This window comes from Oxyura jamaicensis, chromosome 2 (assembly GCF_011077185.1).
Source record: "Oxyura jamaicensis isolate SHBP4307 breed ruddy duck chromosome 2, BPBGC_Ojam_1.0, whole genome shotgun sequence".
NCBI lineage: Eukaryota > Metazoa > Chordata > Aves > Anseriformes > Anatidae > Oxyura > Oxyura jamaicensis.
In genome coordinates, this window is record NC_048894.1 from 39,061,426 (window position 1) to 39,133,514 (window position 72,089).

The 72,089-nt window shown below is 36.4% G+C and overlaps 1 long non-coding RNA gene across 3 annotated transcripts; it reads left to right on the forward strand.

Annotated features, from left to right (window-relative positions):
- The first annotated feature begins 31,303 nt into the window (after positions 1-31,303).
- Positions 31,304-46,094, forward strand: LOC118161192. 3 transcript variants are annotated; one of them, XR_004747898.1, is made up of 4 exons: positions 31,304-31,532; positions 32,530-32,610; positions 44,823-45,098; positions 45,779-46,094. It is a non-coding gene; the product is annotated as an uncharacterized LOC118161192 (long non-coding RNA). The 3 variants fall into 3 exon arrangements; XR_004747897.1 differs by having other exon boundaries at positions 31,304-31,518; XR_004747896.1 differs by lacking the exon at positions 31,304-31,532 and adding an exon at positions 32,025-32,064.
- Positions 46,095-72,089: the final 25,995 nt, after the last annotated feature.

A 72,089-nucleotide genomic window follows, 5' to 3' on the forward strand; every position in this document is an offset into this window, starting at 1 on the left:
AAGGGATTTTTGCTGTTCTACAGCAGAAATGATGGGTTAAATATATTGTAATTTTTTTAAAAAATATATTAAAATTAGAAGAATAAGAAAACAGAGAAAACAATCTCATTGATTCTTTTAAGAAAAATGAGTCCCTAGAAAATTTCACCTTGAATAATATTTAGTGGAATATTATTTTACAACAAATAGTCTGAGTTTCAATCATCTATTTTGGCCAATGCTTTATTACAAAAAATGCTCTAATTGCTGTAGAAAAAGTGTTACATTTTTTGTATGCAAAGACCAACTCAGACTGTTAAGGCTGGAACCTTATCTGGCTCCAATAAGGTATCCTTTTTATCATTCTCTCATTAGTAAGTTAGGGGAAAAAAAAGGCATGAGTGCTCATTTCTGAACATAATTTTGAAAGTTTTGGGTGTTCTCTCATACATAGGTGTGATAGATGCCTGGTTTTGGCCCAAACAAGCAAAGTTTCAGGGTATTTGTCCTATCTTTTGATCAGATTTTACTCCCAAACCTGAAGAAGGTATGTATGTAAGCTGCCCTGTCACTCCTAGTTAATGGTAGCGCTTGGAATTCTGTATCCAAAAAATCAAGATCTTCAAGAACACTACAAGTTGCATGTCATCTCTTTCAGCTTTTCAGTTTTCAGAAAAGCTGGGGCTTAAAGGGGGGCGGTTTCATACATTTATATGACAAAAGAGAGCTGAGATCTAACGGGGAATGCACTTGCACTTGGGAGTTTGAAAATACCCTTTTGCCTTCAAGTTTAGATGTATTTAAATACCCTGCCTGCTCACGGCTGATCTACTGTGACATGCCTGCAGCTAGACTGCTCTGCTCCACCATCAGATTACAAGTGTCATTCTGTGTACCTGGGTATTTTTACTCTGAACTGGTAACTGGACATTTCTTGAACACTGAACATCTTCTTACAATTGCCTATGTGCAATCAAAGGACAGCTGCCTTTTGGACGAGGTCTCCACCTTGGCACAAACACTTTATTGAACTGTCAAACATATCAAACTTTTCCATAAGAGCCACTTGTCTTGTGTGTCTGAAAGAATTCTGCTTTGATGTTTTCATGCTTGGTCTTGTTCCTGTTTCCCAACAACCCAAAAGTACAATGTAGACAACAAAACATAATGTTGGCTGTTTCTGCAGTCTGTGTGAAGTAAGATGGTGGCAAGCAAAGTGTTTTTTCTCTGAGATACAAATACACAAAGTACATGAATACAAGGCTAATGAAAAGCAGCCAGGAAAAAGAAAAATTTTTCTTAGGTACGGAGGTCTGCAACCCAATCTCATCTTTTCTTCATAATACTACTGAGAACTGATAGTGGAAGCAACACTTCCACAGCTCAAGAGTCGTAGGGATGGATTAAATAAGAATAATTTTTAAAGACTCAAAAATAGCTATCTACACATGGTGCAAAAGGAGGTTATGGAATATTTGCAGTGTAGTTAACTGAAAAGGAGTTGTCTTAAGAATAGGAAATAATGTAATGCTAAAAATATTTTATTTGAATACTATCCATTCTGCTTTCATTTATATCTGGACAGAAAAGGAGCATTTTACAGATCTAAGGCAAAAAAAAAAAAAAGCATACATCATTTCCTGTAATAATGAGGAAAAAACAATTAGAGATTAACTGTATTCAATTTTGGTGATAAATAACTAATAAAAAAAGGCTGCTGAGTGATTTTGAGTTGAAGAAAAACAAAAGACTTTGCTTTCCAAGCAGAGATAGTCTTCATTCCATAAACTACAAGTTCATAGAAGGCAAAAAAAAAGCATAATGACAGCTTAGCCAGAAAGACTGTCCATACTTGTTCTGTGACAATGCACATTCACCTGAGGTCTGCCAGTTTTGAGGATACTGTCAGAGACGCAGAAAATTAAAATAGTATCATTCCATGTAAAAAGTGAACAAATCTACCCACCAAAACAAACAAACAAAAGTCATAAACTCCTTATTGAATTAACACATGAATGATTTGGGCACTATTGAATGATAACAGAAATTACCCACCACACTGCTTAGAGTCTTTACTGTCTGTATTCCATCAAGAAGTTCAAACTTGAAGCTGGCATAGAAGCAAATATCACATATTTCCGTTCTGAAACAAAAAATCAAATTCCCTCCAGCTAATGTTCAGATATTGTACTTATAGGATATGGAGCTCCAGAATAAATCTGAAAATATCATCTGATGGAGTTAGCTTACGTATCTATTTGCTTTAAGAAAACTATTTGTAATTTTATTGTCAGACAGAAAAATTATGTACAGAAATATTCCAACATGTGGAAAAGCCACTATACATGGCTAAGCATATTGTACTGAAACAACAGTAGTGGCAAAGGATTTGGAAGCACCTACAGAATTCCAGGTAAAATACTACCTCAGTCATCTATCATCCTTAGGTATAGTGACTCCTAGAACTGGAACAAACCTTGAACTTGCTTGAGGTTGTCTACTACTTAGACAATTCATTTGGTCAAATCTGAAAGGATAAGTGATAGATTTAGACTCATTTAGAGTAGCAGATATATTTAGAGGACTAAGAAATATTGAAATGTGCCTAGCTAATGAAAACATGTTGACTGTTTTAGATTAGAAGAAAATCACTGGAGATAAGGAGGGGGGGGGAGGACATATTGAGAGTGTGGATAATTCCATGTAGGTGGAAAAAAAAAAATAAAAAAAAAATTCCCACTTTTTAATTATGCCAACTAGTAAAGTACTTCAACAAAAGAGCACTAGAATTTGGAAAAGATTGTACAGATAGCAGCTTGTAATACAATAAAAAAAGCATCAGTTTGGGAAGGAAACTGATGGCAAGAACTCAAGCAAAATTATCAAGTTCAAGCACAGAAGAATTCTATTTGTTTTTAAAAGTAGTAAAATACACAGAATCCATATTCCTATTAAAAATTTGGTAAATGACAAAAACAAACCAAATAACAAAAGCAACACCCAGAAGACCAGAAGAATTGTATTAGCCCATAAAAGGATTATGAGGATTCTTGAAAATGCTTGGGTGCAAAAGGTGTGCTATTGTTTGCTTCTGCAGGAAAAATTATATGCCTTACTGAGTTATGCCCAAGGAAAAGATCTTAGTGTTTGGCACAAGGCTCTTGCAATGGGAACATATAACCTGAAAGAGGGCAAAGGAGCATGACTAAGAACAGCAACAAATAAATACGTTCCAGCACTAGGATCCGACTTGTTCATAGGTCAGTCATATCTCAAAGGCAGTGGTGCCAGACTCTGTAGGGGTTTGTCTGGTGCAAGGCCATATCTAATTAGCGCTATGAGATCTGACAAAAGATGGCATCTGGAAGAGAAAATTGCTTCAAGCTTTCTGTACCAAGCCACACTGCAGGTTTCCGATGTACTGAAGCTGAAGAACAAGAGGGAAAAAAAAAGTCTATCCCTAGGATGAGACCTAATGGAAGAACCAGATGTTTAAATAAGATAGAAATGTTGACCTAGCTAACTTTGATTTATTTCATAATGATCTACTGCAGCATATAAGCATAATGTAATTACATGGGGAGTCTCTGAAGTTCCAGGGGCATTTCATTTTCCCCCACAGGCTAGCAACATCACACCTCCTTCTCAGAAAACAGCTGTGCCTACTCATCACTTGATGGAAAAGACCAACCATAACATAAAGTCACAAGGAAGAAAGGAAGAAAAAAAACATTGAATGGTGAATACTTTGTTTTGATGTTTTCTTCTATTACCCATGTCTTAGCATGCCATTATTTTTAGTACTTGTTGAGCTTCTTATCGCAAAATATGGCACAAATTTCCAAAAAGTGTATTTGGGCTGGATTCTAAGCTTAAATACATCTCTTTTTGTGTGTATTTCACTTGACTACATCAAAAAAGAAACTAGTACATTCCTTTAGCAAGCAGCCTTCCAGGGTGAACTTCACTGTTCACATCCCTAGAGCACTTTGTCTCTTTTTTTTTTTCTGTTCCAAGAGGATCTCCATCTCATCTTTCAACTTGGTTAGTAGTTTTAAACTAAGAGTAGTATAGAGTAGCAGATGTAGATCTATATTTCCTGATGATTTTAAGAGTATAATTTTATTTTTCCATGCCCACAATTAACATTATTGAATAAGAACCTCAATTTCAAGAGTGATAATACAGGCTGCAATCTAGGAAAAATGAACATTACAGGCAACTGGTCTTTCTTTCCTTTTAGATCATCCTTAAATAATAAAAATAATAAAATTAATTTCATAAGGATGAATAAAAACAAATGTATTACACCCATATTCCAGGTTTATATCCAAAATAATACATCTGGCTCAATTTCTAAGTTCTAAAACACACTTCTGAGCACCCATGTCTATATACGTCTCACTATAAAATTAGTATGAATGTATGCCCTGTCATCAGTCCTTCCTTAACTACACACAGTAAGAGAAACCTTAAGGTTCAGAAGAAAAATATCTGCTGAGCAATTTAAATGCATTATTCTCAACTATTTAGAAAGTGAAGAGAAAGAGTTACGTTGATGGCTGTGAATGATAGTCTAACAAACCTACAAGATCTTAAAGCTGGAAGCCTCTGTTGGGTGCAGATTCCAATTGCAAATCATCATGCTTCATTCTCAGCACAAACAGGTTGAAAGCAAAATACAGATCACCTCTGTCAAATTTGTCTCAGCAGCCACTTTATCATATTGGCAGCCTTCTTCCTTACTATTGACTTTCTACAGTAACACATTAGTACAATGTACTGATGTTTTTGCTTGTGAAACAAAAAGTGAAATGATTTATATAAAGGAACTTTTATGTTGTGGTAGTGAAAACAAAATAAGATTTTAGAAGACGGAAGATTATTTGCCATGAGAGGCACTGTGTGTTTCTGAAAAGGTACAACTAAATTGCCTACTTATTCTATTTAAAAACAATGAACCTAGTTAAATGTACCCAATCATAACAAAAATAGACTAACCTGGAAGCTACAGAACATTGAAATTTCAACTAACATGATTGTTGAACAGTACAAGTATAAATCAACATGTGAATATTATTCCTAGTCCCCAAGCAAGGAGATACAAATTCAAAATTAAGATTATATTTTTGTATGTGAATTTATCCCTTGTGAGTTCAGTTTGCAACCACACTTGAGCTGCAAGCGTGAATCCAGAATCTAAATACTTGATTTCAAGAAAGAAGCTGTTTGTTAGAGATTTGAGTGATCAGCTGATCATACTTCAAACACAAAGAAGATTTCAAGACCCAGCCTCCTGAAAAATTTAACCTAGCATGTGATTTTTCATAAAGGCAGATGCCAACTAAGAGTCATTCTTCTTCATATATAATGGTAAGTCTGAACTCCCATTAGCATCAGATCTCTTGATCTCCTGGGAGTTTTATGGATGTACTCCAGATGAGAATTTTGCCCAGTGACAAGTTATGCAAAGCTTCACATTATATGTAATAATAGAGCTCTTTGTTCAGCATTGTATATCACCCCTGTACCATTCCACATGTACATTAAAGACTGCTTCATGACTGCAATGTGCAGTAGATATGGGCAAAATACTAGCTAAAATAGAGAAAGAATGTAGGATATCATTTTGGTGCAATCAGTGTTGTAGCAAATCCTTGTCTCAACAGTTTTCAGTACAGAGAGAAGATGAACAGTGGATGCACCTGCAATGAGTGCACATCAAAAGCTTTTACTGTACTTTTAAGGTTTGCTCAGCCTGCAAATTTCCCTTAGAAGTGCAGTCAGTGTTTGGTGCTGAAAATGATTACCTGGCTTGAGACAAGTCTTGCTCATCAGCATTCTGCACCATTGCTACAGCTAAAGGAGCTGAAGGAGGAATAGAGAAGGGGGTTGGAGAGGAACAGCCCTCCTCCCCCCCCCGGAACAAACAAACAAAAACCAAAAAAACTCAAAAACTAGATACACAAATAGAAGTGATTAAAGAAGATCACGGAATTGGGAAATAAGGTCACTGCCAAGTTTAGAAACTAAATTTCACGTACTTTAAAAGTGGTGCATTCTAGTAAAGCATTTGTTTTGGTGATTTGTATGTTTCCCTTAGAAAGGATTTTTGTAGTAATGAATAATTTGGTGAGGCTGAAAGCAGAGGAGATGCAGAAGAAATTGAAGGAGGGGCAATATATAAACTTGGTCCTGATGAAAAAGAAGATAATTGTATGGCCACACTGATAAGTGAAGGAATAGGATGAATAGGTAGAGTGTAACAAAAAGAAGGTGGCTTTATACTTCTTGTTCTATATAAAAATATCAGGTTCTTGACAATTTGCTGTTCTCATTTACTTCAAAATCTACTATTTCTCAAAGTCCATTTTGAATTTTGGTCTTTGGCCTTTTGGTAGCAGTTGCAAGTCTCTCTGTGTGGAACAGAGAGTTAAAAAATCATTTTCTATATTCATGTTACTATCACAACTTAGGAGTAATCATGAAGGGTTTAGATATTGATGTTCATCAAAACAAACAAATCAACATACAAAGATTTCTCATTAGGCATCCATTTGAAATAATCTTAGTTTCTCCTAGACACTCCTACAAATTTACTTTGATGAAATGGGAGACAAAGGGTCCTAAACTTTAATCTCAATTGCAGTTGTCAAATTCCCAGAGTAGTTGAAAGAAGTCATGATGAAGAATTGAAAAAGCCAAGCTTTTATTTATTTTTCTAAGGAAACTTTCAAACGGATTGGTTGAATAACGGTCAATTGTATTTGAATGGAGCAAATACAGAAACAGTGAAAATAGATCACAGGTCTTTTCCCTCACCTCCGGATGTCCTGTCCAGCATAACAGACAAGTCAATGATATGATCTTGGGCTGAGAAAACAGTGGTTATGGTTGCTGTAAGATATATCGTCCCTTTGATACTGAATATCAGTTCCATGCCCTCAGTCTGAAGATTAATGTTTAACTCAGATCAGAAATTATTTTTTGGAGCAGATCTCCCATTTGTCCCCAATTGCCACATTCAGTTTGCATCTCAGAGCACACAAGTTGTATTCTTTTCAAATGAAAATAAACCAAAGTTACACTCCAAGAGTCCACCTAACACTTGGCACTCAATCCACATAGCCAGAAAAGTCCGGGAAACATTTCCTCCCACTCTGCCTTCCTTAAAGAAATGGCATTTATTTATTTATTTATTTATTTATTTATTTATTTATTTATTCCCACTGTCTTGATCTGCTGCTATTGCAATACTCTTTTTATCAATATAGAGATGGCCTGAAAATACCCACTTCAATCTATGTTGATGAATATCTTGAAAGGATGGTGGCTACCTAATCCTGAGGCCTCATATGGTGAGGGGAGAGAACACACTACTGAGCTCAGCATTACCCAGAATCAGTCCTATGATTGGAAAAAAAGTCACAAGTTAAAATGAACTGCTCAGTACTTCCAAAATATGGAGCACAGACTGCAAAATTTATCACACAAAATTACAAAATGGAATAAATAAATAAATAAATAAATAAATAAATGTCTTGCCTACATTGGTGCAGACTTTTAGTTTCTAAATTCCCTAACTTGCCAGTGCTTGTTTTTCTAAATCCCTCCAGAAAGGTGCACTGATTGTAGGCTGCAGAGCTGTCTCCAGTGTTTCAGAGACATCACATTTATGTTGTGTGATAACCCAAATCAAAGTGTGCCACCAGTGGCAACAGGCCAAATCCCAGATAATCCCATTCTCCTCAGCAGTTGTTTTCTCAGAACAGATGTTCTGAGTTCATATTAGATTCCCTTGAGTGAAACCACCTGTATAACCTGTTGTAGGATTTACCTCCTGAGTTTATGTATGTCATCTCAAGACAGTATTTTTCACGACAATACCAGGAGATATCCTGGTGAGCATGTCAGCAAAAATAACGATCCCTCTCCTAACGTGGACAAAGCATGAGTGAGCTCTTTGATACCTCATTTTGTAGTGCATGTATAAACAACTTTGGTGGAGTCTTTTTTTTTTTTTCCTTTTTTTTTTTTTTTTGGTCACTTTCTATGTTAAGCTTGTCAGACACAATATCTCATTTACTTTTATAGCATAAAAAAACAAATACTAGTGATATGACCAGATGACCTTTCCACTTGCTGTTTCACAGTCTACAATACACAAAATACAAGCATAAAAGACCAACAAACAGCTTTATGAGAAGCCCCTCAGGATCACATTTCAGTCCCAATTTCAGGCACTATCAGCTTTGTCACATTTTCGTTTTGTTCAGAGAGAATAAGAGCAGGTTTTTATATGTGTTGTCATAAAAGTGAAGATCTAGCAAAACCAAATTCAAAACATGTTGATTATTCCTAGTTAGTTCTATTATTGTTTCAATATTTAATTCATGTTAGAGAGGATGATATGTGTTTCTGTCCCCACCTAACAACCCTGAAAAAAGTGAGCTTTGGTATTTGACACCATTTAGTTTGATGTCCTTCACTTATATGACTATCCCTATTTCTACTTGTCTGCAAATACAAATACACAAATGAAGTATCTATAATTCCACTGATTTTTAATTTATTTAATATGATGTTTTTATTTCTTTTTTTATGTGTGTGTTTTTTTTATTTTTCCTTTGAAGTTAGCAAAATGATACAGCTAGTGGTATACTAGTACAAGATTTAGCTCTTTGATGTTTTATGTCTCTGGCTCTTGTTTTTGGATGATGTTGGACAGATAATTCTATCATATTCCTTCAAATGATAGAAAGCTCTTTAGGGTCCCACAGAAGTCCCACACAGCAAAGATGTAACTATTCAGCCAAATTCAAGCATGAAAGTATAGTGGAATAGTTTATATGTTTAAAATTTAAAATATTTATGAGCATGTGAAGGACCTAGATTCTAGCTGATATAACAGCTATATGTGAAGATCATTTGTCCATCTATGGTAATCCTTTCCAAAGTGAAACATGGCTACAATTAGTATAAAGAAGAATTAAGTCCTTTCCAAGGAATAGTTTTAAAGGCATTATAAAATAAAGATAAGAAAATAATATTATCTAACAGAGTGCTTAGACTATCTGTATTCAATTTACCATGAAAAAATAATTAAGAAACCAGGAAAGCTTTGGTTTCATCCATCATCCATTAAATGGAAGAAATCATGCTGTCCCAAATGCAAGTATCTGTTCTGATTTGAGAATGATGCTTCCTAAATCATCTTCAGTGCTGCATTTTGCAGTACGTACCAGATTTTGGGAAAACACAACCCAGATTTTAAACCAGGTCTATATATTCTAGTTCATCAGAGGTGATTGATACCCATCTGAAGATAGCTTGACTAGAGATTGCACCTGAAAAAATAACTCTTAATTTCAAAAATTTCATGACTATGTTGTCATGTGGAACCAAAAGCTTATGTTGAGAGAAAAATCAACAATAAAAAATTAAAACTTATGTAACTGAATATAGATTTCACTTGTACTCAGCAATACATATTAATATGGCAGTGCAGCCTACTACTGTAAGCAATACCATTTTAATGGGAGGTACTTGGAATGAATCTTGACAGTATATGAGAAATGTTTCCATTTTGCTTTGCTTTAAATTGCTAATCAACTTCTTTCTCTTGATTGCTGTTTCCCAGTTATTTCAAGAAGTAACTACGTGTTCAAATATACAGGCATCGTTCAAATCAAAATAAACAGAATCAATGTGCTTTTAAAGCTGTTTATGATTGTATATGAATGACACATTAGCTATGCTTCACAATGGATGCATTGTAGGGGGCTTTCTTTATAACTGAAATGTACTCTTCGCAGAACAGATTACCTGCTGGGAACTGAGGAGGCTGCATATATCCTAACCTATGTGCAGGTGGCTTCCAATTTAAATCATTCCATCTTATGAAAGGCAGAGTTGTGACCTGGCTGACATAACATTTGTGTTAAAAATGCAACACTTTTTGTCCTGTACATGCTGTCAGTGCTCCTCTAGCTAAGACAAGGGTGTGTATATCTCAGCAGAGATGCTGCTTCCAGCCATTATCATTCTGTTTGTTCTATCATTATGTCTATTGTTTTTAGACAATGACATCCTCCCTTACGATAGGTTTTCATCTGCCCGATGAAACTAATTTTCCTAGTTTGCCCCTTGCATTTCTATAGGTCAAAAAATGAAACATTATTCACAACTGTTGCTGACATAACTGAATTCTCTATTCTTCCAGTGATTCCCAAACAAAAGCCAATAGGCCAATAGTATTACACTGAAAAGTAACAAGCCATGGTACATTTGTGTGTTTTTAATGCATATTAAAACATTTTATTAGCCTTAAGCTTAAGAACTTTCTGACATATTTTTTAGTATAGTCAGCTGGGACTCTTCTAAGTAATTGCATAAAGAGCTCTGTATTTTACAGATAAAGCATCACTCTAATTTGAATTTTAGGAGAAATAGAGCAAGGAGATTTTGTTCAGTATTCTGGCCAACACAGAAAGAACATAGGAGGGACACCTGTGTGGTATCAAGGATAGCTTAGTTAAAATGTATTTTCTTGAAATATTGTTGGGACACATAGGGAAGAAATTGTAATTCAGAATCCCAGTGCCTTTCTTGATCTAATTTTGCAGAAGCATGAGAGTAATAAACATTTTACTCCCAGTGAGCAACAAAGTTCCTGATTAAGCTTATTAGACCATGATTATATAATGATAGTGGGCCTTGAACACTACATAGAGCTCAGATTCTTTACTCCCATAAATTAATAAAGGAGAAACAAGTGTTTTTTTTTTTTTTTTTTTTTTTTCAAGGAACTTAGATAGGAGTGTACATAGCATTGTGTGGGAATAGTCTGCATCACATTTGGGAAGTTGTGGCAGTTTGGTGAAGTTCCCACTGGCTGGAACCCCTATTTAAAAAAAAAAAAAAAAGGAAAAAAGGAAGACCTGGGGAACTACAGGCCAGTCAGTCTCACCTCTGTGCCCAGCAAGACCATGGAGCAGATTTTCCTGGTAACTATGTTAAGGCGCATGGAAAATAAGGAGGAGAGAGGTGACAGCCAGCATGGCCTCACTAAGGGCAGATCATGCCTGACAAATCTGGTGGCCTGCTATGATGGGGTTCCAACATTGGTGGATAGGGGAAGAGCAATTGACATCATCTACCTGGACTTGTGCAAAGCATTTGACACTGTCCCACATGATACCCTTGTCTCTCAATTGGAAAGACAATGATTTGATGGATGGACCATTTGTTGGGTAAGGAATTGGCTGGATGGTTGCACTCAAAGATTTGCTGTCAACAACTCGATGTCCAAGTGGAGATTTGTAACAAATGGTATTCCTCAGGGTTCAGTATAGAAAACAGCACTGTTTAACATCTTTATCAGTGACATGGACAGTGAGATTGAGGGCACTCTCAGCAAGTTTACCAATGACACCAAGCTCTGTGGTGCAGTTGGTATGCTGGAGGGAAGGGATGCCATCCAGAGGGACCTTGATAGGCATGAGAGGTGTGCCTGTGCAAACCTCATGAAGTTCAAAAAAGGTCAAATGCAAGGTCCTGCACCTGGGCTGGGGCAATCCTAAGCACAAATACAGGCTGGGCAGAGAATAGTTAGAGAGTAGCCCTACTGAGAAGGGGCTGGGGATGAGAAGCTAATGAGAAGCTCAACATGAGCTTGTAATGTGGGCTTGCAGCCCAGAAAGCCACCCACGTCCTGGCTTTCATCAAAAGAAGCTTGGTCAACAGGGTGAGGAAGGTGTTTGTCCCCATCTACTGTACTTTTGTGAGACCCCACATGGGGTACTCAGCTCTGCAGCCCCTGGCACATAAAGGACATGGGCCTATTAGACCACGTCCAGAGAAGGGCTTCAAGGATAATCAAAGGGCTGGAGTCCCTCTCCCACAAAGACAGGCTGAGGGAGTTGGGGTTGTTCAGCCTGGAGAAGAGAAGGCTCTGTGGAGATTTTATAGGGGTTTTCCAGTACTTGAGGGCCTACAGAAAAGCTGGGGAGGGACTATTTGTCAGGAAGTGTAGAGATAGGACAAGGAGTAATAGCTTTAAACTAAAAGGGGGTAGATTTAGATGTGCTATAAAGAAGGATAAAAGGATTCATTACTTTGAGGATGGTGAGGCACTCAAACAAGTTGCCCAGAGAAGTTGTGGATGCCCCATCCCTGGAAGTGTTTAAGGCCAGGCTGGATGGAGCAACTGGTCTAGTGGAAGGTGTCCCTGCCCATGGCAGGGGGGGTGGAATTAGATGATCCTTAAGGTTCCTTCCAACTCAAAACATTCTATGATTATATAGTTCCACATGTGCCTTCCAACAACCAGAAAAGGCTCTATTTTTTTCAGCATGCCATTTCAAACACCTGTGGCAAAGGCAGCATGCATGAAAATTACATATCATTCTGCTTTTCCACATTATGGAATAAACTGTGTTGAGATAATTCTTAAAAAAAAAAGGAGTAGAAAGCAAAGGACATTTCCTTTTATTTTATAAGGAACTACTCCTAAACTTGTTGCAGTTTTTAAGTGTTAAAGTAGATAGGGATGAAAAAAAAACTTGCAAAAGATGTAGAAAGTGTTTTAAAGTTCTTAAAAACCTTAATCTTACATTTTCATCATGCAAATGTACTTTGCAAATGAAGACTAAATTACTTGCAAGATGACCCTTCAATTTAAACTCTGAAGATGAGCGGACACAATTAGAGAAAATGCCATCCAATAATTTGGGATCTTATAAGAACAGCAATTTTATACTCTCTGCAGGCATTTTAGGTGAAGATACTACAAAAAAAAAAAAAAAAAAAAAAGTTAAAATTGCTTCCTAATGTCTTTTTATTTAACCCATTTTAAAACTCAGTAAAAATTCAATTCTTACATACCAATATACCAGGTAGACATCTTTGATAGAAAACCTATATAATTTATTGTTTGTACACAGCAGTAGATTTTTGTTGTGGTTTAACCTGGCTGGCAGCTAAACACCACACAGCCGTTCGCTCACCCTCCCCCCTCCCTCTCTGGGATGGGGAAGAGAAATGGGAAAGTGAAGCCTGTGGGTTGAGATAAAGACAGTTTATTAAGATAGAAAATAATAATGATAATAATATGTACAAACAAGTGATGCACAATGCAATTGCTCACCACCCGCTGACCGATGCCCAGCCCAACCCCAAGCAGCCGGCCCCCCCACCCCGGCTAGCCACCCCTATATATTGTTTAGCATGCCGTCAGATGGTATGGAATACCCCTTTGGCCAGTTTGGGTCAGCTGTCCTGGGTCTGTCCCCTCCCAGCTCTTGCTGCACCCCCAGCCTGCCCGCTGGCAGGACAGTGAGAAGCTGAAAAGTCCTTGGCTTAGTATAAGCAGTGCTCTGCAGCAATTAAAACATCAGCATGTTATCAGCACTCTTCTCATCCTAATCCAAAACATAGCACCCTACCAGCTACTAGGAGGGAAATAACTGTCCTAACTGAAACCAGGACAATTTTTTACACAGAGGCAGTTGTAGATTAACTAATTCCTTTAGTGGTATTCAGATGATTTAGTTGCTTATAAAATCAAATTTATTTATTTTTAATTCCAAAAGAACATCCTAAAATAGTGTATTTTGAAATTAATGAGTGTGATGAATTCACATATATCCAGGATTCTATCTGAAGAACATGTCATTTATAATGTTTAGCTTGCTTTTATTTCTTGCTGTTTATTCAGGGTGTGATTCAAAGAAGTAAATGAGAGTTATCTGCAAGACTATTAGTTCAGTAGACTCAGAGAAATTACCAAAAACCAAAAATAAATGTGGAAAAAAAAAAAAAAAAAAAAAGGATACTGACATTGCCTAGAAAATATTATTCTTGAGTCTTGCAATATTTTTGGAAGAATGTATTTTACTAAGTGTTTCCTTATTCAAATTAAACCTTTCCTGAATTGTTGTCATTAAAATAGAAGCATCAAAAATACATCATATATCTGAATCAATGGGCCTTGTTGTTTTGGCACCCATTTTTGGAACATTCAGAGCTGTTTTGTGTTCATAATAGTTGCAAAATCATCTTGCCCTAGCCATGGAAATGCCATGGTCTGAATCTTGCAGAATAGCCCATAAGAATTTTCTCAGTCCTGGTTATGCATAACCTGACCAGTCCTCTCCCACCATTTGGAATAAATGTTTTTATACTATAGATATTACTGTTGAATTTAAGAAGTTGCTGCTGTAGCTAGAAGTCCTGAAACATCTCTGAAATCTGCTTAAGGCTAAATTATCTTCTGACCGCTCCCTCGAAAAGGAAAATGTACACCTGATATAACAGGGCCCGTGATAAGATAGGAAGGGAAGGAGAGAATAAAAACATCAGCCGCACAGATTCAGCATCAAGGTCAACCCAGATTTCTTCAACTTTCAGGTCTACAACTACCAGTGACAATGCTGGAGGAACTGATACTCTTTAAATAATAATAATAATAAAAAGTCAGCTGAATAGCAACCAGACTTGTCTTTCATTATTCTTAAATAAGAGATGTCACAAAAGAAGTAAGCAATGGCAATAGCACAAACTCTTTAATGTTGTAACTGAAGAAAACAAAATGTTGTTTATTTTCCTTTTTCCAATAATCTGTTAATCTGCCCCTTTTAGGAAGCAATAGAAATTGGATATTATCCATTGAAATAAGCTCTCTCTCTTATTAGAATTAATTGCCTAAAAGTCAGCTAATTACGTGTCAGACTTTGACAGATGTACAGGGCTTGACTGTGAATGATGCATTTACATCTCACCTACAGAAGAGTTCCTTAGCTTTTAAGAGATTTTTCACAGATTTTAAACACCTATTAACTATGGAATTGTTCTTATTGCTTCAGGTATTTATATTATTTTATTTTACTTTATTTTATTTTATTTTATTTTATTTTCAAACATTTTTTAAAATTCCCATATTCACCTGAATTATTATATGCAAATTTCTGACTTGCTCAGCCCCTGGAATTTTTTTAGCTGTGAAGCAGAAAAGTTCTGAAACCCAGGTGTGGTCTGTCCTATTTCACTGGTGATAAGCAGTCTTCCCCCAAGCAAAGACTGTGATTAATTTGATTAGTATAGCTCTTGCCATTTTACTTCCTACAGTAAGTTTGCAATTGTGCCTGAGCACTAGGTTTAGTATTCAACATGCAAAGGACAGAAGAGGGGTGTAATTTATATGAACTTTTAACCATGTTTTGCAAACATGGGCTTAGAGCTTTCATGTGGCTGTTAATTGTGCTTGCACAGGTGGAAGAAACTGATTTCATTCAAGACAATGATTCAGATTTAACTGTGTGGTTTCACTTTTTTTTTTTTTTTAAATTTCTTTTACAGTATGTGTACCTAAAATTTATCTGTAAAGCACAAAAACTTTGAATCTTAAGTACTCTTGAGGTATTAAATTTAAATGGATGTGCATTTATCACAACTGACACCATTTAGTCAAAAACAAACAAACAAACAAACAAACAAAAATTCCTGTCTTATTTGGAAATGGTCTGCTCACACTGTAGGGGTCCCAATTATTATTATTTGGAAATGGTCTCCCCACACTGTACGGGTCCCAGTGATCTTACCTGGTGATGATAAGTTCTGTTCAAATCAAGAGATTTTTTGTTGCTTTTTTTTTCCTTCCATCATGTTTATTTGGACTGTTTTTGTGATACAACAAACAACTAAAAATTGTGAGTATTTTTGATTATTTCAATTAATTTTTCTTATTTCCTGTGTAAAACAGACACTTATCCACTAAAAATCTAAATTCTTTATATTAATGGTTGTAAGTTTATTTTAATAAAGTACTCAAAACATGGCAAATAAATTTAGAATACAATTCTCCGTAGTTTTAAAACTACATAATTTCACTGTAATCACTTAGCGTATCAAAAAGATATTTTCTATGCATAGTTTGTTAGAAAAGAAACTTTACAAACAGGGTTCTGTGTTACAATAAAAGAATAGTGAGTTCATCCTACTCTAAAACTTCATTTTACATGAGTCAGTGCAAAGTATCAGTGAAACGAGGAAGTCAAATAGAATAAAAATATTGAAATATTAAGAAATATGTAGAAAGAGGCCAAGAAAGAGCTGCTATGAAGTCAGAATTATAGAAATGATTCTTGCTGTAGTAAACTGGAAAAAGAATAGGAAATCTAATTGTATTTAATCTCAAATGTATATATCAAATCCTCTGTCAAGAGAAGTGCTGTTAGAGGACTGACTATAGATTTTCCCCTTTACCACTGTATTGATCTGCATCCAACCTGGATAATCAGAAGACATTGTCATCTGAAGGATTTCTGAGATAAATGGATGGCCTTCTCATGTGAATGCATAGTTTTTCTGATTCTCAGTGATGCAAGGGGTTGAGCTGGCACTGAGAATTTACTATCTCTACTATAAGCAATGCCACAAGGCACATTGGAAAAACAGATTATGAGTGTTTGTACTGAAGTTTTGTTTTGCAGCTATTTCTGAGAGAAAAAAAAAAAAAAAAAAAAAAGACTAAATGTTTCAGCTATTGCTAACAGTGCATGAATGTCTGAAACATGGGTTGCCAGCCTCCAATGCACTGCCACATTATGATACTTTAGCTGAACTATATTCTTTTGTTCATGAATCCAGTGGCTTTGTAGGTAATGCAACAGCTTAACTTTGTCATAGTGCAGTACATTAAGCCACATGGTCTTAAGTATTTAGGATTCTGGAAGGCATTCATGCACAACTACTGTTCCTCAGCATGGAGGGGATAAATTGTTAAATAATGCTAATTGTGGTTATGTGTCTGAGGACCCAGCTTTTTCTTTGGATAGTTCATTTTTTCATTTTCAAATTTGCCAAAAGCATGCTACCCTTCCACTCACAGTATTAACCACAGACATATCAAAACCAGTTTTCAATTAACTTCTTCAGTTACTGGTGAATATTTAACCGCAAAAGACTGCGACTTGAGCTGAGTTTCCCTCCTTTTAAAAGCAAAAGTAGTACTTTTTTTTTTTTTTTTTTTTTTAATTGTCTCAATTTTTCCTGTTCTTTAATTCATATAATTAAAGCCAATGTTGAGGTCCTCACCTCAATCCTCACCTGCATATCAAGTGCATCATAACCATTTTATCTCAGTGAAAATAAAATTACTTAGCACTTTGATTCCCAGCCTAATGACTGAAGTCTAGAGGCAATAGATTAGTGACATTTCATCCACTACAACATTTTGCTAAAATCTGGTAAGGCAAAGGGATATAGAAATTCATGATGCTTGTTGCATATAAATTTAATATTCTCCCTCACTCTCTGCACAGTCTGTGACACCCAAACACTCTTATAGTAAGCTGGTTTGATATTAAGAATCAAAGATATTAAGATATTTAATATTAGGCACTCTTAGCTCTGATGCTTCAAGCAGCTTTTTGTTGATGATAGGAAGGGAAGCCATTAAGGAAATGCTTCTATTCTTTTCCTTTCTGAAAAATTCTACCTACAAATGTTTTAGGCTAAAATGTCATGCATCATACCTCATTATATTGTTGACATGCACCTGAACTAAAACATGAAAATATAATTTCTGAAGGAATTTTCCTATTAAAGATTATACTATATTTAAAATTACTGAGGTGGTAAAGCTATTAAACTCCAACTTACGCCTCAGGTCAGGAGCCAGGTTCACACAGTGGCAACCAAATCTCTGTTGAATTGGCTCTCTTGTTTTTCTGAGAAAAAGCAATATAAACAGAAGATCAAATGTTTGTTGCTTGCTTCTTTAATATGTCATCACCTTCTGTCTAGAGGGAATGTTGTGCCAGACAGAATGCTGCATAAATAGTGTAGCAGACAAATTATATTACATCTAGTGTAGTATATACTGACACAGAAGTGCCTTGAAATAAATAAGTTATATATTTTGTCTAAATCTCAGACACAACATTGAAAATCAGGAGAAAGAGATAGTATTTGTCTGTTTGCTTGTTTAACAAAAAAAGCTCCTGCCCTGTGTATTATAAAGCAACTGCTTGCTATTAATTGATTTTACCTAAATATATATGTCAATATACTCACAAGGCTATAAATAAGATGATATGACTTCCAATGTTATTGTCCTTTTCATGGGTTCTTTGAAAGGACTGAATATGTTGGAGCACAGATAACCAGAATACAATGACATAGTATTTTTGTTATATTTCAGATATACACTAAGAATTTATTCTTAGTGTATATTATATATTTGCATATTACAATGCAAATTTTGGTGAAAAGCCATTAAGAAATTTATTTCTAATAATATGGACATTAATAACAAATCAAATAATATAGAAAATTCATTCAATGTACAATGGTTGTCATCAGAGATAGCTGAGAAAAAGAATTTTACATATTTTATCTATAAATCACTACAGCTTAAGCAGGTCAGTAAAATCTAACCTGTTTCTTTCTACCATAAAAGGTCTATGTCTTATATATATATATGTCTTATATATATATATATATATATATGATTGTTTCTGCATATTGTTATGCAAAATCTTGACATTAAATTTGGCATATCTATCTTCTGAGGTTGGATTTAACATTTTTGATAAAATAATAAAAAAGAAGCAAGTAGTTGATATTCCAGTACAAAGATCAGATTCTGTTAGTTCTGTTCATACTTTCAGTGTCATCATGCAGGGTTCTGGGAAGTGTTAAGGTAGCTTCTTCTTAATCAGCTTTTTTTTTTTTTTTTTCTTCTAGTAGTGTTTGATGATAACTTTGTCCACTGAATAAAAATATTGTAAGGAAAAAATATTTTGGTCAGCAAAACTGATTCATCTGGCAATGTTTCTGATCATTACCACGTTTTTAACACAATTTACCATGAAAATAAAACAAAGACTTATTGAATACATTGTGACTTCAAAGATTAAATTCATCTTCTTAATTGCACAATTCTTAATCTTTTTGAATAGACAATGAAGCTCACAGTTCCATGACTAAGTGCAAGATTTGACAACTTTTTCAATTTAGCACACTAAATTAGAATTTCATTGAAGCACTGATTCTAGGTTAATTAAAATGCAAGTTGCCAGTAAATGAATTATGTAAATAAGATATTGTACAAGTCATGCAGTAATTACGAATCCGACATATGTAACCTTATTGATTTTCAATAACTTGCACTAAAACTTTAGTGTATAATGTGTCATGATAGAAAAGATTAAGCACAGAGTGATATATGAGATTTTGAGAATAAATTTATATGAAATTATTTTCATTCTTTTTCCAATAAATGCTTTGGGAGATGTAAATTTTGTTATGGTATATTTTGATCATAGCTTGGCCAATCCCAACTTTCAGATGATTAATCTGTTTGCTGTAGACAAAATAAAATCCCTCGTTTTTTTTTTTTTTTTTTTTTTTTTTTTTTTTTTACTTCATGCGGCTTTAGAAGAGGTTAGAATCTAAGTTTTCCATATTAATCACATTATTTTTGTAACTACACAAGGAAGAAGTCATTCAATTGTCAGGTTCTGGAAGGAATAAGAGATTAAGTTCATCTTATTTTTCTTTTTGGGAATATGTACTTTTGAAGTTGTCCCAGGGATTTTCATATGAGAGAAATTCTATTCTAAATATAAAAAATAGATTTTCTCATTCCCATTGAACTGACTATTGTCAGTTCAATGGACGTTTCCTAGTAAGCTTCACCGTAGTTTCTCTGTGATGCAAATTTGAAATTCTAGAAATGGGCCATCTCTACTGCAACCCAGACTAAGTTCTGAAAGTTCTGCACCAGTGTCAGGTGCAGGAGCAGGCCACACAGCTCTCTTTAACCCTCTCATCAGCCATAGACTTGGTTACAGTATTGTTAGAAAGCCTGGGCAAGATCTAATGTGCAACACTGATGATGTTCAATCATCATTAATCAAATTCTTGATTATTATTATTATTATTATTATTTGATAAAATTAGCTCTGAAGTACTAGATTGTTACTAACTCTTCAAGGCTCAGAAGCTGTCTCAAATGTTAATTGCTGTTTTCCCACAAAACAAAACAAAACAAAACAAAACAAACAAAAAACTTTTTTTTCTCAATAATGTGATTTCCTTAGAATATGTAATGACGTCATGTTGGAAGTGTCATTACTGAACCTCTTAGAACTAGGAGCAACTGCACAATTTATACATCTGCATATGGAACTGAGAAATAGCCATCCCTTTGGTTAATTAGAATTTAATTACTGTGTCACTTCATTAAAGACTTTTAAAATAGTTTAATTTTCTTTTTATTGTAACTTTAAGGCATTTAAAAGGTATTACAGTTTAGTGCTTTGCATTCCTCAGCTTTCCCAAAGAAACTACAGCAGAATATACACAATAGTATAAAAGGCCAAAAGGACATCTCTCACTTTACACCACACAGCAACAGGTAATTGAAAGCTATAGGCATGATTTCAGCTGCTACTGACTAATAGCTAAGGTTTAAGCAACTAGCTGTGCCTGAGAAGTATAATCCAGCCTTGGAAATATTTTGGAGAGAAGCAGGGAAGGTGCTGGCTGGTCCTGCTCACCAAGTGAGTGCTGTCCTCCCACCATGCAACAGCACTTCCTCCCCAGCAAAATGCCCAGGGGCACTGGTGGTAACAGGAATCAGGACTTGTCTCTAATGCCCTTGTTTTAGCAGGGGCAAAGCTTCCAGAAGAGTCAGTCAGTCAGTCTATATGCTCCCTGGAGAAATAAAGCAGCAGTATGCTTTGCTGCTATGTGGTGCTGTAGTAAGAGGAAGAGGATGACTCTACTTTCCCCTTACGTACGGACATAGCATTCAAAGCTAATATGCAGGTGGGATTAGAATATTGATTCCTTCATTTCTTGTTGGTAATAGCTTTTAGTCTGAAACGTGTATTTGTAGATCTGCTTTAAAATAAATATCTATTACATCCACTTATAGAAGTCCTTTGATGCATATAAAATCAACTATGTTCAGTCACATTTAATATATTCTCACAAAGTGTTCACAGAGAATGTTCACCAAAATACCAGTAGATGCGTACCTAGTTTGCAACACATAAACTGAATTTAGGTTGTTTGTCTGCAATAGTATGTTCAAAAGGGAAGATCCTGGTTGAGAATTGTTAGTGCTTCTCCTCGTGGTAATAAAAATTTGTCGAGAAAATGACTCAAACAAAACTTCAGAAATCCAGAGAATCTAAAATCTTGCCTGTTAATCTGGCCACTTCAGTGTGGGGAGACAAATTTACAAAGTGTTGGAGGAAATCCTTCTTTGCTCATATCTCCCAGGACTTTGGAGTTCTCTTTTTTAAATAGTCCGGAGATGCTTCAGTCTCATGTGATATTTTCTTTACCATGGTATCTCAGACAGAAAACATCAAGGTCAGTGCAGGTTTCCGTCATATACAGGAAGTCTTTTCAGGGCCAAGATATGAACATATTTCTGTTTTAGAAATGAAAGAGTATAAATTGCTTAAAGGATAGTAGCAAACAAAATGTGAGAAAAGGTGGAAATGGAAATTTGAATTGCAGACCTTAATAGCACAAAAGGAACTGAAGAAGGTCTGTGAAGACTTCTCACATTACTGTGTTATGTGGAGGCTTCAGAAGAAGGTCAGGCATATGCAGCACCCTGACAGATCTTGGTGGCAAAACTGATTTGTGTGCATGAAATGAATGTTTAGAATAACCTATACAATTACTTTGAAGAAGTTTCAGACCTAAAGAAAATATTCAACAGAATCTTCTGGATGTTCCACTGCCAGAAGACATGTAAGCAAGTAGTCCAGTTTTACCATAAGGGAGAGAACAATTGCAGGAAAAATCTACACCCAGTGTTTCAGAGAATCAAACATTTAATGACCTTCAAGAAAACAAAACTAAAGCCTAATATTAGTAAAGCTTTAACTAAAGATTGTAACAGATACTTCTTCATAACTGTGTTTTTAGCTCTCATTCAAGTGACTATTATAAGGTGATTGTAGATTGTAAGTTTAGAAATGAATGACGTTTTTCTTTCTTTGTCTTAAAACACATAAACAAAAACAACAACAAAACAAACAAAAAACCATAAGATATTAAAAAATCCCATAAAGGGCCTGGATTTCATTGGGTCTAAAAAGTACCTTAGTGCCACAAGTGACTTCTGATGATCCAGTATAAAGATATTTGACAAACATTAGGCAAAAACTTTCTAACAATAAAATCTAAGAGTCTGTGAAATATTCACCCAAGGAAAAGAGCAATGCTTGATGGTAAAACTAGATAAAGCAACAGGAAACAGCGGGAACATGCTGTTGTGCACAACACAGTTATACCGTACAGCAAAGAAGTAACTCAGTTGTTATTTCTTTCCTCCCCTAAATCTATAATTCTGTGATATTGTTGTGGTTTACAGGTAGCTTAACAGTTCTGCTGATGATATCAATTAGGTAGCGGAACACCAGTGACTGTGTAGAAAATGGATAGAGAAGTTTTGTTACATTTAAGGTCAGAATGGAAGACTTATGGCAGATTGGAGTGGGGTGAGGATTTTCATCCAAATTCATTTTGGGTGCTAAGGAAATTCTGAATAATCAGGCCATCCCCAGGTGCTAAAAGCCTCAGTTGGAAAATAAAAGGGTCTCCAATGCATGTCAAAGCTCAGAACACTAGGCAGAAATAAGAGCCATGCCCAAGTGTTAAAGGTATCATAAGAAGTTATTTTTCCTGTTTTGGTTCAATTGCAGAAAAGTTCTTTGCTGCTTCTCATGTATTTTTGTGCTTGCATATTCCTGCTAATCTTCTCTTCTGCTGATAATAGAATATTTCTATCTCCCTTTGCTATTCTGTAGAACTGAAACAATAACATCAGCAAAACTATATATAATAAAGATAAAAATAAATTTATTGCTTTAGAAACAGGGAGAACAGAGAGGCAAAAGACCATGGAAAGAAATAAACTTACAATGCAGAATGGCTAGAAGTGTCAATTTACTTTTAACTGAACAGTAAAAGGTGTTTCGTTGCAGGAACAAGAAAATTGCATTGGGACTAAAATAGTACCAGTTGGTTTAAGTCTGTTGTTAATGGCTAGAAGGGTAGCTACAAAGAAACTGTGGTGACAAAGGCACACTTGTTCTGTTGAGTGTTGCAGCTGTCGGTATGACAATGTACTTTCCATATTAGTCCAAATGAATAGAAACCTATTCTCTAAGCAAATGGAAGTTGAAAGTGAGAAAAAAGAGAAACAGTATCTGATCTTAATGCTATTGAGCTTTACAAAAATTAATTTATCCTTTGTTGTAAATTCTTTTATCGTGGGAATCTTTATCAACTGCAACACTATGTTTGCAGCAATGTCCTGAGGCAATAGCATAAGAAATTCACTCAGTGCCACAGCAAATGCTTAGCTCAGATTGTACAGGGGCAATCAATTCAAAGCACAAACAATAACATTTAAACAAATAATAAAAAATGAACCAAAACAAAGTAACTATTTAATTAAAAGGAAACCTCCTGAGAGATGAAGGGCCTAAGGAGGGAGGGAGAGCCCCACAGCATATCTTCAGCAGGAAGACTTGTGTAAGGAAAAGCAGATGAAGAGAAAATTTGCTTTTGTAGGAAAATGCTTTTTTTTTTTTTTAAAAAAAAAATATTTTTAACATAATGTGTTGAATCAAGTTTTAAAAGCTACAGATCAAATAAAATAGATGGTAAAAACTGATTTCGTAGATTATCTGCAAAGGATCATTCAGCTCAGATTACTGTTCTTGAAACTAATGGAGAATTGGTTACTAGTGCAATCAAATCTACCTTTTCCCTACAGTAAATGTACTTTTAGGAAAAGCATATTAATTTTAACGAATACATATTTCTGTCATTGCTTTAAATGAATGCAAAATAAAGCCCTAAATTTGCGTTCTTGGCAGGGAGAACGGGAGAAGGGCTGCATAATGAATTAGATTCTTATCTCTAGGGATGATTCCAGCAGCTCAGCCTTAATTTGTTAAAAGAAAAATGTCTCTGATCTTTTACCATCCTCAGTCCGAAAGATATTGTTGCAGCTTACTCAGTATTTTATACTGCTCTTTGGTTGGGTAGCAATTTTTGAGCACCAAAGCTAGTTGATCTAATATTTTTTACATGCTCTAAACCCACTCCTACCATGTACAAGTAAATAATGAAGATCATAAGTCATGGAATTCTCTGGAGAGGCCACTCAGCCAGGCTGATCTGACTGCTCTGGGCTGAAAGTCCCATTAAGAGTGAATTAGATACCACTCCTGCATGCACTAACATTTAATTTCAATTAGGTCCAGGAGAAAGGTGCTTATCACTTCAGATCAAATAACCCTGAGGACAGTGTCCAACATTATGGGGGATTTCAACTACCTGCTGTGAAAGCTGTGCAGCAGGCTGTAAGCAATGCAGGAGACTCCTGGAGCTTGTTAAGGATAACTTCCTGGTCTAGGTACTAGACAAACCACCTGGAGAAGTATTACTGGACCTGGTGCTCACTAGTCTGGATGAACTCATAAAGAGATAAAGATTGCAGGCTGTCTGGGCTGCAGTGACTATGCCCTGTTGGAGTTCATGTTCTTGAGGAATATGGGCATGGCAAAGAGCAAGGTCAGGACCCTGAAATTTAGAGCAGTGAACTTCCAGATGTTTAAGGACCTAGTGGATTAGATCCCCTGGGACACTGTAGGGACAGAGGAACTGATCAGAGCTGTCAGCTCTTTAAGGACACTTTTCTTAAAGCATGAGAGCTTTTGGTCCCTATGTGTAAGAAATCAAGCAGACAAGGTAGGAAACCACATGGCTGAGCAAGGACATGCTGGTCAATCTGAGGAGTAAAATCCCCATTTTTAGGATGGTTTAAGATACATATTATTATAGTGTTTAATAGCCTAGGGCATAGAGTATTTTGCAGAAGAGAAAAAATATGTGTTTCTTTTTGCTGACAGAACAAAACTACAGAACTTGAATTTACAGCAGTTTTTACCCGCAGGCAAAGAGTATGATTTTCTTCAGCCCATTGTTTGGAGCTACAATGACTCAATTATTTTTCCTGTGCGGCCACTGGGCTTGGATCTCTCCGCAGCACTGTTAAGAGTTAACTAATTCTTGAGCTATACTTCAGCAGTTTTACTTCTCGTGAAATAGATGAATAAGAACTGTAATTATGTGGTATGAAGTAACTTGAGAGTAAGCTTCTTTCTGGCCCACGGCACATGAATCTTAACTTGGATTGCAGATTTTTTTATGGTTTCCTGTCCCAGAAACAAGTGCATTAATGTCAAGTTTTTAGAAGCAAACAGTCCTGTTTAGAAGTACCACTCAGTACTTCTGCTGAAGGAGTGGACTATCATGTTGCTTTTTAACAGTAGTAAAAGCTTTACCCAGAATCATGAGCAGTGGTCTTACTATATAAATGTTAGTTAGAGTACAATAAAGTACCTGCTTTTTGTTGTTGTTGTTTGTTTGTTTGTTTGTTGTGTCTTTGGCAAAATATTTTCAGTTCCATTTTATTTACAGGGAAACAGATAAGGACACTTAATGAGTTGATACACTGACCGTTTATCAGCTAACCATGTATCAGTAACTGTGATATACTGGGTAAAAAACAAAGCCAGAGAAAGAAGCGTGAGACTTTCCACATCTCATGGTCAATTTGTATTCTTCTAAAATATTTTTTTACCCTAAAATTAATAAGGTTTTAATTTAAGGTTTTACCTAAAAGAATAAGGTAAATTCTAAAGGTTTTACCTAAAAGAATAAGGTAAATTCTAATTACAGACCAAGAGATTAGGTTCAAGCACTATACTTTAAAAGTAAAAACCAGGAAGACCATAAATCCCATTCTGTTGTATTCTGTGGTATCTGAATTAGCACTGCAAGTTTTCCTTAATGACTAAAAGAGAAGAATCTTACTGAAACTGTCATTGAGCAACATCTTAGGGAAAAAAAAAAAAAAAAAAAAAAAAAAAGGATTACTGGAATGTCACAAATCTAGTATAACAAAAGCCTTTAAAAAACAGGCTTTGTTGCTCTAGCTATTTTTGATCTTGCTTGAGAATACAGCACATCTGTCACTAGTCAACATAAAAATACTGTGCTGAGATAGAGTCCAACAAGGGAACACAACATTTTGTTACATTTTACCTTACACTGACTACTCTCCAGATTTATTTCCCAATTACCAGAGCTGCAAATGAGAACACAGAAGCATTTTATGACCAATTCAGGGAGTGATTGACAAAAGCAGTAGAATGGTGTAGGCATAGTTACAAGTGACCTTAATATAAACTTTGGTACTTGATGTATTATTAAAAGCTGTTCCACCAATATATCTTGATTTTATATAAGGTCGGGGATTTTTGGTGCTTTCTAATTACAATGGATTGAGCTTGATGGTCCCTGCATTTAACTTCAAGACTTCTAATTCAAAATACAAGCTGAACTTAATAACCTCCATCTAGTCCAGGAGTTCTGTCCTAACTTTCCTGTCTAATGTTTTCAACTCTTTTCATGCATCTTAGAGTCATCTGTGTGTACTAAGGGAAGTGTAATCAATGCATTGATGCAGCCTTCTGAATTTGGGACTACACCATAGCTAAGCTCTTGCTATATGGGATATTCAGCATGATTATAAGCTAAGGATGAAATGGAATATGAGTAATTTGAATACAGAGCAATGTGTTCCTACAGCAAACATGTCCCTTCAGATTAGTACATGCAGCTTCTAACAACCTATGCAAATATCTCAGAATCTTCATATGCCTGGCCTCTGGTAACCTATGCTTTTCCATTTCATTTTGCATTGTGCTGATCTGGTAACATTGCCCAGCAGCATATCAGAAAAGACACACCTATTTAGTGACATATCTGAAAACAAAAGTCAGGATCAGGTATGTTCCTGAAACATCTTTGGATCTAAGAAATATAAATTTCTACTTCAATATCGCTACTGGGTTATAATTTAATCAGTACATAAATCATAATTTTAAATTTCAAATTTATGATTTAAAGATAATTTTCCCTTCAAATCATGGACTTTAATCTTTATCCATAGTTTATTTTCTGGACTTTTTACTACATTCTCTGACTACACAATGTTTCATTTCATGCTTTGCCACTAAAGTATCAAAAACCTGTTAAGATTTGTTGTAATTCCCACCCACCCCACCCTCCTTCATAAAATTCTTAGAACCATTTGGTAACCTATCCTAGAATAAACAGAGTATTTCAGCCTTCTTATCATCACCTGTAGGCTTTGAAGTCTCATGTGTATATGTAGAATGGAAATTACACACACAAAAATGAGACTGAAAATCCCTAACACTGCAAAAGACTGATAGATGTACAGTCCTGTATTCCATTGAATTATGGAATACCTAATTAGCTGATGTAATTACATCAACTATGAATGGCATCAAAGTCCATAGGATTCTTACACAACCTTCAATTTTCAATCCATCTAAGGATTTTCAGTGACAAAGAGCAATCACCAAAGCTAGCTTTAGGACTGCTGTGTTCCACTATCAGCTTGACCCATCAACACTGTCTGTTTAGAATCATAGAATCATAGAATATCCTGAGTTGGAAGGGACCCTTAAGGATCATCAAGTCCAACTCTTGACACCGCACAGGTCTACCCAAAAGTTCAGACCATGTGCCTAAGTTCACAGTCCAATCTCTTCTTAAATTCAGACAGGCTCGGTGCAGTGACAACTTCCCTGGGGAGCCTGTTCCAGTGTGCAACCACCCTCTCTGTGAAGAACCCCCTCCTGACGTCCAGCCTAAATTTCCCCTGCCTCAGCTTAACCCCGTTCCCGCGGGTCCTGTCACTAGTGTTAATGGAGAAAAGGTCTCCTGCCTCTTGACAACCCCTTACGAGGAAGTTGTAGACTGCGATGAGGTCTCCCCTCAGCCTCCTCTTCTCCAGGCTGAACAGGCCCAGTGACCTCAGCCGTTCCTCGTACGTCTTCCCCTCCAGGCCTTTCACCATCTTCGTAGCCCTCCTCTGGACACTCTCCAACAGTTTCATGTCCTTTTTATACTGTGGTGCCCAGAACTGCACACAGTACTCGAGGTGAGGCCGCACCAGCGCAGAGTAGAGCGGGACAATCACCTCCCTTGACCTACTAGCGATGCCGTTCTTGATGCACCCCAGGATACGATTGGCCCTCCTGGCTGCCAGGGCACACTGCTGGCTCATATTCAACTTGCTGTCTACCACGACCCCCAGATCCCTCTCTTCTAGGCTGCTCTCCAGCGTCTCATCGCCCAGTCTGTACATGCAGCCAGGGTTTCCCTGTCCCAGGTGCAGGACCCGGCACTTGCTCTTATTGAACTTCATGCGGTTGGTGATCGCCCAGCTCTCCAACCTATCCAGATCCCTCTGCAAGGCCTTTACGCCCTCATTTGAGTCCACAACTCCTCCAAGTTTGGTGTCATCAGCAAACTTGCTCAAAATACCCTCTATTCCTACATCCAGATCATTTATAAAAATATTGAAAAGTACCGGCCCTAAAATGGAGCCTTGAGGGGCCCCACTGGTGACCGCCCGCCAGCCTGACGCAGCTCCATTTACCATAACCCTTTGGGCCCTGCCCGTTAGCCAATTGCTCACCCATTGTATGATGTTTTTATTTAGCTGTATGGTGGACATTTTGTCCAGTAGGATCCTATGGGAAACCGTGTCAAAAGCCTTGCTGAAGTCCAAAAAAATCACATCAGCTGGTTTCCCTTGGTCCACCATACGGGTGATCTTATCATAAAAGGAAATCAGGTTAGTTAGGCAGGACCTACCCTTCATAAACCCATGCTGGCTGGGACCAATGACTGCTTTGTCCCCCAGGTGCGCCTCAATAAGTCCAAGAACCAACTTCTCCATGATTTTACCAGGCACTGACGTGAGACTGACAGGCCTGTAATTGCTAGGGTCTTCTTTCTGACCCTTCTTGAAAATTGGCACAACATTTGCCAGCTTCCAGTCTACTGGGACCTCTCCAAATTCCCAGGATCGTTGAAAAATAATTGATAGAGGTTCCGCGATGACATCCGCCAGCTCTTTCAGCACCCGGGGATGAATCCCATCCGGACCCATGGACTTGTAGGGATCCAGGTGGAGTAGCAAATCCCGCACACGTTCAGGGTCAGTTGGGAGTTTGTCATCCCCACCGTCCCGGTCCTCCAGCTCAGGGCACCCTGGGTCCCGAAGCCCATCATCGGCATTGAAGACAGAGGCAAAGAAGGCGTTAAGCGTCTCTGCTTTGCCTACGTCATCGTCTGTGAGGAGACCTTCCCTATCAAGGAGCGGCCCTATGTTTTCTTTAGTTCTCCTTTTTCCATTTACATATCTAAAAAAACCCTTTTTATTTTCTCTCACAGACACAGCCAGCTTCAACTCTAGCTGTGCTTTGGCCACTCACACTTTCTCCCTACAAACACGAACAGCATCCCTGTATTCTTTCCATGACGCCTGGCCCTCCTTCCAGTATCGAAACACTCTCTGTTTCCACCTAATCTCCATTAGAATGTTCCTGGTCAGCCACGCCGGCTTCCTGCCCCGCCTGCCTGACTTGCGATATTGTGGAATTGCCTTATCTTGTGCTTCTAGGAGGCATCGCTTAAAGAGTGACCAGCACTGGTGGACATCGAGGCCTTCAAGAGCAGTTTCCCAGGGGACCTTACTGACTAGTTCCCTGAGCAGCCTGAAGTCCGCTTTCCCCATATCTAGGGATGAGGTTTTGGTGGCGCTTTTCCTTCTGTCACCATAAATGTTGAACTCAACCACTTCATGGTCGCTATGACCGAGGCGGCCACCAATCACCACATCTCCCACCAGACCCTCTCTGTTTTCTAGCAACAGGTCTAGGAGGGCACCTTTCCTAGTTGGCTCCGTTAGCACCTGTACCAAGAAGTTATCATCTAGGTGCTTCATGAACCTCCTGGACTTGCTCGTGTCAGCCGTGTGGCACTCCCAGTTAACGTCCGGCAAGTTGAAGTCCCCCATAAGGACAAGGGGAGTTAATCTCGAGGCCTCTCTTAGTTCTGTAAAGAATAATTTATCGGCGCTATCATCCTGGCCAGGCGGTCTGTAATAGACTCCCACAACTACATCCCCTTTATTAGTTCGTCCCTTGATCCTTACCCAGAGGCTCTCAACTTTGCCATCGCCAACCTGAAGTTCCACACAGTCCAGCCCCTGCTTCACATACATCGCCACCCCACCACCTCGCCTACCCTGCCTGTCCCTCCTGAAGAGCCTGTAACCATCTATCGCAACACCCCAGTCACAGGACTCATCCCACCAGGTTTCGCTTATGCCGATGATGTCGTAGTTGCGGGACTGGGCCAGGACTTCTAGCTCATCTATTTTATTCCTCATACTGCGTGCGTTTGTGTAAAAGCACTTCAGGTGCGTCTCCTTACACTCAGCACCTTGTGGATCTGACCAAAGGACCCCACTGGCACACAGCCCCTCTGATTCTAGCGTACCATCCCTTAGGTCTTCACCGGCTCGCCTGGTTTTAGCCCCTTCCCCCTTCGACTCTAGTTTAAAGCCCTATCTATCAGCCCTGCCAACTCCTGACCTAAGATCCTTACCCCTCTCCGAGAGAGGCGCATCCCATCCGGTGCCACCAGGCCCGGTGTAGCATAGACCTTCCCATGATCAAAGAAACCAAAATTCTGCCGGTCACACCAGTCTCGAAGCCACGAGTTTATGTGAACAGTACGTCTTTCAGCTTCGATCCCCCCTATCGGAAGGACAGAGGCAAACACCACCTGCGCCCCTGATCCTCTAAGTAGTCGCCCCAAATCCCTAAAGTCTCTTTTGATCGCCTTCAGACTTCTCGTTGCTACTTCATCGCTACCAGCCTGAAAGACCAGTAGCGGGTAGTAGTCAGTGGGCTGTACCAGGCGCTTGACTTTCTTGGCAAAGTCTCTCACCCGAGCCCCAGGGAGGCAACAGACTTCTCTGCGGGTTGGGTCCGGTCGGCATATCGGTCCCTCTGTCCCTTTCAGGAGGGAGCCCCCCATAACAATAGCCCTTCTTTCTTTTTTGAAGGATGATGTGGCAATGCGACGTGTAGGTCGCATTGTCTTAGGCGCCCCCTCCAACTGGGACGGGTGTTTGTCTACTTTGTCATTTAGATTGTCTTGCTCTAGTCCTTCATATCGATTATTTAAGGGTAGATGAGAAGGTGAGGTGGGCAGAGAGAGGGCTCGCCTACCACCCCGAATAGGCACCTGCCTCCATTCCCCCCCTTGATCTAGGTCTCCTCCCGCTGCCTGGCTGGAGGAGCGAACCTCCGTCTTCTGCGTTTACATGAACCCTGGCATAGGACAATATTTTACCTAAATCACCAGTATTCCTGACAGTGAAAAAGAGAAAGTCCTTGAGTACTTTGTCTTACCATCTGGGCTATATTCTTCAGATGCAGTCAGAACTGGAAGAACATTGATTATAAGCTGAATTAACTCCCTAAAACTGCTCTTCAGAAAGTATGCTCAGGTCCATTTCTGAGCTGATATAAAGATGATGTACTCCTTTTGATGTAAGTAGTGTTAAATCTGTATATACCAGACCTGAATCTAAGAGTTCTGGCTTAGTCTATAACATTTCTATATTTACCACTTCTACAAAATAATTCTACAGTCATTTTACCTGATTAGTGTGTGGCATCTTTCCTATAGTACAGACCTCTACCATCAAATTAACATTAATTATTATGGAAATGCTAATTCTAATCAATTAGCATTAATTCTTATGGAAAGTTATTTTTCTCAAGAAGACAAACCATATTTGAACGTTTGTATTTTTCGTATTTTTAAGAAGTTACATTGTAATTGCAAAATTTTAATTGATGAGTGGAAGAGTCAGGCATGCACTGACATGTCATCTTGCTGCCTTTCTGAAGTCTCACTTTCTTCAGATTCTAATTATCAGAACTATTATTCACTTCTCTTATTCTAAGATTGCTTTTCTCTCTTTTTTTCTTTTCTTTTTTTTTAAACTTTATATAGGTATGCAAGATAAAAAGTGGAAAAACTTAACAATATTGATGACTGAATGACCCTTGGAGCATGGTTTATTCATTTTTATTAAGCATATTCTGTCAACTAACATGTCTGAAGATTTCTAATTATGATGTTGAATTAACAGTCAAATGGCATTGTTTGTTCATTGAAATTAAAGGGTCCACTTTTATTTAAATGATGAATGATGCATATTAATCAAGAACTAAGTTTCTGCAGCAAACTACTGGCTTGGGAAATAAAGACATAAATTGAATTGCTTCTTTGGAGATGTGACTGATTTAATTTTAATTTTGATTTTTTTTTTTCTTCCAAATTTTTCACTTTTCTGTTGCAGATAAATGAGAAAATGAAAATATAATTTCTTTGGTTTCAATTTACAATGTGAAAATCTAAGGCTTCAAAATAAATTCAAACTTGAAATGGTTCTACTGGTAATATAATAAAAGATATTGCCAAATACATGCATTAAACATATCAGAACATAACTAAATACGTGCTTGTTTGCTTTTGCAGGAAAGAGTGAGGCCATGGGTCTGTACCACCTGCAAGAGTGGCAGTGTTCCTCTCTGGGAGAAAGAAACTCTCCCCACTCAGGTGGGTGAAAGATTCATCTCCTTGAAAGGCAATGTGAATCCCATTTTTTTTTTTTTTTTTTTTTTGCTTTCTCCCTTTGGCAGTTGTATGATCAATGTGAGATTCCCCACTGCAGCAAAGAGCAGGGGCTCACTCATGTGGTTTGTAGGCATCAATAAGCAGTAACGACATCCAGTTTTCCAGGTTTTGTGCTGTAAGCATTTAAATGATCCCCTACACCCACACTTTGTTTTCACAGTTAGTTAACTGTCCCTGTTCGTAGCTGGTACTGGCTGTAAAAGAGTTGCTCAGGGCAGCAGACTATCGAGAACAGCCAAATAACCTTTTTTTCATTGACTTTTAGCTATGCCAAAACCTTGGTTAGTCTCTACTGGCTGCTGCTCCATCACTAGCATTAAGGGGGACACTGAGTAGACCATAATTACCAGAGGGGTATAGGGACAGCCTCCATCAAAGCTAGCTGCCACAAAACATTCTCATTCCTCTGGCAGTGGCCACCTGAGCAGTAAATTTGTGTTTCTGGTGTTTTCTATGAGATCTCTTTTCACTTGTATTCTTCAAGAGTATATGTTCAAGCCTGTGCTCATATAACAAAATACAATTTTTGTCTACATCTAGTTAGCTCTGAAACCTGGACATTGGTAGAGGCAAAAATTAGTTAGCTGACTTAGCTTTGAGATGGGTGGGGCTGACTAAGCAATCTCCAGAGGTCCCTGCAAATATTAACTGTTCTGTGGTTCTATAAAAGATGAGTAAATTTCAATCTTCAACTCTTGGAGAAAAGCTTAAAAGCACTAAATTAGAAACCTATGCATAGATCAAAGTGCATCAGTATTTATTGTTTTGTTTTACCACATCTTTGCCCAGAGAAGCTGTGGATGCCCCATGCCTGGAAGTGTTTAAGGCCAGGTTGCACAGGGCTTTGAGCAACCTGGTCTAGTGGAAGTTGTCCCTGCCTATGGCAGGGGGGTTGGAATTATGTGATCTTTAAGGCTCCTTCCAACCCAACCCAAACCATTCTATGATCTCATGCGCACCATGTCTTGCGCTATTCTAGCCTAGTTCTTTCCACCTTTCTGGTAGTTAGCACAAAATGTGAAGACAATTGCCTTACTAGGGCTTGAAAGATTTTGGGAACAGTACAGTCAGCCTTGTCCTATATCAAAAATCAGTTGCTAGTAGCATGTTCTTGCCTTTGCAGTATAATAACTTGGAAAATGGCACAACATAACCCTTTTATAAATAGAAGTAGTGCAGTAGAGTAGAACAATTTCAGATTCTCTATTTCCACACTGTACCTAAGTTTTCAAAAAATGAAAAGGTCCATTCTCAGAAGATTACAGCTATTTCCCTTCAAAATCAAAGTTAAGAATTCAGACATTTGATCCATAGCTTCCTTGCTTAGAAGGGTCACCTAAGTAACCCCATATGCAGCCAAAAAAAAAAAAAAAAAAGGAAAAAAGGATTCAGAAATGAAATATGAGATAGGAATGAATCCCCTTGTGAAAGGAGACCTTTTCACTTGGTTCCAAAGATAACTGGGTTGAGGCAGGTTCAGCCTAGTGACGGAGCTATCTTTCAGGATTTACATGTGCTGATTCAGTGTACAGCACTTTTCTCTCTAGCAGAATAAGAAAAAGTATCTCTGTCAAGCTTTTGTGACCCTCTAAAGATGGAAGCCCTTAAATGAGAAGTGCATTTTAGCTGTTTACTGTAATTAAAGAATTCATACCATGTACATCCTCATGTCCTAGTCAAATTCCAACTTAGCTAATTAATTTTTGTATCTAACAATCTCCAGTTTCTACTCATAAATTTATTTTCCACTTTCCAATCTTAATTATGGTGTAAACACATTACTATGTAATCTTATCACAGTTTGGTTTTAACACAGGACAATTCAGCTTCAGAGCTGGAAATTAAAAGTCATTCTGTGCAGTAAATATGTTAGTAAATATGTTGAACTGCTTTTGAGACCAAAATTTACTCAGCACTAGTGAGTCTGAAATGTTTTCCACTAAGGATCACATAGGTCTTCATGGGCAAATGCCAGAAGTACCTTTTCAGGATGGTTTGTCTATCCTTAAACATTTAAACTTCCTCTTTTCCCTTTAGAAGAACACACACACACTCAAAAACACATTATTTCTCCCCTCTAATGCTGCCTGACACGCCAATCTGTATATTGCACTGTGAAAAATATACACCAAGGAAATATTTTTTCTTTCCTCCGAATTTTATGAATGGAAATCAAGAATTACTTTCTTAGGAAAGGTCAAGATGTAGGTTTATTTTTCATTCAATGAAGATAGTATTTTTGTTTTCATAAAGCAAAATGGGAAAACATAAGAGATGAATGCAATAACATTCTTCTCAGTCTTATTAAAACTGAGGTGTCAGTATGACAACAGTAAAAATCTTGGGTTAACTTTGCTTCCTGCACTGGGCATCTATCTGGGCATGCAAGTATGGCTATTGCCAAGCAGGTGACTTCCTATTGTAGAGCTGGATTCTCAGATGGCTTAACAAGGCACAGTGAAATTTATGAATATTCTTCAGTAGTGCATTTAGACAAAGTACAGGAATCATTCTCATGATGCCACTATATTCCCATGAATATAGAGATTCCTCTATATTCCCATGATCATAATTCTCATGATTCCTCCATAGCAACCCTTTTTTGAAAAAAAGGGTTCTCCTTTCCCTCTCATTTCTAAGAGAGGGAATATGGAGTGCCTCCACTGCAGTCAGTGACTCTGCTTCTCAGTTCAGCTGGTTTACTATTTTCTATCATTGGAAAAATATCCAAGCTGAATCCCAGTTCCTTGATAATTTTAAAGGACCTTCAATCTGGACAATTCTTAGTGTTACATTCTCATTATCTTTAACCACAGATTCTATATTTAGAAGTCACTTTCATTCCTCATCTTGCCACATCACCTTCTTTCTGTTGTTAAAACAATCTCAGCATAATCCTAGGCAGGTCTTGCTATCATTATTTTCCCTTTTTAATTACTGAAATGACTTAAATATATATATATATTTTTTTTTTTCTTCAAAGTATAACCTAATTAAAATGATTTCTTTTTTCACGTGAACCTTGCTAGTAAATGTACAATTGAATTTTTGCTAAAGAAATTAAGACTCTAATAATATTTTATTTTATTTTTAATTGTATTTTTTAAATTAAATTTCATTTTGAGTCAGTTTGAATTTGACATTTATCTTCTTAAACTGCTATGTTGTATCAAACCCTTTTTCTACAGCCAGCTTTTCCTGGACTACATCGTCTGTGCCACAATGTGCTTTCCCTTCTGGTTTAGGAGTTTGTGGTGGCTAGAGGATATGGTCATATCTGTAATACTAAATTACACTTCCTAGGAAACATGAAGTCAGAAAGACAGCTCAGTCTTTAGCTGACTTCTTGAAATTAAACAATGTGGAAAATAAATGTTATATCAATCATTATTGGTGAAAATTGTAAATTGCAACTGATTTGACTTTTGGATATGTTTGTATATAAACCACGCAGATAGAAATTCTACACCACATGAAGGAATGTACATTCCTCCTTTGTTCACAGGCTAATCATTGTTTCACAGTTTTTTTTTTTTTTTTTTTTTTCAACATACTTAATTAACATACCAGTCTCTCTTTCCTCTCTTTCTAGTATATTTGACATCTGGAAATTTTGGACAACCTACTTTTATAACAAAATATAGGAGTTAAGTGTGCTAAGTCTAAATTCTTCAATGACTGGAAGGTCAGTAAACAAACCTTCATGAATTTGTATGACCAGAAAAGGAAATTTAGAAAAATTCAAGTCACTGGAAAATTGATCTGGACAGACATGCATGTACTGATTATAAAGACATATGCACCAGTCTCCTAAAATATGATTGGATTTATTTATTAAAAATGAAAACAGAGGACTTAAAATCTGTGATAAAAAATAATTTTATTCGTAAAGTATGATTTTTCTTTTTTGAAGAAGCAACAGAACTATTGTCCTTAGAAATTGTTATGACAGATTTCAGGCAGTTTGCCTCTGAATTTTAATGTGATTAATTCACATGAGGCACAGAGATCTGTGATTTCCCACAACCTTTCTTACTATAAAGGAAAGGCCTACCACATTTGTCTCATAAACATTCATGAATGTTGAATAGGGTTATTTTACTATTAATAAATAATATACAAGTGAGAATTTGGATTGAAAACAATTCATCACCTCACACATGCTCATAAATGTACTTATCTTGCAGACAATTTTAGTGCTAAATAAATATTAGGGGTGGGGAGGTACTTAGACTGTCAAATATAGCTATCCAAATAAATGATGTTTTTTATGTTTGCTTTATAATCACTAGAGAAAAAGATAATTTAATGACTCTGAGTTGTGTTTTGGACAACATTGACTGAGTGTACATATGTACATGTACATGTTGCTATGTATATGATGCATACACACACACAAAGCCCTAGGTAGTTTCATTGTCCTCGAGACAAACTTTGCTTAAGATGGACATTTTAGAGAAACATTGGGAACTAGTCTCTGGCTTATATCCATCACTGCTCTAAGTCCAGACATGAGGCTTTAGAAGCTCCAGTTTTCTGCTTGTTCCAGCAGAGGTCAATGTAAAATATGGAATATTCATAATGATTTGCCTACAGGGAAATTGCAGAGGAAAGTGAAGGAAGCTCAAGAGAGCAACCAGTCCATATGATGGCAGGAAAGACAGTATCTGGGTCATTCCTTACAGGAATTTGTTTACTCAGTTCTCAAAGAACTACAGCAATGGAACACCCCAGGCCTTTCAGCAATCTATTTCACCCCCCCCCCCCCGGCCCCCCCGCCCACCCCCCTTACTGTAGTGATGTTTCCTACTATTTGGCTTTGTCTTTTATGTTGCAGTTTAAATCCATTATTTCTTGTTCTATTCACAAGGGTTGTTGAAAACAGATGTTGCTTTCTTCTTTTCTTCATTTGCATTCTTCCTTCTTCCTATCTTTCAAATACATTACTCAAGTATTTTCCCAAAAGATCATATTTTTTGATATCTGAACATTTCTACTGCTCTCTGGTGTCCTCATCCATTATGGTGAACATCTTTTGGAAATGGAATGCCCAAAATTACATATCTCTATAGCTGAAGCTCTTCTAAACCAAAATTAAAAGAAAGGCTTTGTCCCTTTGTCCAGGTTTCTTGCAGATAACTTTTTTTTTTTTTTTTTTTTTTTTTTTTTTGTGACAGCAATAGCTTCTTGATTCAGCTTGTGCTCTTCTCTAAATCTAGATCATTTTCAGAAATGATCCTTAACTGGTTGTTCCCATGTCTTTTATTTCTTTTATTGTGCAATTGATTTTCATTGCACACTTCATTATTGATTTTCAGCCTGTATTTTAAGCTTATTTCTTGAATTTATCATGAACTTCCCTTTTGTATTCTAATCTTGTCCTCCAATACACTTACTGTCCCAGCCTGATGTCATCTTGAAACTTAACAAGCCTATTTTCTGTTACATCATACACTTAATTAGTGAAAGTATGGATAGAAGTAGATGCCGTAGATTCTACAGAGCCATGTCTGATAACTTTGTTTCATTTTCATAGAGAATTGGTAGATAACTAATCCTTGCATATCGCTATCCAACTTGTTTTGCACAAATTCCAAAAGCTTTTTTAAATCTGTTTTTCTATCTTGTTAAGATGGCATCAAAGTCTTGCTGTTGGCAACAAAGCCCAAGAAATCTCCCGCTCCTATCCTGTCAGCAGGATCTATTAATCTGACAAAGCAAATTATATTAGTTGATAGGATTTTTCACAACAAATCAATCCTGGTTTTTATTTGTCTGTTATTTTACAGACTTACAAAGAGCTCAGTTCTTTTCTTCAAATTTGCTCTGGGAAATGGATTTAAAGCTGACTAATCTGTAATCACCTTGCTCTTCTGCTTTCCGTTCCAAAGGAAACTGTCACCCCTTCCGGGCGGGGGGGGGGCCCCTTTTATTTTCTGCAATGGTGAGCAGAATGGTCTGGGGGCAGCCCCAAGTCCTTTTTCCTGTGGGGAAGGGGTTGTGCTCAGAGATCTAACAACCCCCTGACTATTCCAACACTCCCTACATTTTGTCTTCCCTGTTCTACTTGAAAATCTTGGTTGTTTTTCCCTCCTATCAGCTACAGTAATCATCTAGTCATAAATTGACCTTTCCAGTGAAGATTGTCTCAGAAAAGACTGTGACATTTTGTTCTTCTCAATATCACCTGCAGTTAGCTTCCTTGTTTCACAGAGAAAGTAGGCCAACATTTTCTTTGGTCTTCTTGCTTCTTACTATTAATGCACTTTTACAGCAGTCCCTGTTATTCCTATCTTGCTAAATGCTTCTATTTTGGAATTTGGCCTTTTTGATTTTGTTTCTACCAGCTTGAACTATTCTTTTATTATCCTCTCAGCAATGTGACCTAATTTCTACTGTTTGGTTCCACCTTGTTCTGTGGCCAGTGAAGAACTCACAGCTGAAACAGTCTGAATTCCCATTGCATTGGGAATGGGAATTCCTCGGCACTGTAATATGTTGTGTTTATGGGATCTGTTTTTTTTTTTTTTTTATTTTTATTTTTCTTTTTCTTTTTAATGTACCAGCCCTTGTTAGCATTTTTTTTTTCTTTTAGAATTTAATCTCTTTTCAGACTGAGGTCTCTTCACAGTGATTATTTGATAAATAATTATAAAGATGATTCTTTACCAAAAAGGACCTATGCATAGTATTAATGGAATTTTAACTCATTACCTTTGACAATTATAATTTCTAGGGTAGAAATTTTTAGAATCTTCAAAAATTAAAACTTGGAGATGAGTTCCAAAGAAAAAGGCGTGCTTTTGGGATTGTCATATGTGTTATCATGTACCCAGTAGTGACCAGTTACTTACATCATCAGACTAATTAAATTAATTGGACTTCTTGCAGAAATGGGAAGCATAAGAAGGATAGATTCCAGCTGAGATTGAAAATATGTGTGAGCTCATGATATCTTTAGGATAAGACACTTATCCCTTCATTCATACCAAATAGTATGTCTACTACATACATTATGATTAGGTAGGGAAAGATGTAAAGAGTACATTTCTTGAAAAGGTAGAGCAGAATTTACTCTCTAATTAATAATTTACTCTCACTTATTTTTTTAAGGTTATGTGGACCAGAGATAAGGCAGCCCTTTCTCTTTTGTTTTAACAAATTTTATTTTGCAAACACATTTTATGACCAGCACACATTTTGGATGTAAAAGTGAACATATGAAGATTATTCACAAAAGCAGCTGCTTTTTTTCTTCCTTAATCTGGGGGTATTTGTTGATGCTTGCCTGAAATGAGCCAGCAGTGTGCCTGTGTGGCTAAGAAGGCCAATGGCATCCTGGCTTGTATTAGGAATAGAGTAGCCAGCAGGACCAGGGAGGTGATCATCCCCCTGTACTGAGCTCTGGTGAGGCTGCACCTCATGTGTTCAGTATGGGATCCCTCACCACGAGACAGACATCAAGGCCATCGTGCATGTCCAGAGAAGGGCTATGAAGCTGGTGAAGGGTCTGGAACAGTCTTATGAGGAGCGGCTGAGGGAGCTGGTGTTTAGTCTGGAAAAGAGGAGGTTCAGGGGAGACCTTATTGCTTTCTACAACTACCTGAAAGGAAGTTGTGGGGAGCTGGGTGTTGACCTCTTCTCACAGATAACTAGTGATAAGACAAGAGGGAATGGCCTCAAGTTGTGCCAGGGGAGGTTCAGGATGAAAATGAGGAGAAATTTATTCTCAGTAAGAGCAGTTAGGAATTAGGAAGAGCATTGGAATGGGTTGCCCAGGAAAGTGGTGGAGTCACTGTCCCTTGGGGTGTTGGATGTGTTACTTAGGGATATATAAGTAGTGGGTAGTAATGGTGGTAGGGGAATGGTTGGACTAGATAATCTTGGAGGTCTTTTCCAACCTTAATGATTTTATGTTTCTCTGATTAATCAGATGGGATTTTGATTGGTGGAGAGCTCACACCTTCTTATTTTCTTTTTTTCCATTTCAAAAAATAATCTTGAAAATCTGTTTTATGATAAAAGTAAGTGCTTGCTGCATCCTGAAGTACTTTTATCACATAATTACTTAGAGACATTCAAAACCGGCCTGGATGGCTTCCTGTGTGACCTGATCTAGGTGTTCCTGCTCTGTCAGGGGGATTGGACTAGATGAGCTTTCAAGGTCCCGTCCAATCCCTAACATTCTGTGATTCTGTGATAATCGCCAGAAAATAACAAAACAAGTTTGTTTATTTTAGTTTGTGGACTCAAAAAAAAAGTAAAGAATGAAAAACTTGACGTGCCCATAAGACAGATGTGAACGGTGAAAGACTGATTGAAGCAGACGGGCAAAGTTAAATTTCATATAATGTCATATCAAGTGACATACAATGAAGTGTCTTTTATGTCATCACTGAAATAGAGTCTTTCATCCCAGCAAATTCATGCTCAGAGGGTGTATTCTCCAATTATTCAATACGAAGTACGTGTCCTTCGCATATGTCTTTCAGCATAACAAGTGCCAAATTTCTTAGGCCTTAGAATTCCTTAGTTAGAACCATACTTGATACTAAATAGGATCAGATACTAGCATGTTTGAAAGATATCTTTCCAGACTGGCTATACTTTAAAAAAATATCCTACATTAATTCATTATTTTTGGTTCTGAAACATATCTGTTCCTCTGCAAGACTAATTTATTTAATTGACGTATCTTTCAGGGGTTATAATGAAACACACTAATGGAGCTCAGAGCACACATTAATATTGTAACACGTTGAGTTAATTGTGCTCACCTGCAGTACAAAGTCAGAGATCAACTGGCAACACACCAATAAATGATATGAAGCCAGAGGAAATTACATGTTGCTGATCCGAACAGAAACCTAAGCTTCCTTTTGGCTCATCGAGGACAGATAGTGTCTTTAGTGCCCCAGCTTGTTTCCTTACTGCAATGTCACTACCTTGTTGCATACTTTGAGCCATCTCCACTCCATGCCTTCCTCTGCTTGGTATGTCTTGCACTCCCTTTACAGATGCAAAAAGTATTGAAATAAAGAAATCTCTGTAAATATAGCACATCAATGTTGATCATGTGAAGTAAACCACACTTTTGGCATGAAATTAAGATTGTTTTGGACTGAGATTTATCATATTTTGGGCTACTTCTATCTCCACTTTTTATTTACTTGGTTATTTTCTGCATGACATTTGTTTACCACTGTGGAAGGAACACATTGATACTCATGCTGAATGTGTACGAATCAGGAATTAGGACCTATGATCTACTTACTGAGGGATGAGTCTTTTCTGTTCCCACTGTTCTTAAATGCAGAGAAGAAACTCTTAGAGCTCAGAAATGCTTAGAGCTCACCATCTTTATCTTTGCTGGATAAAAGATCCATCTGTCATATAGCTACATGACCTGTCTGCACAGAGTTATGGCAATAGTACAGTCAACCAATATCCATTTCTTTCTGCATGGAAATCAGTGCTACAGGGGAATTTAGGTAATGCATTCTCATATAATCCCATACAATTGTAGGCTTGATAATTTTCCTTTTCTAGGATATTTTAATCAAGTTTTCTAGATAAACTGCACAAGAATTATGTATAGCAATTTTATTATGCAGTAATATCACAGATTTATTTTTTATAAGGTCACTTTTATCTTGTTCCTCACAAGTCACAGTTACTTATATGCAAGAACTGAAAGTAAAATTTAAGTATAACATTATTCTTTATGTGCTTGTATAGTTCTCTTAAAAGATACAGAAATGTTTGAGATTGATTCTGAAAATAGAAAATAATCATCATGAGGAATTTCAGAAAATATATCTTTTTGAATGGAAAATTCATTCATCTTTAAATGATTATTTTTATTAAACAGCTGCTTGGGGATCATCCTTCATAAAACTATAAAAGGTTTCTTGGCATGGAACTAAAAATAACATTTAAAATTATATTTATGGGATAGTTTTCCTGTTTTTTTTCATTCATTTATTGTTCATGCACAGCATCACATATGCTAACATTTGATGGAGTTACATTTTTAAGTAAGTATCTCTACATGTAAACTTTATGTGTGTGATTGAGGGCAAAACCATCATCCAAAGTAAAAATTTGAAAAAAATATTAGTTAATTATTCATGAATCAAATTGGCAGAGCTGCACTGAGATGAAAGAAGCTATGTAAGCCAGAGTAACATAGGTTCACCTGTTACAAAATAATAGATGGTTATAGTACTCACTAAAAAGATCCTCTCATCTCTTGAGGAAAACTTAGCACAGCTCCATTAACTTATAAAGGTAAGTTTTTGTACATTTCTTTTGTTCTTGTTCATTGAAAGTTAGTGACTATGGAATAAATGTTCTAGACTATATTTTAATCTGTAGTAATGTTCAGGATGTCCCTGAAACAATTAATTTCAGAACCGTGAGAAGTACCTTCTACTGTTTGAATTCCAAGGAAAGATTCAATTATGATTTATGAGGTTTAACATTTCTAGTCTTGGAGCTACGTGAAACCAGTTAAGTTTCAGTGAGACTGTAAAGGACCCCTTGTAATCAGTCTCACAGGGAGGAGGAAGAGAATATAATCACCTTAGTACAATGCTTGCTCATTTAATTTAATTCTTTAAAATGATTATTTTGTGAAGGTCACTCATATGCTTCTTCACTATTTCATATTCACATATCTCAAATGGAGACCCCAGATGTTCACATAAGAATTTATTTAATATCTTAAAAAACATTTCATCTGCCTGGTAAACATAATACAATTATGCTCAGCGATTCTTACAAGGAAAAAAATCTGGGAGTAAGACTCATAATGACTGTTTGTGCTTTCTTGGCATTAAAGAAACTAATACTTCCAGACTTTCCTTCATAATGAGAGATTCACTTCACCTGTAGGTTCAGATTCAGCTGTCACAAAATGTGACAGTAAATTTCTTACTTAATTTTTACTCCAAGAAAAGAAAGGTAACCAAAGGTCCCCTCTTCCTCAACAAACTCTTTTCTTCCTTTTTTTTTGAAACACATCTAGAAGATATTTAAGAGTCTTTATACACTGTGACAGTAAAATATGAAATGAACATTAAGTCCAAAAGTACTTAATAATGAATTTGGAATTAATAAATCTGATTATGTCAGTGATCAAATGCTTTGCTAAAGCAGAGCTTATTGAATTGATGTTTAATGCTCATCTAAGGATAAACTAAGTTTTGGAATATAATTAAATGAGCAGAAATGCATAACCACAATCTTATTAATATGTTAACCTTGTAAAAAATATTTCAGTATTGCAGCCATTTAACAAGATAGCCAAGGCAAGTTAATTAGATTTCAAGTGAGTTGCTAACCATGCTAATTTATATTTTATAAGATTATTAATTAAAAATCAACATACTATAACTTCAGTGCAGTATCTTACTATATTTTATTACCAGTTTTGACTTACAAATAAATTAAAAAATGCAAGTATAAAGGATTAGAGGAGTGCAACTAACCATTTATTGTTAATATATTAAAAATATGATTTATCTTTTATATACTTATTACATCTTATGAAATGCTCTTTTTAGCAATCACTTAATCCAATATGTGAATTTTCTATGCAAATGAAAATATAGGTTTGACAAAACAAGCATGTATATTATGGCACTTCCTATGTTCTCATTTTATTCAGGGGAGAAAATTAAATTAACCAAGGCAAGAGATACAGAATATCAAATGGTAAGTAACAGTGCACTGACAGGTATTCTTCCATTAGACTCATGACATAAGACACCAAATAAATGAATCTTTTAAATGTATTATTTAACCTACATTTAGTTGAAGAACCATGCCCAAGAGCATGGGACTGCTGCTGTTGTGCTATGCCCAGCAGCCGTAAATGTTCTGCAGATATTTCCATTTATAACTTTAGCAAGGAAAAGCCCTATTTATGGCTATATGCTATTTGCCCCATAATTACTATTGTTTTATTGCATTCTCAGTTGGTAAAGATGTAAGAAAGTGAGGAAGTTCACTGAAGTAAAGAGTACAATTTATTTTAGAAAAACTACTGCTTATTTCTTCTGCTTATTATTCTAAACTCCAAACCAACAGGCCTATCCAACAGCTCATTTCTTTCCCAGCTTATCATTCAGGATGTGTAAATCCAGGAGGCTAATGCCTCTCTGAGTGCTGTTACTTCCAGTAGGGCTGCCTTGCTCTGTTAGTGGATGCAACACTTAATAATTGCTTACATCTGAGGCTTCTCCAACAGAGGTTCCTTCTTGACAAGGCTTGCTGAAGAGCATTGCAAACGGTTACGAGGTGAGACAGTGAAGCCTGTTTTCCAAAACAATCAGTTTGAGCCACAAAAGCTGATATGTTTCATTTAATCTTTGAGATCTGGCCCAGGTTTTGCACATTTTAGCACAGTAAGTAGCTTCTTTTATCTCATGCCTCTTCATAGTTTATCTTCCCACCAGTAGGCAGAAGGACAGAAGCAAAACACATCACACTCACCATATTCAAGCCCTCAAAGGAGCTCAGAGCACTTCATATATCTTAAAACATTCCTTTTCTTTTTCCTTTCAAATCAATGGACTGCTGCCATCAAAATCACACTAGCCATCAGTTTCTTCTTTCTCTTTCACTTTTTTTTTTTTTTTTTTCCTTTACTCTTCCTTTTTTTTTTCTTTTTACCTCGTGTATAATCTTTCTCCCTTCCTATTACAGATCTTACAGCCTTCATTTTTTCATGGCTTCTTCTGTTGCCAGCTGCAGGGTTTTGCTGCTTCTCCATTTGTTCTTCTCACTACACATGAAAAGCTGCCATTAGATGTACATTCTTTGTCTGTGTTTTCTTTGTCTTTTGGTAAAGAGGTGCCCCAGGGCTGGCTCCCATGTGGGGTCCTCTGGCCCGCCACATCCCCCACATTGCCACCCAGTAGGTGCTGCCTACCATTCTCCAAATGCTGAGAGTGGCCTTAGGTTGCCTTTAGACTCTGCTTGCTGGGCTACTTTGAGTGTTCTGCCACCTTTCACCCTCATCTACAGCGATACTTATGTTAAGAGACTTGTGATTCCTGCCTAGCACTCTTGCGTTCTTTTGCAGATCTTTGCCAGTCTCAGGCTGGAGAAGATGGTGATTTTCTCGAGGCCAGGGTTGTTTATCATTCAGCAAAACTATCAGAAATATTTCAATTTTCCTGCTCTTTGCACAAGACATAGTAAATTTTCAGTATCAAGTTCCACTCAACCCTAAATCTCATGGAATATTCTAAACACCTGATAGTGTTACTGAGTGTTGTACAGATGGCAACACGAGGAACATCCAGTACATGGGAAAGTGAAGGCTACCTTTTGCTAGTGCAGAAGAATTTAATTTCCATTTTCCCCATTTTTGCTGTACTGCATGTAGAGCTTTAATTCCTTCAGCTAATTTTTTATCTCATTCTATAAAAAATATCTGCAATTATTTTATTTATTTTTATTTCTCTATACAGAAAAGCTAACCCAAAATGTCATTCATAAACATGGTGGAAAATCATGCCTTGGTAATTTGTTTTATTTCTTACAGACAGACCATCCAGAAGCACTAAAAGCTCAGCAAGCCAATGCACATAACAAAATAATAATAATAATAATAATTCAAAAGAGGGCATTTTACCAACAACTGCAAATATATCTGTTTTTCCCCCTTAACAAGCCTCAGACTATTTGTGACTCTCAGGAGGTCATTGGTCTGTAGACAGAGAAAATTGAAGAGTCCAAACATTTCTACCAGGAGTATCTTGCTCATAGATCCTTGGTTTTCTACATGACAAGATTCAAGTTGAAACAGCTCTATTAAATGGTGCAGTGCCAGTAGAAAAGCCACCTTTTATACAGGCCAGTGTCTAAGGGATTCTTGTCTTTCTATTCACAGCAGGCAAAAGTGGCCACTGAGCATTACAGTGCCATTTTGCATCATAAACTTCTGTGTTCTCCAAGGTGCTCTGATTGAGAAGCACAGGATAATAAACTGCCTCCTACATCTGCTTTGGGCCTTTATGTGTTTTTTGAAGTCTGGTGATAGTGTATATCACAGTAAGTGGCAAAGTTCACGGCTGAAAGAACTGCAACCTCCTGGACATTCCTGTATGGGGAAAAATCCTCTGCTATTCTACTGTTATCTAATAGCAAGTTATTGTTCACAGTCAAAGCTAGGCTGTGAGCTTTGAAAATAACTGATATTTTCAGAAATAAGAAAGCCTCCAAGAAATCCATCTTCATCTGCCTTTTTTTCCTTCAGCCCACCACCTTATTGTTGGGTTTCCCCACACTAAACTTCAGTCATCTCATTGTTACCAGACTCCAACTATAAATGGAGCATCAGGGGTGATCTACTTATTCTCTTGTTTTCTCATCTATGCAACCCTGAAAACAGATGATATTTGGCTTTGTATATTGCTTTTTTGTTTTGTTTTGTTTTGTTTTGTTTTTAAATACTTTTCCTCTTACAGTAATATATAGAAGCACCGAATACAAGATTAATGTCCAACAAGGACAAACAACCATTGAAAAGGCCAGTCAATATCACTCACCTCAGACTTATTTTTGCCAGCAGAAAATAACCAGCCTGAGATCACAAGGTAACACTCAAAAAATTTGGAGTTTCTCCTAAAATTGTAGGCATTTGTTTATTTCTTTAGAACTTGCTTTAAAATCATGAAGATTGTTGGCTTCTGTTGTGTGAATTAATGAATACCAATATTTTATGTCATACATTAGTGCAGTAATTTTCCTCACAAGCCAAATAAGCAAACACATGAAAGGATATTGGTATAATATTGCCCTATGCAATAAAATAGTGTTCTGAAAACCGAAGTACAAGAGGGTTTATGAATATTAAATATATCAGATTTTAAAGGTCTTACCACTCTCCTAATATTGTAGTGGCTTAGATTTTATTTGAACAGTTCCAAATGCATTCTGAGATGTAGATTTGTTTTTGCTTAGCCTGAAACTTGATAGCAGATCATTGCTTTAGGCTCAAAGGCTCAATGATAGCTTACAGACAGCATTTCTGGCCAGCAACTTTGGGAGAAATAGGAGTAAAAGGGGAGCATTAGCACAGGGCCCAACATAACCCCTTTGTACCTTGAACTAACAAAGTATTGAAAAAAAGGTGACTTTCAGTAGAGATTTCTTCGCCTCCCCCCTCCCACTTTGGAACAGTTGAAATATGACTGGGGAAAAAATCACCTGGAATTTTATATTTGAAAACCTGAAAAAATAAACAGCAACAATAAAACTCAGAATAGCTTGACCTAATTTAAAACTTCTAAATATTGGTTTCACTGAAGTTTCTTTTTCAGTATGCAAGCCAGGTTCTCTTATCATTTTTACCCTGATGCTTCTACTTTCATAAATCATAGATAAATTTGATAAAGAGAAAGTTAGCACAGCCCTAGGAAAATTCAACAGGTTGTCAGCTATTTTGAATTCAATAATTTATGAGAACAAGATTTCTCCATTACATAAATAATTCCTTTGCATTTCATTCAGTTATGCTGTTATTTTAGATGTTTATTATTGAGAGAAAGGGTGGATTTTGAAGGGCAAAGTGGATGTTCTGGGTTGAGATAATTGTTGAGCTCTGGAGATTAGTGATCTGTTATTAATAACAATCCATAACACAATGTTCACATGCAGAAATGAAAAATAAAATAATAATTTAAAAAGCTCACTTAAAGTGTGGATACTGTATGAACCCAAAAGTTTGGATCAAACAGAATAGGTTAGAAATTTTTCAAATATCTATCTCTCTTCCTGGAAAAAACTAGGATTCACTGAACCCCAAATTTGCTGTTTAATAATTTGCCGTAATCAGTGGTGGTGTAGCATTAAAGCTGTGGCTTTTGCATATAACTAAAACAAGGTAATTAATAAAAAGCAGTCTTTTCCTCACAATATATATATTATCAGAGGACGACACTGGAAACTCTAAAGCTGCTGAAGACACTGTCCCTTTTCTTAGCTGTCTACTTTAGTTTTTCATAGAAGAGGTAGATAGAAGATGTAGCTCATACTTGGCAACTGTGGAACTGTGCATTTACCCCACTTAAATTTTGCAAGCCTTGCTGAAATCTTGCTTTGTTATTTTTTGTTGATGACAACATGCAGGCACCAAAAATTCTGTACTTTATGCAACTGCAAATCTTATACAAGTTTGCTATAACATGTAAACAACTTCTTATAGCATCTAACATACCTCAGTAGATAATTCACCTTGACTAACACCCTAAATACTGTTCAGAGTTCAGGTGTTTTTGTGCACTGAGCCTGCAGTGGGAATTTCAACGGTCAGCCTAAACCTTTCAGAGATGGGCATACAGTGGCTCAGACTAAACACTAAAAGGGTGAGTGGGGAAAGTTACAAAATCTTTTACCTTTAAAAGGTAATGACCTTTTTATCTATATTTTGACATTAGTCATTAAATCCCTTCATCTTGTACTATTTGAATAATGATTAATCTCTAATATTCTTGTTTCTGCTCTACTGTAAACACAGAAAAACACATGCACACAGTTTATTACATTTAAAGAAAAAAATATTTTATTTATTTGTTTTGTTGATGTCTTTTCAAAAGCTACACATTAAATTTCTCTGGGAGCTATATACATTATTGATAGCAAATCTATTGCATGCACCTCAAGAGCAAGAAATTTTTAGTGTTCAAATCTGATCTGTAATTTGAGGCTGTTTTGCTTCTAGGCTCTTCCTGAGGCATGACCAAAAGATACTGAATCTCTGCTAATGCTATCTGTCAACTGCTTGATGAATAAGTGTCTTTCAAAAATGCACTGTCAAGATATAAAATAAATTGATAGCTTGCAATAGTATGCTGCCAATTTAACTTCTTGGTTTGTCTTGTTTCCTGTATATATTTGCTTTTTTGTAAGTAGGGTTTTGTGTGTATCTACTCCCCAGGGAAGCTGCCTTAGTAAATGTCATTTTGTCCCCACATGCTCTTAAAGTGTATTCCATAGCACATAGGAGATCACACCTTATGGATTTCTCTTGCATCTGCTAAATCCACCATATTTCCAGATAACAACCAGTGTATCTGCATGACAGAGATGAGATCCCTTGTATTAATGGGCATAGCTGCTGAGTTGTCACATAGTTCTCTTTCACATCATGCATGACAGGAGAAATGTACAAAATCTGTGTATGATGATCAGACATAGAAACTGGAAAGGTATTATTTAGGTTCTTTTACTGGTCAAGGCTTGCCTAGCAAAAGTAGACAATGAGTCCAAAAGGTTATTCATCATATCTTTAAGCTGATGTCTATAGCAGGTTAAGTATATATCACTCTACCCTCCCATTGACTGGTTCTGCACAACATAGATCTAAATTTGGTCACATGAATGCTTTTCATGGTGGGATTAGAGTAATGATAGGATTTCACTCAAGTGCTGAAGATGGTGTTAGAAGTCCAGTGCAGTTCATTCTGTAACTACTAAGAGTACATCAACTGTACCTCATTTGTGCCTCAGATTGTACAACTACTTAGATAGTTTACAGCTGATGGAGATGTGCAGCCAATGATGAAATCTTATGTTTGCTTAGGCTGCCAGACACCATGCACACTGATGTGCAAGGTAGCTGCCAAATCTGAATTGTTGCCTTTACTGATGTAGATAGTAATGAACTATAATTACTATTCAGTTTTCCATATGCCACTAAAGAATTTGTATAATTAACTCCATATTTAAATATGATTCATGTCTCCAAATTTAAATGTTTCTGCTGGGTCCAGGAGCTTTAACATTCTTCATGATTTCAATTGCTTTGCTAATTTCTTCAAGGTAGGGGGTTATGTTAATTTTACAGTACTTCAGATGATCTGTTTCTTTGTTGCTTTTTTATAACTTTTTGTTGTTGTTGTTGTTATCATCTGAAAGAGTACTGATGAGATATCCAAAACCAAATTCATTTTTTTTTTTTAAATAAATAAATTAACATTTAAAAGCCATCAAATTAAATACAGTTTTGGTATTTCTAGATTTAAATGTCCTATAACTTGGTACCAATGATGTTGGTAGCTATTTTAAAATAGATATTATTTGAAAATGTAAAAATGAAGACTTACAACTAAATGATACATTTCACAATGCTTCATCGTAACAGAACATTTAAATTGTCCCAGCTTGAAATTTTGTTTTTCACATTGCGAATAATGTTTAGATCTCAGAAAATCACACAGGATAGAAAAACTGCTTACCATAATTTGACTACCAATGCCTCCATTCAATCATTAAAACAATTGTATACAAAGTGTTCAGAAAAAGAGAGCAAACTCTTCCATAAAACTGCCTAGCAAGCCCTGATAAAAGATGTCAGCTCATGTTCTTTAACCATGTGGTTACCATATGTGCTGACATTCCCAGATCATAACATTTCCATTTTTTCCTGAGTCAGTTCTGAGTTGACAGAGGCACAGTTGTTGAGTTTTACCTTGATTTGGTTCCCCTCCCACCCATAATCATACATCATATTAATGATTCAAGTATAAAGATTAATGCAACTCCTCCAGAATTGTATGTACAATATATGTTGCTTTAACAGTGGCATTTTTTCTTTGTCTGTGATCATGTGCCTCAGAGAAAGCACAGCTAGCCATATGTTTTCTATGTTATGTGAAATCTATTGACATAATAAAAAAGTACCAAAAGAAAATCACAGTCACAGCTTTAAACAATATTTTTCTTTAGTAAGATTAGTACAACCTTTGAACTTCATAATTACAAGCAAAATTGCAGAAAATAGATTGCTTTAATACAAAAACCATAGAAATATTGCAACAGAGTGTTTTGTCAGCTGTAAATATGCTTGTAAGCATATTTACATATGACAAGGCTGACAAGGTGGCAGAACAGGTAAAGCAAATCCACTTCCAAGATCCATGCATGCTGCCTTAGTGACAAGCTGAGACACATCTAATCCTTGAGAAGTGAGTATAAGAATTAGGCTAATGGTTTAGTGGTGCCTCTGTATCCTATTTTATTTTTTAACAGAAACTCTGGACAATGCTCTGATTTACGAGCATCAAGAAACAACTCAGTATTTACCAATAGAATAATAGATCAAAGCTAAATGCATGAACAATTTTAGTGATTGCCCGAGTGATTCTTTACAGTTTTCATAAGAGTAAAGGCATCTCCATAACAAAGACGTGTGATCCTAAAACAAACCCTTGTTTTCCAAATACCTTAGGAATAAAATAAAATAAAATAAAATAAAATAAAATAAAATAAAATAAAATAAAATAATCAGGGGAGAACAGTCTTCACAAATCCAATTTGAATTAAAGAGAAGAATGTGCAGAGTTTAGAATATTTTTCAAATATTTCCATAGGTACAGTCACTCAAGACGTATTGAAAAGGCAGCATCAGTAAATCTGTGAGACATTATGCGAGTAAATTAGAAGGACTTCTGACAAACATAGAAATACTGTCAATGGTACACTGACAAGCACTGTAACTTAAAGGGGATCAGATTGAATTACTGTAGTGTGGAGTAAATTAAATTCTGAAGCTTGAAGGAGACCTACCCATGTGTATATACAGTACATTTAACAGAAGTATCTCTTACCAAGCTGTTACCTAGACAGTATGGTCTCGCTATAAACAAGATGGCAGCAGATGACTGGTTTTTATTTAAATTAAAAATCACAGAGAGTGAAATCCAAATTCCTGAAGTCAAGGCCATCAAGGTACCTGTGTGAAAACAGCAGCTGCTGGTAGAAAGTTTTCACACGAAAATCCTTTTTTTTTTTTTTTTTTCCTATTGCATACCATTCTGTGAACAACCTGTGCCATTTATAAGAGTTAATACTGTTATTTCAATACAATATTCCACATATTTAAGATTATGTGTTAGCTAAAATTGTTCAGTAAAACTCTGAAGGGAGCAGGGCTTCCTAAGTATGTCTCCACTGAAATACAGGCACCATGGCATCAGAAAGTGGTGAATGTGTTACCCATGTGTTACCCACAGTTGTACCCATGATCTTTCTCAAAACTCTTGGCCATCTCATACGTTTCTGGGGAAAATATACACATAATGCCACTTATATTCTTCTCATCTAAGGCTTGAAAACGGCTCTGTAATCTGTATCTGCTGGGATAGTTGACCCTAGAGAGACACATTTTGCAACACCGCTGCTGTTTGTAAACCACGTTTACTATCATAGATAGGCATTGCATCATTTTGTGGAGGTGGTGGTAGCACTTGAGACAACAAAGCACACTGATTTTCTTTCCCTTAAAAAAAATATTTATTATTATTATTTTCTGTCAGAGATTCCTGATGATAACGACATCAATGCCCATGAGTTCAGGAGTTCCTGTTTTAATTTTTAGCTGAAACTAAATGTCATAGGTACATGTCATTCAGGCTGCAGTACAACTATTTTGTACGTTAACTGCATGTTGCATTAGACTCTGGATTGAAAGCCTTTGCCACTAGTCATTTTATAAGGTTGTAATAATTTAAATATGTACTTCACTGCAAACTGTTTTTACCTGCTGAATAATTTTCAATATTGTATAAAATCTATCACCCTAGGAAAAGTTAATATGATACACATAAGCAGTGTTAAGATATATTATCTTTTAGTAAAATCATGTAATAAAAATAAGTATCAATGTACAGGACAATTTTTCCCAAACCAAATAAATTAGTCTATTCCCTATTTACTATGGAAATGTGCCTTTTTTCTTGATTTGCCTTGTAGTTTGGCATATGAAAGAATTGAGAAGATTCCCTAATGTTCCTCTGAGGACACTTGAAAATATCTCTGCACCTTCTCTTACATTTTTACCTCCATCTAAGTTTCATGTAATATTTAGTTCAAAGTTTTTCTATTAAATCCTCAGATGCTCCTACACAAAATCTCACCTAATTCTGAGAACAATCTCTTAAAGTGATAATAAGCTTTCACAATGCACTGTCCCTGACATACTGGGCAAGCCACTTCAGGTGTTTTCTGTAGTGTCTGTCATTCAACTTCACCTCTAGAAATCATTATCCAGATTTCACCTAAGATCAAACAAGATTGTTTTTCTGGATTGATATCGATACTCTGTCTTTCAGCTTTGCTTCCCTGCTCATGCACTAGAGTTAATATCTGAAGTCTGCAAATCTCTTCCAGAAGTCTGTTTTCAAATGTTACATTTTTAGCTGAAAAAAAATACATATATATTTTTTTCAAATATCTTCTGTGCCTCAATAAATATTTCTTTAGAGCAGATTAGTTTCCTTTTCCAGTGTTCCCCATTGTTTCCTTTTCCAGTGTTAGGGCCCCATTTTGTGAATCATCCACTTGGTCTAAATTTGCAGATACATGAGTTTTTCCAGGTTGAAAGCTCAGTCACCACTTGTTGCAACTGTCTCTGTCTCTGTGGGCAGCTCCTCTGAGGTATCAATGCCAGTCCCAATGTCTTTGTCTCAATTAGGCTGTTCTCTTGTTCCAGCAAAGTGGTATCATTTTGTTTACTTCCCCAAATTTAGATATTGTCTTGGTTTGTGGTTGCAGATGTTTGGATATGATTTTTGGGATTGCATCTTTGAACTTAGATCTTTCTGCCTCTGTTCTATTGTGTTATTATGAACTTGTCATACTGTGTATCAGAGCGCTATCCATCCTCTTTAAAGTCAGTATGATCTGACATGCATATTAAAAAATGTTAATTACTTCATCAAAATCTAGCTTTTACTATGCTAAGTCTTTATGCAAGTTTTGGTTTCAGATCTTGCTTAGATCAGAGATTCAATTTCTTAAATAGTAAGATGTTTTTATTTGTTCCAGTTCTTCTACATATTCACATCTTCCTGAAGTTTCTGTTTAAAACATAGTGCTCATGTTTTTCTTCTGTGTGTGCTTCAGTTTTCTTCCAGGGTCTGCAACAGCTGCTTTGTGTCTCTTGCTTAAGTTTAATTGAAAACAATGAAAGAACCTTCTATCATGAGAAATACATTTGTTTAATTTTCTTCCTTGCTGGAAAAAAAAAAACAAAAAACTTCATCATTTCAACTAATGTTGTCTTTTCCTTAGTTTTAATTTGTGATTCTGGAGAATTTAAGTCAAAGTGGGGCTTTTAACTGTCATCTTTGCACCAAAAATATTGTTTACTCAATGTTTATTTAGTTCAGTAATCACTCAAAGCCCAGTTTTCTAATGAAGCCTCACTCCATCTTTGTTTGGCATGAGCTCTGTGCAAGGTGGTTTGACCTGACTAAAGCCTTCTGAAAGGAGAAGCTCCCTCCTGGCTGGAAACTTCAGCTACATTGCTTGTGGTGAGAGAAGGCATGTAGAGTATCACCTCTGTACATATCATACACCTCTTCTTTACCCATATGTAAACATATGTTTTCATCACATCATTCAATTGTTAAACTTAAATCCTGGTACTGTCTCATTTCAGCCACTCACATCAAGAGGTGCTGAGCTGAGTCAAGGGATGCCTTGCCAATTGCCTTGGAAGGCAATGCAATGGGAGGTTTGCACACACACTTGATCTGCACTGAACACAGGCTATATTAACAAGCATGGGGGAAGAGCATAACCAAGAGAGATAATTTATTAGATTAGTGTTCATTGGAAAAAAAAAAAAAAATGTTTAGCAATACTTGTCATTCCTTGATTGTTTCTATTCAGCTATTCCGGAAGAATGAAAAAAAAAAAAAAAAAACCTGCATAGATTCTTGGATACTGCACATGGCAGCTTTTTGGCAAATACTGATGTTCTACAGTGTAGCACTTTGTAGCACTGAAGACTGGTCTGATTTTCATGACCACTAAGTACGTCAGGGTCTTATTTTTGAAAATCATCTCACTTAGAAATAAAATAAAGATGTAAAGAGCTTCTGTCTTTCAGTGTACAATGCTAGAGGTCCAGGCTCCAGCTTAATACCTACAAGTCACCTTATTACCCATAGTTCCCACTGACATCACTGTCATTTTAAAAAGCAAAAACTGTGAATTTCAATACCTGGAAATCAACTGTCAGGGTAGTCAAATTATATGTTTCTTTCTCCTCCTGAGATGAAAACAAAAAATAACCATATTCCTGGTAAAGGATCATTTAAATACATATGTTCATTGCTTCACATTCAACCTAAAGCCACATATGTTTGTCAAGGAGTTTCCAGCAAGGCACCTCCTAAATATTTTTTAATGTTCACAGATCCTTAGTTGTAGCAGTGTATTGAATGTCAAGATATGCTGTGAGAGCTTTTTTATTTCTATAGCCATGAGGCAGAAGCGGAATATTTTAGGTATGATTTTTCCTGCTAGGTTTCTCAGCATATATGCTGATTAGTATCAAGTAGGAGAGACAGCTTAGAAGAATGATCTCTTTTATGGGTCTGTATAGTCAAGGAACACCAAGACAGAGAGACAGAAATGCCAATACAAAAGATAAATCTAAACATATTTATTCCACAGCTTCCTACTTCTTATGTCATAAAGCAAGACTGAAAGTCTGTTTCTGCATATGTTTCTCATTGAATTCAAGACCTGGTAATGCATAAACTACAGAGTAATTTTTTTTTAACTTGCTATTGCTTATCAAAAATTAATGAGAACAACTGTGTGTACTCACCACATTTTATTTGATGTATAAACAGAGCAATGGGGTTAATTGTGAAAACTGTTTACTTTTGAGGTGGAATGAAACCCACTCAGATGCTGCCTTTTTTCAGGCAAAGTTTTTTTTTTTTTTTTTTTTTTTTTCCTCCATAGCACATATGCCTTGCTAAAAATAAACAACAATCATAATATCATGAGCCATGATAATATTTTTTTTTTTCAATAGCTTGCAGTAGAATATAAGAATTCATGTCTATTACATACAACTTCCTCTCTCTATAAAAGTATCAAAACAACACATTAAATATTGGCCCCCGTGACTGTTCTGGCATATGAACCTAAAGCTAATCATGAGTAAGGAAAGGAAGCATGCTCAGTTTGAACAGTTTTCTGAACAAACTTTACAGTCCAATAAAACAGAAATCCAGTTTAATAATATATCACTTATGTTAGAAGTAGTGTGCAGGGCCAATAGCCTAAAACATACATTTCTCAACTGAAAGCATTGTTATTAAATATAACACCTGCCAAGAACAGTCCCAGTTGTATGCACAGTGTTTCTCGCCACTGTTTTCTTTGCAATAATGGCCTCTCATTTTGATTTACACACTTTTACCAAGCTCCCCAAGGGTCTTCATACTTTTGAACATAAAATAAGCTTGTGTTTTGGCCATCTCCAAGTGTTCAAGTGAGCCAACTTTTTTTTATTATTACTATTATTTGTGTGTGTGTGTGTGTATGTGTGTACATTTATTGGTTTTAGTGGTAAATAGGCCAAATATTAAAATACATATTTTATAGAACATTACTTACATAATTTTTTAGTTTGTCCTGCAAATATTTCCTCAGTAGTGTAAACACTACTGGACTTCCGGACTGAAATGGCGAAATGGCAGTATAGGACATAAAGTAGAGTTGGACCACTCCTGAGAATGATACTGTTTGCTAGGACTTTTAGTTTACAGTATTGAGAATAAGGAGACAACAAAGCTCTTCTCAGAAGTCAACTGTGGAAAATGCAATGAAAGACTAGAATTAGACAGAGCCAAAACTCCATCCTTCCCTAGTGAGGTGTTTTGCCAATGTGACTGAGGTAGTGCAGCAACAATCTGGCCAGTTGGTCTACCTCCAGCCTCCCACCACTCATTACAAATGAATCAACCGTTCTCCTGGGACAGCAGATGTACTTGATAGTCCACACAGGCATGTGCATGTGGAGTCACAACAACTACATTCCTACATCCTTTGCAAAAGCAACTAATGTAGCTAGCCAGAGTTATTGGGTTCAGTAGAAAAAATTTTGTAAGTTTTTTTTTTTTTTTTTTTTTTTTTTTCAAAAAGTGAGCATTCTCAATAGGACTGACAGAATAATGTTAAGGACAGAAAATAACAAATGTAGAAATACTTGGAGCAAAATATTGACCATGATCCTGAAAGGTGATGAGTATGTGTTCTGATTTCAAAAAGCTTCTTTCCTCCTACTCTCCTTCAGCATCTAGGGGCTCCCTACCCAGGAGGAAGGGCAATGACAATACTTATGTGACCCATGGTGATATTTCTACAATGCTTACCCTGTAAAGCATTTTCAGGTCTCCAGAGCTACATCAGCATATAAAGGCAGTCTGTCTTCTTGATTTTTGTCTTCTACATCCTTTTCTAAAAGTCATGTCCTGCTATGTATCTGAGATTCCCAGCAAAAACCTTCAACCCACATGGAGCTCAGCATCTGAACCCTTCCTTCACTAGCAGAATTTCCCGAGGACTCACATTTTTTTTGCAGTGGCCTCAAGTTGTTCATGTTCTAACAGCTTCTTGCTCTTCTTCTTAGTCACATTTCTCAGTCAGTGGCTGCACATTTTCAGATTTAGATACACCATGTTACCCAGCAGGGAGAAGTCACAAGCCTGACTTCATCAGGAATATTTAATGAAACTGCTGCTGAAGCTTCTTCAGTTCTTGCTTTTACAGCAGTTACATTATCTGCTTAGTGGTCCAGTGGATAAGGTAATGAATGGGGAGTCACAATGAAAACCTACATGTCTCAATACTATTATTTCAAATTACCTTGTGTTTATTGTGGAGCTGTGGACACATGGTGTGGAATTCATCAGCTGTAATTAAGTCATCTAGAATTAGGTATCTAAGTCTGAATCAGACTGTAGGTTTCTTTTGCAAGTAATGGAAAAATATAAGCACCTATAGAGCAATTCAATTCCTAGTAAAATATGTCTACAATGGTTGGTATAAACTGTTCTTTCCATTAACCAAAGGAGATCACTGTGCCTAGCCTAGATGTAGACATCTAATTTTTAGATATTTCAATTTACTAAGGGAAACTCTAATATTTGGTAATTCAAAATGAAAGGAATTTGTAAAAGTGACAGAGCTTTGTGTTTCTATTTCTTCACAGTCCTCCTTTGAAAATATATGTATATTGTTCAGATTCCACATTATCACTCTTACTACTTCTTCTTCTACAGTAACACAACATTTTTCATTGTATTGGTTGATATACAGTGCTTTATATTTTTAAAAGAAACATTTTTAATCAGCAAAATTATTTGCATAGACCTGAAATTAAAAGCTGGTGGAGACATAAACTAAACTGAGAAAACTCAGGAAGAACTACTTCATAGAAAGAGCTCTGAACATATGGAATGAATAACTGAAGGGAGGGTTGAGCCTGAGATGTGTAAATGAGTTCAAGAGAGCTTCAGATTTCCTTCTTGAGCACGAAAGGGGTCAAGTCATAGAAAGACAGAGAAGTGGGATTAAGGTAAACCAAAAAAAGCAGACATGCTGGGCTAGATGACTTTTTCTGTTTGTACGTTTCATGTTTTCAACAACAACAACAACAACAAAATGACTACACAGATGGTTTGTGTTATTCCCACATCCTTTGAAATTCAGTTTCCAAAAATGTCACCTTGTTCCATATTCTCTTGTGAAGCATAAAGTGCATACACTCTTTTCCAACATGTTCACATACATTCTTGCTGTCAAGACCAGTCTACTTCATTAGGCATCACCATACAGAAATATGTGTAAGAAGGGGGTTATAAACACTAACAGCATCAGATTCTCCTTAGGAGATCTGCGTGAGAGAAAGCTGCTGGTGGCTCACTCACACTGCGTCTGTATTAGCAAGCAATTTGACCCCCAGAAAGATGAATCAGTTGGTGCTGTAGTCTCTGTATTTGTGATCATTGCAATTCTGGGTTTTTATTTTGGAGTAGAACAAAACAAACTTCCCACCACTTGTGTCATTGAAGCTGTCTGAAGGTCCTTTAGTTTGGACATTAATTAACATGTTAAAAGTTTGTAAGCATTTGACACAGAACAAAGCATCTAGTTTGGGTTAATTTAGAAGAAACCTACCTAGTACATACAAAAGCTGGACTGAAAAGGGAGCTAACATGGAGGATTTGCATGCTGCTGCTCCAGATCAAAACATGAATGAAAATGTCTTTGTTACCTAAGTTCACACTTGACTAGCCCTCTTGCATTTTGTGATTCATTCCATTTTACCAGACACTGCTTCACTATGGAAACTGCCTTTTGGATACTGTCTGATTTTTATAACATCATTAAATGAAAGGAATAGAAAGCATTTGGAGAGTTCAAGTAATCCTATAAAGCAGTCCCACATTTGGGTTGGGTTGTGCTGCTGATATTCTCTGACTGATTACTGGCAATGGGACCAGTCTCATTGCTGCCAGAGCTTAAGAGAGCTGTGGTTAATTCATCCAGGATTTCTTCTGTGAGATCTGAGCAGGCAGCCACAATGCATCCCTTTGTGTGTCCATTCTCATGGGATAGGTGAGAGGGAAGAATGTTCCTTTCTGGTAGCACAGAACAAAGGATGTATGGAAAATTAATAACTGGCAGGAAATAAACAAACAAACAAAAACATCCAAAACAAACACCTAAATACTGGGATCTCAGATCAAACCATATATAATGTGATTTTTCCTTCTGATAAAACTGCTTCTTTTTCTCACAGTCACATCTTTTCCTTTAGCTTTTATTTCTAAGTCATGGACAGAGGAACACTTGTTTTCCACTGTTCCACAAGACACACCACTACCAGATGCTTATATACAGTTTATAAAAGGATTTTTACAAATTACACACCTGGGCAAATCCAGTCCTATGTTGTGGCTCCATTTGGACCCATTGCCTCCCAGCAACTGTGCAAAATACCCACTCTTGCAGCCTGCAACTGTCCCCTTTCCAATAGCACACTCCTTCATTAAGTGGTGAAGTCTTGACAATAGGAAAGATTTCCCGCTATCATGACACCAAAGAGTTTTGGTGAAGTACAGATCCCAGTTCCAGCTAGCTATGGGCAAGGGATCAAAGTTCCAGCAGTGCCCTGTGGAGAATGAGGGCATGGCTTTGCCTGTGTTCCTTACAGACCTAATGTGGGTGGCACATGTTCAGAGATAAAAAGAGCCCGGAGAAGTTGATTACCAAATTTCCTCCAAAACATTCCTTCTTCTATTGCCCTTTTGTGAAGAGGAGATACCAAAACATATGTTTGCTGTGTTGGAACACGATCATGTTCAAAGGTGGTGTATGAAATGAACACCAGGGAAGCTCAAAACCTTTTAAAGAGTCTCATTTCCTTAACAGAATGAATTTGGAGTCAGGGGGGTTGTTCCCCAGCAGAGCTTGTATAATGTGAAAGGAGAGTCAGTTCCTGGTCCTATTACTCTTTTTCACAAAAAATCTAAAAAATAATAAAGTATTTGAGAGTAAAGGCAGTTACATCAGTCTGTAAACACTAGCCTAGTAAAGTTTATAAAAGAGGCCAAATATTGCTTAAAAAATAATTAAAAAAAAAAAAGAAAAAGAAAAAGAAAAAGAAAGAAACAACAGATTGAAGTCCATAAAATAAGCTTTTACCTTCACTGTAATCCATACTCTTTTTGTATAACTGCCAGATGTATACAAATATATATATATATATTTAAGTTTAGAGTAGTTCATATTCCTTATGTTGACACTATACTCATACTGTGTTTGTATGTTTATTTTGGAGAGGAAAATTGCTAACAAACAAAAACTCTGTACAATAAAGAAAATCAAATATGACTGACTAAAAAAGTATATAAATCAGTGTAAAGAGGCATGATACCTTCTCCTCTTCCCCTGCAAAAATGAATGTCAGTCTGCGTAGAACATTAAGCTACATACAGCAGATTGCTTTAAGGTGACTAAATAGTTAAATTTGTTCTTTCTTTTCCTAATACATTGTCTCCCCCAGGGTGACTGCTCAGTGTTTGTTGGTGCACCACATGGTGCTCCAGCAGATGCTGGTCTGTCAGACAGAGAGGGTCACGGTGGCATTATGAATATTTTCATATCTAATGTTATATTTTTCTTGTATCCAGACACCAGTACTGGCAAGGGCTGTTCTTGTAGCTGTCCCTATGGCTTTCTGTTTCCTGCATGTGAGTGCAGCTGGGAATGTAAGGGGTTAAGTGACACTGCTCCACCACATCTGTCTCAGTGGTGGGGCAGGAGGTTATGCAGCAGGGATCTCATAGGAAGGTGAATGCTTCTCCTAATGAGGTGAAGCTGATGGCTCTAATGCAGTGGAACAGCTGCAGCGGGCTCTTTCCCAGCCTCAAGTCACACTGAGATCAGATTCAGCGTATAGCAGCTCTGTTTTCTTCACACACTATAATTATGATTGATTTGCAAAAGATGTAAAATTCTACCTTTTTTTTTTTTTTTTTTTTTTTTTTTTTTTTTTTTTTAATGAGAGCTTTTAGTTGGTGAGGCAAAGGAGTATTTTGGTATTTTTCCAGTGAGGACTAGCTCCCTTCCGCCTCCTCAATCTTCTCTGTGGCTGACAAGGTTAGATTCCCTTTTGCTGCAGTCTTTTTAAAGTGTTGGGATATCTGGGTGCTGGGAGAGACCAGGAACTCTAGCTTCAGGATTTTGCTATACTTCAAATATAGCAGCCTGCTTTCTTCCAAATGCAGATGATATACAAAACACAGATATGAGAGACTCATGACTTTTCTGCTTCACCATTAACAATTCCACCATTTCCATAAGTGGGGCTATACCGTAATAACACTTAATGTCAGAGAAACATACGTGATTTGGCTACCAGTGAAATTCTCAAATTCCTTCCCTCAAAGCTAAAACTTGAACACAAAATGCCTAATTCCCCAAATTCAGCTGTCTCTGTTCTGGTGGTGTACCTCACTGCCCAGACACTCAGGTAATCTTCTTCTTGTGGATTCACAAAGGTCAGAAACTACTCAGGAGGCACGATGTTGCACCAGTGTGTTCTGCAGGCTTTTGAACTGGTCTGGACAGCCAAGCAGAAGGGGGCTTAGCAGTACTCCCACACAGCTGTAGGGTTTCTGGAAGAAAGCAAACTGGCTTTTGGTCAGTCTTCAGACTCAATGGAGGTACTCAGGACTCTGTACCAGTCCACAGAGACTTGCTCATTGAAAGTAGTCAGCCCCTACTATTATTAACTAGTCTTTTAGTTCAGTGGGTTATTATATCTGTTGTGGGTCTAAGAATTTTAGCACAGGAAGCTCTTTTTCCTAAAAAGAAAATGAATCAGTTTTGGCAAGTAACACAAAAGTTTGGAAGTACTAGATTAAAAACTGTTATTATGAGCTATTTTTTCCCTGAATTTTGAATTATTATTCAGCCTTTAAAAAATGTGATCATAAAAAGTGGCCAGGGTGCACAGGAAGCAGAGCAGAAATCTGCAGGAAAATAAATGATCGTTTTCTTTCAGGTGTGTAAGAATCAGACTAGACCAGGAGACAGGAACTTCTCTGCCAAAACATTGCTTCATTTGGACAGCTTAATTCTGGCAGCTCCTAACATTTACCGACTTGACAATGCAAATTGGACACTTTTATAATATAATTTCTATATGTATTATTGCACAAAATGTATTCTCTGCATAGCTATATATGCTTTGTTACTTAGCAAAGAGGCCAATTTCCCCTTAAAGTTGTAAGACAAAATAATGATATTGCTGTTATATTAAAACCACAGGCAACATACATCCAACTTATTATGACACAGTTTTGTCAATTGCTAGGCTCAATAATGTTTTGAAATGTAATGGCAGAGTTCAAAAAACGTTGTTAGGAATATTTGAGGGAGGTAATAAATAAATTATAACTAATGATAATATTTTCAGCAAATTGCTGACACTTAAAGGAATAAAAGCTGTAGAGCCAAACTGAACCATATGCTTTTTGAGAAAGCAATTTCACAAGGGGAAACTCTATTAGTATCTCTGTATGTTATTAGGACAGCAGGATTTGTTCTGTAACTAGACTTATTGCTGTATTAGATTAGATTCAGTTGGCCATTATGTACAGAAGTATGCACAGCTGTCCAATACACACTGTCAAGTCCATGGAAGCTAAAACAGTATTTTCATCTATTTTTGTTTATATATGGTGTTTCTTGGTACATGTTTTTCCTATATAGTACTCCTGTTGCTAAAACTGTTTCTGTAAGAGGGTTGAAATGTGCATTGGAATCATCTCCTTTGCAACTTCACAAAGAATCAGAAATGCACAGTAACAGCAGAGGGAATTAAAACTCCATATGCATTCGGAGGCCTAATTCTGTGAGATTGTCATCATCTTTTAACTTTCCTTACATGTTGGCAACTAAGGTGTAAATTGTCACATACATAAAGCTTTGTTCAATTTGAAATGACACTTAAAGGTGATGCTAGCTGTCAAGAGTTCTCCAGAGAACAGGAGCAGCTGAAGCTATTGTACCCCACCTGCCAAAGCCTGGGACTAGAGGAGGGCTGAGAAAATGTGTATGACATGCTCCTGTTTAATGTACCTGAAGGTTGTAATTGGGGATATCCTTGGCAACTATATCTTCTGCTATTTTTATTTTTAATGTTTTTATTTTTTTTTCCAACAGACAAGGGTGTGTGTAACAGACAAAACAGGAGCTAGGACATAGTCCTTCAGCTGAAAATATCAATTTTGTTTTGCTCCAACTGTATATTTTATATCTCATTCTTATGAACATGTTGATATCTAATGAAAGAAAAGTTTATCAGCATTTTACTCATTTTCGAATTAGAAGCTATGAGAGATGCATGAGTCTCATCAGTTTCAGCTCTCAAAAAACGTCCCTGGCAGAGTGGATCCAGGCAGACCAAGAATAAACCTGAAGTGCAAAATCCCAAAGAATAGATAGTTTCTTCTTGAGTATGTGCTTTAGAGAAGTCTTTCATCAATGCATGATGTTTATTTTGCTATGTCTATATATATATTAAAAAACAGCAAAAACAAAACAAAACAAAAAAACAGAAAAGGAAAATCTGATTTTTGTTATAGGTATCTGAACAAAAGTACTGCATGTTTTGAAAAGAGAAAAAGTCAATTCTGTAGCTTCTGGCATGAATAAAGAGAATGTAAAGCTATTTCTGATTGCTTTACTGAAATCCTGCTCTAGCAGAGCTTCTTAAAGACCAACATAGTGATGCCAGTCTCTGCTATCTGTGAAAACTTTTGTACGGTAACTGGATGGAATTTCTACTTTTGGAAGCTGACAGATGACTAGTGAAGTCTGAACCTTAGCAGTAGCAGTAGTCTTTTTTTTTTTTTTTTTTTTTTAATTTATTTCCTATAGAACCCAGGCTATGTTGAGAATATCCTGGGTACATACACAGAAATTTCTCTCCTGCTGCAGGTTACGTGATTCAGCCAAGCCCGATGCCTCACTGATCTCTGGAGCCTGAAGAGAAAACCTGCCAACGGCCAAAGTCCAGCCAAGCTCTGCCAGGCAGTACTGAGAGGTGGGATAGAGTCAGAAGGATAACTCCCTGCAGCTCAGCCCACATCTGAAATGCAAAACTCTTCTGGTGATGTTATCACAGCAGTGAGGCCAGCAGCCTTGGTGACCATCGCTGTACTAAGATAATATAATTAAGGAATAAATGGCTTTCCGGGTTATCCTTACATTAAAGGAAAGCACCCTCTGACAAGTGTATAATGCCTTGGAGTGGGAGTAGACAAGACTTCATTATTCTTAGGATTCAGGGTTGTTTTAGTACATCATAGTTACTTTTTATCTTCTTTAATTTAGTAACATTGTAATAGAACATCACAATTCCACTGATGCAGGGGTCTTCCCTATCCCTTACCTTTGTTCTGGCTAAGCTACTGCAGAGATTCATTTCTCACTAATATCTCTGCATGCACAATTAACATCTGATGCAAAATTCCCCTGCCTGATCTCTGCTGGCATTGAATAGCTACAGCTCATAACTCCAGACCTGGCTTTGTTACACTGCTGGTTGTTAATCTGAACTCATATTAGCTTCAAGGTGTTCTTGTTACATTAGGAAGACCTTTCATCTAATTCACAGATATGACAATTCTTGGACACTTCTTTTCCATAAATCTCTCCTTTCTCTGAGTTGCAGAATCCTGGCATCAGCTTCTGACATAAATGATAACCGACAACTGGTAACTTGCTCTTTAGGCAACATTTTCTGCAAATGTTAATACCTGGGTGTTCACAAAACCTTAGTCTCTTTACTGAAGATCCCTGCAGGAAATTTTGCTATGTGATACAAATGCAGGACAGCTGCCTATATCTTTAATGCATATTTTTAATTTAACACATTGGCAAGAAAATATTGCCAAAAGAAGTTGAGGCCACTTCAATTCATCAAGCCAGAGGTCTTATTTTCATCTTTATCATTACAGTTTATAATCTTAGAGAGTATTTAGTGATGTGTGGATGTAACAGCTAGGATGGTCAATATGATTTATTTGCTGTTAAAAGAGCCTCATTTCTACTTCCTTTTCAAACTATGTAGTTACTGAATATTGGCAGAAAACAATGGAGATCTCATGAGAATTCATTTTTCATAGAGTTTTTGTCAGTTTTCCAGATGAAATTGTACAAGTACAGTACATGTACAAAGGTAGGAAAGACAAGAAAGGGTCAACACATTAAGATTTTTTCATCTTCTAATCCAATTTAGGGGCTCATAGCAACACACAAATCTCTTTTAATTGTCTCTAATAAGTAAAATAGCATGAGACCCAAACTCTGTTGGAGATATTCCAGGATTTTTTTTTTTTTTTTTCATGCTTGCCTGCTTTTTGATGGTATTTCTTTTTATCTTCATTTGTACTGGTTGTTTCCTTTACAGATTAGAATTGTTCTTTTACTGGCTACATGTCAATTTCTTTATATTTAGGGCTCAGAAAAAGTATACAACTCAAATCCTCCTAGGATTTGTTTTGAGATTTTTTTAGTTGATTTGCAACTGTGGAAGCAGTGGAAGGAGGCTCGCTCTTTAAGATGCTGGGTCTCCTGCAAAGCCCTTCTCCTCTCCTTAGCAAGTCTGGTAGTAAATGCTTTGTGTGTGCGTGTGTGTGTGTGTGTACATTTATGCCTGTGTGTATATGTATGTGTGCATCCATAAAAGGAACTCTTTCTCTGTTCCACACCTACTAAACCCATATGTTACCGCTCCATGGTCTCCTTCAGCTTCCTAGGAAAGCTCTGAAAGTTGGTCCCCTTATTTCTATCTACTGACATTTTTTTCCTTTCTGCCCACAGATTTATAACATTTCTGGATTTAGTTTTAAAGAATGGTGAACACCAGGGCATATTTGTTAGAACACCACTCTCATTATTTTCAAACAGAAATTCAAACGGGACTGAAGTCCTTTAGGCCTTAAATGAGCTTCCAGCATTTTCTGGGCCTTTAATATTTCTCTAGGGCTAAAGATTTGAAATAATTATTGACCACTTTTTTTATTATTATTATTTATTTATTTTGTTTTGTTTTAATTCAGATATAAGTATTTCCTCAGCTGTCTGCACACAGCTATTCCTGTAGAGATTTAGATTTCCTGACCTTGGTCCAGACATTATCTCTTGAATAAATTTCCTCAGAAAGCTGCTCTCTAAGGGAGTACCATCACCCCAATTTGTCCTGGCTGGCATATGTCCATAGAAAACTTCCAGAAATTTAGTCTGAAATTAATGTTAAGTTACAGATATTGCTGAGATTACATCAGAGCCAATGGAACAAAAGCAAAGGGTACAAATGATTGTATACATATTTTGGAGACATTTCTGTAGAGAATATATCAAGGCAGTATATGCAAAGCATACAGAAATAACATGATATTGAACCAACTCTTCTCTGTTAATATTTCAGTATACTGCTCTGGAGAAAAACATTTCAGGAAGAGTAAGTAACAGAAACTTAACAAATGTATTAAGTTTGTGAAATTGTAAGGACAAACATTTGATTTAGAAGATTATGTGGCTTTGAGCATATGGTTAGATCACTTTCAAAATTTTTATTATTGCTTGTAAATATATTGAGTTGATGATGTAAAGGATGCCAAAAGAGGAAAGAATCTGGCACCTGAACATTTTTACAACTCATTACTATTAGTAGCATCACAGCCTCTCATATTTGGCTATTAGTCAGTCCTCTGACTTGAGAAAAGGGACTGAAAATAAGAAACTTTTTTTTTTTTTTTTTTTCCTGTCTTGGTCTATTTAAAACTAGTTTATTTTAATCATACTAGCTATTGTACTATCTAGTTTAAACTTTGTATTGGTTTATCTACATTTCATGGTATTCATAATACTCATATCAGTCTAGTTCTTTTCTGAATCATCTCCCATTTCTTATTATTCCATGAGGTCAAGATGACTCCAGCAAAGGTCATGCCAATATATAAATAAATAAAAGAAAAGGAAAACAAACAAACAAAACAACAAACTTGCTACTTCATTCCATCTCCATAATTTTATCCATAAATTTTGTCTACATAAATTTATGTAGATATATAGAAGAGTCCTTATGTTACCTTTCTTACAGCCCCAAAACTTTAATCTCTCTCCAATGTATTATGGAGTTAAGCTAAATTGATTATTCACCATTTCTAACAATTTTCTGAGTTACTTATTATTGATTCTATGATTCTATGTTTCTCTGAATTCTATCATGCTTTATAACTTTTCAGTCATAACCCTACATTGTAAAGGATATCTGAAGTCACCTATGCTCCCAGTAACAGAAAAAGAGAATAAAGTAGTTCAGGAATGTTTCCAGAACTTATTATGACTGTGATCTAGTGGTGGCTGGAATAACACATGGACCAATGAAATTAAACCACCACACAAATATTATAAGCAATTGTCTGCATAAGGTGCTCAATGCCCAGTATAGTTTCAAAACAATTATTATTTTTGCTGTCGTTATTTTTTATTTTATTTAATTTTATTTTATTTAGCAACAACTTACCTTTGGTGATTTATAAATATTTTGAAAGGGAATTTTTTGTTAAATGAATCAACAGCTTTTCATTTCCACAGATTTATACATAAAATGGTCAAAATGGATTATTGTGATCATGTAGTCTGACCCCTGGATAAACTAATGTTTTCCTTATACTTGTATCCTGGCATTGTTTAAAATTCCTAATGATAGCAACTACATCCAAGTGTGTAGGTTTGAGGATTCATTATCTTTACTGTTAGAAATATGCATTTTATTTTTGCTGTATCTCTCTGCTTTCAGCTACCGGTCATTACATCATGTCACATGTCTACCAGGCAAGTAGAAGAAGCCTGTGTTACCAAATTTCCACTTTCTTAAGTGGAAACTTAAGAACTTTTCCACTTTTCCACTTAAGACACTTAAAGGTTTGGAGAAAGACACCCCTTAACCTTCTCCTTGACATAAGTCAATGGAGCACTTGAAGAGGCTCTCTATCTAAGACACGTTTTCCTCCTCTTTAATCCTTCAGCATTTTATAGATCCTTCTCTATATTACCAGACCATATGAAAATATGCAGACATTAGACTGAAGGTCTCTTCACCATGGGATGGTGATATAATTTCTTCCTCTATTAACTTTTCTTGGTCCAGGATTTGCATCAACTCATTGACTACATTTTGTCACATTGGGCTTTTGTGATTAGCTGGTGAGCTACTATAACCCACTGTTTTCCAAATCTTTTTCGTCTTGCTCCTTTGAAGTATGGGTCTCTCCTGCAGCTACAGCTTATGTTTCTCTTTTTCTAAGTGTGACTTTCCATTTCACTGTCATGTAACGCTTGGGTTCAGCTAACCACGCCAAATATTAGTTATCATTATTTACCACTTTCGCAATATCTGTGTAGCCTAGCCTATATACTTTATACTTTTATACTTTACTTATTTATAATCAATATTTACATTTACACATGTGCTACATTTTCTTCAAAAATTTTGTGATTTTTTTAAATTATTTTTTATTTTTAAAAAAAGGCTTAAAAGTCATTCCTTCCACTTTGCCCACAAAACTGAAGAAAATTAGATTCATATCTGTCTTTCTTCAGGTAAAAATTAAGATGAGTGGAAAAAGGCCCAATCTTGTACCACAAACTTTTAGTCTTTGTTAAAGACTAGGAGTCCTCTCCATCCTCTTCCATGTAATGGGCCAATTCATCTCAGGCTTACAAATTTGAAGAGTTCTTTTTCATTGGTAAATATTCCCTGTTTAGATATAATAAAATTTGTTTTATGATAAATCTACATTATGATCATTTTTTTGCTATATGTAATGTAATCCACAGACATTAGTAAATTAAGATGAGGTTTAATTCTTCCTCTTTAATATATAATTGTATATCTATTCAAGCTCCGTAGTATCAGGCTCGTGATTTGGTGTACCAGAAAATAACCATTTTAATCATATGTGTTAAAAATGATTTAAAAAAAATCCTTTTTATGTGAAAATATTTTGAGTTTAACTTAAGAGTTGCATCTGATTTAAAAAGGGTTATGCTCCAGCACAATACCTGTTGGACAAGAGACTGTGATCCATAAATCTAAAGGCATTTTTTTCATTACAATCTGAACATATACAACCAAAAGAAATTTGGGTATTTTTTTTTTTTTCCAGCAGAATATTCTGACTGGAAGAAAATCCTTGTGCTTTATTTTTAGTTCTCTGGCAACAGGAACTATAAGACTTCATTACTTCACTTATTTGAGGTGTAAATGTATGTGGGTGTGTTTGCATCTGCATATTGATACATGTGTTTGTGTGTTGTAGCCTCATGATCCAAGTAACATATTATTGCCATCACCACTGACAGGCCACAAGCTTTGTATTTATGCTGCAAATTCTCAGAAGTAGGATTTCTCAGGCCTGATTTGTCTTGCTAGATCTTTTATTTTGTTTAGCTAACAGCAATTTTCTAGTTACTAGGTAACTACTACCATTTTTTTTAGACTTTGTTTAGCTTTGTGTGATTGTGTGCTGCAATGTCTATTACTATGATAATTCTGATATATTTTTGTAAGTAATATGCAGTGAAAAACAGTAGTTAATCAGTGCACAAAGGACTATCTGTGACCTGATAATAATGTCGTATAGAGAATAGGCATCGGATGGTAACAGAGTTCTTGCAGCTGTGGGTACAGGACAAATTAAGAGGCCCCAGCACTCTAAATAATTCATCATTACAGTGTACAAAATGTACACTGGTATGTAGACAGGTATGTTTTATTGAAAGATATTCAGTGAGTTTTCAGTCTTAGCCTTATTTGTAAACAATATGGTAGTGTAGGAATTTACACAACACCTCGAATAGTTAACAGATTCATCTACCCTTAAGATAAATACAACCCTGATATTTTCCACAGATTCCCTCACTATCCTCACACCCTGTTATTTTGGATTTTTCTCTATGAAACCTTCTGATGCTCCATCACAGAACTCTGTTACGGAGCTGAGACTTTTGTGCCACATCTAGGGGTTGTCACAGTCACTTCCATTACTAGTGTTTTGAAACTCTTTATATCATGAACTGCTAACTCTTCTCCCCTCCTAGCACTAGGACTGTTTAAAGGACAGCTGTACAAGGACTAGATTAGCAGCTGTACCCTTTACTGACAAACTAGATTTTTAAACCTGTGCAACAGAATGAGGACCTCCGCTGTTTCCATTCAAATGTTTGTTTTTGACACTTTGTATGACCTTGGGCTGATCATTTAAACAGGAATAATCTGACCAAGCAGAACAGTGATTATGTCTTCCTCACAGATTCAACACTGAAACAATTTCTTCAAAGTCCACCTGCATCTATCAGTTTTAGAATAGAGACACTACCACATTACTACACCACTTAACGTCTGTTACAGGACATTTGATAGATAGCTATATTTTAACACCACAGGTACAAGACTTATCATGAGAGTATGAGCAATAAATGCATTAAAAGAAATAAAAGTTGCATATGGATGGTCTGAGAACAGAAAGGAAAGACTGTACATGCTGAGGAAATAATTTCCTGGGTGTTACACAGTGAACTCAATTAATTCATTTTTTAGAGAGCTTTGAAGTTCTATGCTGATGTTAAGCAACACTAATTCAACTGCTACCCCTCCTCTGACTTGCTTAATTATTTCACAGCCATAATCACAAACTCTTTAATAATTAAAAATTATTTCTTAATCTGACTTCCTCGCTCTAAGAAATATTTTGTAATCCCACAACTACTTATATTATGCTCAAAAGAAAACCAAACCAAACCAAAACTTTAAAATTTCATTTTATTATCCTACTATATGCATATATATATATTTTCTGTTTGGTGGTCAATGCAATATATACTAAGCACAAAGTTAAAAGCATGAGGAATCTTTATTGTAACATTTATATCAATATTCTGTAGAAGAAGGAGGGGGCAGTTCATAGGTAAGAAGTGTTCTTTAAAACTGACAA